The sequence below is a fragment of the Macrobrachium rosenbergii genome, chromosome 17, assembly GCF_040412425.1.
Source record: "Macrobrachium rosenbergii isolate ZJJX-2024 chromosome 17, ASM4041242v1, whole genome shotgun sequence".
Classification (NCBI taxonomy): domain Eukaryota; kingdom Metazoa; phylum Arthropoda; class Malacostraca; order Decapoda; family Palaemonidae; genus Macrobrachium; species Macrobrachium rosenbergii.
In genome coordinates, this window is record NC_089757.1 from 15,486,573 (window position 1) to 15,558,661 (window position 72,089).

At 37.0% G+C, this 72,089-nt stretch overlaps 1 long non-coding RNA gene and 1 pseudogene across 1 annotated transcript; both read right to left on the reverse strand.

The window, feature by feature from the left end:
- Positions 1–18,218: 18,218 nt before the first annotated feature.
- On the reverse strand, positions 18,219–45,593 carry LOC136847562 (uncharacterized; annotated as a pseudogene).
- A 16,753-nt stretch (positions 45,594–62,346) lies between these two features.
- LOC136847580 (uncharacterized) lies at positions 62,347–63,845 on the reverse strand. Its single transcript, XR_010855772.1, has 3 exons — positions 63,692–63,845; positions 62,831–62,963; positions 62,347–62,596 (listed from the first exon to the last, which is right to left on the reverse strand). It is a non-coding gene; the product is annotated as an uncharacterized lncRNA (long non-coding RNA).
- Between the last annotated feature and the right edge of the window lie 8,244 nt (positions 63,846–72,089).

The window sequence follows — 72,089 nt, forward strand, 5'->3', positions numbered from 1 at the left end:
TTTCACAGCAATGAGGTTTCGGATATGTGTATTTCACAAAGCAATACTCTGGAAAATCTCTATTCAAGCCCGACGGATCTTCAGGATTATTTGCTATTACTGGAATCTAAAGCAACTGTGAATGCTAAGTTTTTAACTACCTTTCTTCAACATCATTTAGTGTCATCATAAAAAAAATAACGCTAATTCCCCGGAGGCATTCTTCTAGAATGAAAATAATTAACTTTAAAGAAATTCTTATGAATGACAAATATGAAATCAATCAATTAATGCATTTTTTTATATATATATATATATATATATATATATATATATATATATATATATATATATATATATATATATATATATATATATACATACATACACATTCTCGGTGTTTGTGCACATTAATCCTTTCTCTCTGATTATAGCTGGTTCCAGATACACTCAAAACAACAGTAACTGCTAGGTTCTGGATGATTCAGCGGATGAATTTACGGATGAACCTCTGTGCAGAACACAAATTCTGATAGGAACTGTTAAATAAGGCCTATACCCTATATCTGACACCTTTAATTTCTTTGTTTCTCCAGCGAATTCCCACACATACAGCTATTCTCTTTGCCAAAAAAGGTTCTAATATAGGAACGACTATTTTAAACTGTTACTGGAAAAAAAGCTATTATATGAACCTCACTTTTTAAACAACATTCGGTAAATAATTATTATCTCAACCAAGTTGGTTATGTCTTTATTTCTGTCTGGCCGAAAAGGAGGAAGTTAACGCTAAAACACAATTTTACTAATTTTTTAAGATTCTCCTCTAGTTTCTTGGTGTTTGTAAAAACGTAAATGACGCTAGTCGTGCCCTTGTATTGAAAAAGGGGCGTAAATGGAGCTGGGATTTTAGGTAAAAATTCTAATTGCATTGGCAAATATTTGCACCCTTTTCATTTGGAAAAATGGCCACTGTCAACTGCAAGCGTAATTTTGGAATGCAAAAATCTTTTACAGGTTTTTTCAGTGAAACTGAAATACTTGTTTCCAATTACCATTATTTAAGATGAATATACTTAGCTCCTACTCATACAGAGCAGGTACTGGGAGATTTTGGATAATTTCCAGCACTTCTGGTAGAACACATCAATGAATTTTGATCGAATCCACACTGAGTAAAATTAAGTTTTTTTGTTTGACCTTTTAGTTCTGTGAAACCCCATAAAAATGTATTAACCCTGTCTTTCAGCCTCAAATGCTGCTGAAACTTACTAAATACATAAAGCATGTTTTCTAATTTCGTCGAAACAGAAAACCATGTAAGGCCTTTTTTTCTTCAACCATTAATCTTGTTGAAACCAACGTAAAAATATTATGAACACTCCCCATTATTTTAATTCTGTTAAAACAGTCGGGCAGATGAAAGTCGGAACTAAAAGCGAGAAACTTTAACACCAAAAGGAATTAACGAATGTTGTAATTATCACAGCCACCTTGAGAATCCTTCAGAAATAAAATAAAAGCAAAATAATAAAATCTCCGGGGCTGTCGACAGTAGAACATTTAAAGGGAAGACTCTGTTTAAGAGCTCTCTCTCTCTCTCTCTCTCTCTCTCTCTCTCTCTCTCTCTCTCTCTCTCTCTCTCTCTCTCTCTCACACCTTTGAAAAAGAAACGAGAAAATAAAACATTACTTCCAATTTGTTATTAAATCTGTAAAGCACTGAAATATCTTAATATGCAATTCCTCAGTCTCATCCGTTTTGTAGTCACTTTCGAAGTTACTTCAAAATGGTAACAGGCTTTAGTAGAAGAAAATGGGACCTGACTGAGGCTTGGATCCGTCAGAAATAAGAGAAAGAACGGAAATCTACGAATAAATGCATTCCTGAACACAAGCAAACTGCGTGAAAATATTAGTTTGAAATCAACGTTTTACCAAAGTCACCCTCTCCCCAAATACCTGTCTATCTTTATATTAATTTACATATACACACACTTATATATAGAGCGGATTGTACTTCAGGTAACTGCTTACGGCAATGGGTGTTCACTGACTTTCTTCATGTGTTTATGTGCAGCACATCAAATAACGGAAAAACACTTTAACGTTATAAGCTTGTGATCTGCAAGTCATCGACATCAGTAGTTGTAGCACCAAATAATTCACAATCAAACAATTAATCCCGTCACTGTCTTGCACCCTCTTAACCCAGCCATCGTGTGAACCCCTGAACGTCAGCAGGTGCGCGCGAATTCTTCAAGAGGTAGTCTGTCTATAGTCATCCAAACCTAACAACTAGTCCCCTGTGTAAGTTATTAGAACATTTGAAAAAACCCGTTCGGCATCCGATCAACGTTCTCAGAAACATTGTCACCCCGACGTCTTTAAAATGTAGTTCTATCTCATTTTCCAACTTGAGTGTCTTGCCAATGCAATTTCTAGTCTCCTCGTGCAGCGTTATAAAAACCCGTCTCCGGAATTCGCCAGGCGTCTGAAGGTGACCCTTCATTACGTTCCATATCGCCGCCTCCACAGACTACGGATATTCTTCGCTGTCTTGGTTGAAGATGGAGTTCACGAGGAATCATAAATGTTGAAAATGCCTTAAAAAACGGTTCTTTCACATTCACTTAAACATTAAAAGATAGTGAGTTCTCTTCGACGATTCGAGATACGAAACGTTTTCCTTGAGTATTCGAGTTACAAAACGTCCAGTTCGACTATTCGATGTCGGAAACGTTCTTCTCAATTTTTCATGTAAGCAAAACGATATTGTTTGTCAATTTTTCATGAAATAAGCATGTATATATATATATATATATATATATATATATATATATATATATATATATATATATATATATTATATATATATATATATATACATAATATATATATATATATATATATATATATATATATATATATATATATATATATATATATATATATATATATATATATATAAAACGTTCTATAAAAGATGTCACAAAATATCACGCTCTTCCAATATCCCAAAGGATCAATTAAATCGAAAGACACCACTCGACATTTCTTTATTTCAATGACGTCAAAATTTTTTATCCCAAAGGAATCACTCACTTGTCTTATCCTACCCAACAGCGCATTAATCCAAAGACATCATTCAGTGCTGCGTTATCCAGGTAACATCACAAAACTTTTATCCAAAAGACGTCACTCAAAATCTTGTTATCCAACTGAGGTCACTTAACACTATGTTATTCCAAAGAACACGCTGCAACAATTTTGTCAGCCATTAAAAATCACTCTGTAATTCGTTGCAAAACGTTATTCAGAGTTATCCCAAAAATATCAAGAAATTATCTGTTTACCCAGAGTCACTGAACATATTGCTCTTAAAATGATTGAGTATTTCGGTCTTCACCATAATAATCATCCATCTTTCAATGGCACAGTACTCCAGTTATCAAAGTATTCATCATGGAGAAACACTTAGCTATACAAAATAGTTTTGTTCGTCAAGATAACTAATACGGATGAGCACTTAACTCAATCAATTTATTTCCCACAGATTAGCACACATCAAAATATTTCTACTGGTTGACGCTATTCATCACATGGTCTTCCAATAAAAGCACTTCACTCATGAAAAGTAATTCTAATCGATTGGCTCTTTGGTCATCAAGCTGACTTCCACTGATAAGCATTTCCTCATCAATATGTCTCCTTTGGATTAGCAATTGTTCTCTTGCCTTCCTTATATCAGCACTTCCCTCAATCAATATATTTCCCATGGAACAGCAACTTGCTCATCAAATAGTCTTGCACTGATCAGCACTTTACTCAAGATATTTTCCTGGAACAGCAAATCACTCATCAATATATTTTCCATGGATTAGACCTTAACTCATCAATACATTATTCTTGGATCAGCACTCCACTCATCAATATATTATCCATGGATTAGTAATTAACTCATCAATATATTTTCCCTGGATTAGTACTACCTTCAACATGGTATTTCCCATCTTGTTAAATAGATTCATACTTTATTTTTAAGGCCTGCTACACGAAACTTCATAGTTAATCTCACTCCAAGACTTTAAAAGTGATTTTTCTTCACAAGACGTTCGATACCAAACCGTTTCCCTGGATTTCTCAGCCACATAAAAAAATGCCCTTGATGTTCTTCTTTCCTTTACAAAAATATGAGCATATACACACCCGCAAATCTCTTAAGAGAAAAAGTGGCTCCCTCTGCTTCTCTTTTTAATGGGGACAATCCTCACCATCCCATTAATTACTGAAACGAGATTCACGGGAAATTAACTATATATATGTATATATATATATGTGTGTGTGTGTGATATACATATATTTTATATATAATTATATATATGTATATATAAATATACATTACTCTTTAACGAACATGATTTCACCTTACCATCTCACCAACATACGTACACACAAACTTACACCTTAAAGGGAATCACTCCTAATCCTAAAGGTTTTCGCTTAACTATCACATTTTCATTATTTTCTTTATCTTACATGGAAAAAAGTCTCTCGACAACGAGAGCATCGATATAGCTCCTCGACCCTTGAAAAACTAAAAGCAGATGACGCGAATGTTTGCATTATTTGCATCGAACGTGGAAATCCAACACTCCATGAGGATTAACAAATGGCAGCCATTATGTGTAAATATGACATTCCATTTTCACTTCTTGTGCGATAAGAATACACTTTACGAATAACAGGTTTTTGTTCATGAAGGAATTTAAGCACAAATAAATAAAAAGTACCTTAGTATCACCTTTAAGATGTTTAAAGTTGATATTTCCGATCGAAAAATCCCGTGATTCAGATAAGGTTATCCAGTCATTTCCCAATCAAATGGAAATAATCATATTTTACAATCGAACCAAGCAATAAGTAATGAGTTTTTCTATGTGCAGTTCCTATATTCCTAAAATGTCTACTCGTATATCACTGAAAATTTCTACTTCCAGTCGAAAACTCCTATGATACAAATTAGACCATTAGTCATTTTCTAAATTTTGGGGAACTAGTTACGATAAAATAATACGTTTCAATATTAGTTTCAACACTGTAACATCAAATATCAACTTGCGTAGCATTCAGTTGCACAGCTATTTAAAAGCTTTCTCGATGTAACTTCCCCCAAAATACAATTTCTTTCTTTTCTAAGTACCTGATGTTACAGTAACAAACATAAACTTCTGATTTAAATTACCCTCTTTCTCGATGACGTATCCATTTTCCAAATACAAATGATTTTCCTCACGAATCGTTAGCCTTATTTCCCAAAGTTCATTATTCCCTTTGCTTGTTGCTATGTACAATAAATTACAAAATCCCATGATAAAATCCTAAATACATCTCGTTTGAAGCTATGAAAGTTTAATCAAAAGTAGCGATAAATAATAGCCAGTATCTATTAAATCATACAAATATCAGCTAGGGTTCTGACTAAATCCAATTCACCCCTTTTGACTTAATCAAAACTCGTCACAGATTCCCATCTAACCCAGCAGCTCTCTCCTCAACATACCAGAATCCAGGGTCTCTCTCAACCCCCACCCCCATCCCGCCCCACAACCCCCATCCACATGAAACATCTCTTCCAGCAGCCACCAGCCCACCCCCTCAATTCCCTACCCCACCTATCCCCAAATCCACCCACTCACTCGCCCCTCAGGGGCATCGTATAACCCTCCTCGCTAGCACCCACCTGCTAGCTAGCTGATTCCAATCCCCTGCGTGTCAACCCAATTCTTTTGTTTCAATTCCTCTTGTTTTTCTTTCGACACAAACGTTTTTTGTTGGTCAAAATGAACTTTTCACTTCACGTGCTTCCTGTTTTGAACTTTTCTAATCACAAACGACTTCAACAGGATTCGTTGGCTAGACAAATCCAGCTCAATATGTTATTTACAAGAGTCACATTTCCATCGGTAGACTTTTTCCAGTAAACAAAACGTTATCACGGACCATTGTTGTTCTCTTCATGGTACAATGCGCACAAAACTATCAAATGTTTTTAGCAAGGAATAAATTTTGCTAAGTAAGCCGCTATGCATCTCAAAGCTGTCTAATTATATACATTCTAACATACCTACAGCTCATCTCATATAATGCGTTAATATTACTATTTCATGCATTTCAACTTTTACCAAAATATTCTCTCGTTTTAAAAGAGAATACAGCCGCAATAAGGATATAAATAAGCTCTTCACTAGAACCACGTGCTTTTAATAGCTAAAGCTGATACATGCTCTCAAAATTACTTTATTATTCTTTTTTTTTTTATCAAGACAGCCGTCAGGCAATCTTTCTTCTCCAGGAGAGAAGAAGAACTTCAACTGGACTCTAGCTCAAGGTCTAGAGCTGATTGGGCAAAACCGCTTCCATGCTCAGTATACTCAGGCCTAATATCTATTGGCAGAAGAGAATGGATAAAAGGAAAAGGTCAGGTTGACCAAGAGGCGAAATTCGAGAAAATAAACGAAAAGCCAAATGCAGCTAAAAAACAAAAGAGCGTAAACTAGGCCTATTTTTCTCTTCAACAGGTCTAGGTGGGGGAGAGGGAAGGCTTTGAAATCAATTCACAGACAGACATGCAGGGCAAAGAGCCAGAAAATATACCGAAGAGTCACTGTCGGGGAAAAAGATGAGTTGGAGGAGTAGTAATGATATAGTAGGACGAAGAACACAACCCAACAGACACACACAGACCCCAGGCACGAGTTTACTCTCGTCCCTTCCGAAAGACACGGCTTGCCTGATGCGTGACGACTGCCCAAATCGTACCTCAATCCCCGCAGTTCAATGCCATGGAAGGCTGACATGGATTCGGGGTAGATTTTCGTTTTGAGGCAATGTCATACACCATGTGTGCCTACTTTTGCATAAATATTTCGCTCAAAAAGGTAAGTATTTGATCAGTTTTGTTCCCAAGATAGAGAAATCTCGTCACAAGTGGCAGGATTGAGCGCGTGCGTCTAGCTGCGGCAGCCACACTGAGAGAGAGAGAGAGAGAGAGAGAGAGAGAGAGAGAGAGAGAGAGAGAGAGAGAGATGGGGTGGGGGCGGAGAGAAATCTAAGGGAGTGAAAAGGAAAATAACTGGAATGAATAATATATATGTTACATATTCTGACAGTCCCAATTACACGCTAAACATAAACAGACCGACCGACACGCCAGCTCCCACAGAGAGTGAAAGGACGAGAGAGCACTGGAAGTATAAACGGAAAACCGGATAAGGCAGGATAAAAGAAAAATCTTTTCCCCATCCGAAAAAGGTATATGTATTCATTGCCAATGAATTCCCCTCACAAGAGAATGATGCTGCGATGAACACGATCAAAGGGATGCGGGCGTGAGAAAATACCCTCCCACCCCACTAAAATAAAATAAAAAAAAAAAACTGATCAAAAGCCAATGAATAAACTATGCTAATCAGTAATTGCCTTTACAAACCTGGCTTCGGTCGAGAACCTTCCAAAGACGGAGTCTTGTCACGAGCAACAAATGTGTCTTGACCCGGAATGATGGTGATGGGGAAGGTCTGGGGCTTTTCCGAGGACCTGTTGGTTTCTGGCGCCTGCTCTCGGTACCGAGGATTGTCTTTGGGTGACCGCCTATGACTGGCAGGCAGGAATATATTCCCGAAACTGACAGCCTCTTGATGGGTGGAAGTAGGTAACTTGTGGGGCTGGTCAGTTCGTGGCTGGGTGACCGCCTATGATACCCAGAAGTGACTGCGATCGAATGATCTCTGTGTTGCTTGGGCATAGCGCTGAAAACTTCGTCTTAACAATGCTGAAAAGCTTGGAAAACTTGCCCCAGGTCTCTGGAGCTTGGCGTGGGTTGCTATGGGCCAAAATGAGGGCTGAAATGGTAGCCGAGTTAGTGAATCCGTTTCAGGTGATGCTTTCACTAGCATCCATGAATACTAGCATTAATATGAACACTAGTATTTCCATGAATACTAGCATTCATATGAACACTAGTGTTTCCATGAACACTAGCATTGATATGAATACTGACCGATACACTGGTTGCATGATAGAATGTTTCAAATAGCGATAAAAATAACTAACATCTTTCCTTCCTTCCTTAATCTAGCATCGTCTCACCTCAGTTGACGGGCATCCGTGTACATAATTCATTGTTTAGATCCATAAAGCCGTAATGGGTTTAGCAGAACGTATTCACATTACTTTATTCAAGTCCGAGATCCGAAGATTAAATATAATATATATATATATATATATATATATATATATATATATATATATATACTGTATATATATATATATATATATATATATATATATTTAATGTGTGGCTATTAAAACTAGTGTCACAAGTAAAAAATATTATACGCATGAAACACACACACACATATATACTGTATATATATATATATATATATATATATATATATATATATATATATATATATATATATATATATATATATGTACATACTTATATACATAAATATATATACTGTATATAAATATATTTATATATATATATATATATATATATATATATATATATATATATATATATATATATATATATATATATATATATATATATATACATTTCGGATAAAGATACGACACAAAATAACAACCAGAAGCATACACACCCAGCGAGAAATAACAAATATAACGCCCTCCCACCCGCCACCTTGCCCCCCAACACCGTACTCAGTCCTAAAAAAACGAAACAAAAAAGGACCTCATTGAAACCCAATAAATCAACTACGTTGCAAGTGACTGCCCAACCAAACCTGGCTTCATTTTATAACCCGAGGGCTCGTCTTCGTTCCATCGGCTTTCAGCCTTATTAAGACTCGCTACCTATACGTATCTCCTGCTATATTCGCTCACGGGTCTGATTATGGAACAATACCGACTGTTATCACTTACTCTCTTCGTTTATAGGCCTCATTTTTACATTTCCTAAACTCCACTTTTTACTCTATTCGCTTGCCGCCCCAATCATGACTGCCGAAGTTATCGTTACTCCTATTGTCTACGAAGCCCCATTAAAACGAGTTATGTTTATCTGAGACTGCCAAGTTTTATTGTAAGTTTCAGGATGTTGGATTTCACAAGGAAAACTGATTCATAGTGAGTTTCGTGAGTAGGAACACGTGGTCAGATTTTGAGACAGATCTAATCAGCATTGGCAGATGTTTGCATTTTCATAACTCTTCTTTTGACTTTGTTGCTGTAACTTCAGAACCAGCTGATTTAAATGGCACCCAACTAATACAACAAATATCACATTGTGAAAAAGTGACTGTGAAATTTATTAATAAACCTCAAAATAAACGTTTCCAGGACAACAATGTTGTTGTCAGGTAGTACAGAGTAACGATCTTCTTCTGTCACTGTTTTAGCTCTGTAATGTTTGTCCATACTTAGTTATTTTCATGTACAAATGGATGAAAGAGAAGCAAGAAGCTTTAAATTGCAATAAAAAAAAAAAGAAGGAATGATATGAATGAAACCAGAGGGTCAGAAAACACTATGGGGCTCGTGAAGAAGAAGCAAGGGGTGCTAGGCACCTTAACTTGAGCACACACCATGAGTGACAATTCCCGATGGAGCCATATATTTACTTCAAAATTTACAAAAATAAAAAATAGCCCAACAGGAGTTCAAAAAATTCACGGCAAGGTATAAAAACTGAGACAAGTTCCTAACAGCCATTTCGGCGAATTCTACCTTGCCAGACGAGACTCTTTCCTGTCGCAAATCAGTCTAATGGTTTGATGGACTTCCTGCAATAGTTGTGTATTAAACATCTGACCACGCCCTGCCAGGTTTGCAATCAGTTCCTCTGCACCAACACAACTTAAAGATGATGATGAAGAAATAGCAACGTTGTTTTGAAAACACTTAAACATAATGTGTTTCTGCAACCTAAAAATGTGCTGATATGAAGAAGTGCAAAACAACAAATGCATATCTGATGCTAATGGATATGAAACAACTAATACGATGCTTAAGAAAATATTTTTTTACTTAAGCGAGTTACGAATGATCAGGGCCACGTATTGTAACTCACGTAGGCTAGTGCTCGATGTGACCTTTCCTAATAAAATGCAATTAGTCGGAGTTCCAACTTTATTCTTTAGCATAAAGATACTCACAACTAATAACTAAATAAAGACTACCACTAGGTCTTCCCGCTCGTCATGAACACTAAACAATCCATTGCAAGGTAAGTGCGTTAAAAGTATTGGCCGCAGTTTGGAGTAATTCTGGCTGCAACGTAGAGTAACCAGTGCATAATAAGGTAGCTGTACCACGGTTATTATAAACAATAACCACTACATAATAATAATAACAGATTAGTTATTAACGCAAATAATCGTCACCATTTACGATAAAAAAAAATTATCAAAACAGTAACGATAGCATGGCTAATGTGTCACACGAAAACGGGAACAAACTGGAGAATGAGACCTATGGCCATCTAAAAAGATAATATTCAGTAACTAGAAGAAACCATTACATGTCAGGAAAGCTACTATGGGTCATAATGCGGAATAGAAAGTCAGCAAAGCGATTGAGTGAATGTCTATAATTCCATACACCACAACGTCATTTATACACAGGTAAAAAGGAAAGGATTGCAATATCGTTTAACTACAGCAATAGGAAACGGATCGTTGGATGAACTCGAAGAAGGCTAATATTTGTCGAAAGAAAAGCTTCTTCTGTACACTTATCAATTAGGGAAATTCAGCGGAAGATAACAAAGCGTTTACTCGGGAAGATATTCGCAGAATCAAACTAGAAGGAACTCGAAGATCCCATAATTCTATCAATGCAAAAAGTTATCATAATCTTACATAATTCTATCAGTGCAAAAAGTTGTCATAATATTGGCCTGCCTAATTCCATCAATGCAGAAAGTGATCATAATCTTACCTAATTCCATCAGTGCAAAATGTGATCATACTCTTACCTAATTCCATCAATGCAAAAGTGATCATACTCTTGCCTAATTCCATCAATGCAAAAAGTGATCATAATCTTACCTAATTCCATCAATGCAAAAAGTGATCATAATCTTACCTAATTCCATCAATGCAAAAAGTGATCATAATCTCACCTAATTCCACCAATGCAAAAAGTGATCATACTCTTACCCACTTCCATGAATGCAAAGTTATAATAATCTTACCTAATATCAATAATCATAATCCCTAATCCCATCAATGCAAAAAGTGATCATAATCTTACCTAATCCCATCAATGCAAAAAGTGATCATAATCTTACCATGTAAAATGTAATATAAATCTGTAATTTCAATCTGTGTGTAACACATATAGGCTACGTGATACCGACTCCATAATATGGACTAGACTAGCTGTTGTCCAGCCCGTCGTTAGCCCTTCCTAACACCCTTGTTTGGGTTTCGAGATGGAACGTAAAATCCGAAGGATCGGGACCTGCTTTCTCGCGTCACTCTTATATTACCATTTCTGGCGGCATGGGTATACTATCTATAATAATAATATCAATAATAATGATATACGATTGCTAGCTCTTACGACTCATGTGAAAATTTAACTGTTTGCTCTCTGGTCCTTCACCTACCCCCCCCTCCACAAGTTTTCCTCGACAACGGTCATATGCTTTTGAAATATGCCTTACAGACATCCAAACAAACTAACTCACTTGCAAGGCTCTATGCCAAGAACAGTAACGGTAAGTGATCTCAATCCATTAATGTATTTATCATCAGTATACAATAAAACTAACTGCCATGCAATAAAAAAACCGACTTTAAAACACAAGTACGTAATTATTATTTAAGATACTATTTCTTGTGCAGCCATATCAGTCCTGGAATGGCTTTTCCCATATACGCTTTAAAATCTCCTTAGCTCTACAGTCTACATTATTAACTACCGACGTCCACATAGCCTAGCTGAACTCTGGGCAAAATCCTCATCCGTTAAGAGTCCCGCCTTCATTAAAGTTCGAAAAACTTTTCCTGTGACGCCATCAAAAGATAAAATATAAGAAAAAAAATTGCAAAAATAGTTGGGAGAGTTTTCTTGCCCGCAAATCCATACGAAAAAAAGTGGAAAAGGTCTTTCAACGCTCCGAGCTAAAATGTTATCATCATTTGCGAAGTGCATAGCCTATAATGAAACAAAGGCCATCATGAACTTGCCTTGAAAAATACATATATTATGAATAAATGATTCTCGATGTATGTTTAACAAAAATCATGCAAAGATAATGAAAGAACTGGTGCTACAATGTACTTGTAATCAAGTGAACAAAAACACAGAACTGTTGATGGCAATGGTGAACTGGCTCAGGCGCCGCCCCCTCCCCTCCAACCCAACCCCTGCCCCGGTTCGAAAACATTGGTAATGATTGCCATCTTTGTGTAAGTCTTACATTGTCATATCCGAGGTAATTCAGTGGCCAAGAAAAGCAGCCATATTACAGTCGATGATCATACCATTTGGAAGGAAGCGATGCTGACTTTTTCGCTCACAAGCAGTGTTCAAATTATTTAGTTTTAGGAGAATGATCCACAGTCTGGGTCAACATTCCGTACATGGCTTGTGCGTTTTTGTTGCTTACATTACCAGTCTCAGTTTAATTAATTAAAATCAATTACCTTACTTCGTGCATTTTCACTGATAAGTTAGTTCTAAATATATATTATCTACATATTCGCTCTTCACTTACGTTTGATGTCTGCTTCGATCGTTTTTTATATTATATTCTACAGGCTACATTTCTTTATATATTATATAATATTGCTGCTATGTGCTTTTTATACATACGTACATACAGTAGATACACAAAAATTTACACATATAAATATATATATATAGGCTACAACATATTTAAATATATATATATATATAATATATTATATATATATATATATATATATATATATGAAATGTGTATGTATATATAAACAAAAAAACAGGTCATTCACGGTATATTTCATTATGATACGAATATTCCTTGGATTTCGAACACTGCAATATCAGATTTGGTATGGCAAATTAATTCACCAGCGTGCCATTTTTTCCAGTCGTATTGGATCTGAAGCTAAGCCACACAATATTTTATATGAAATATCATTTCCAGATTCCAAATGATATTTTAATGCTGCAGTGACTGGGAAGTGCTACGAGAGAATTTTACTGCAATTTACTGTAAGACAATGAAAACAAGTAGGCCCAGAAACCACTCTTCCTCAATAGAAGTTACATTCCAATCTCGCCACCAATCAAATCACTAACTGCACGTCTGACCGCCCAGGCCCGGCTCACCTCCTTGGATGTAATGAAATCACGAAGCAGTGGCAGTAATTGTGATATACCTCCCATATCTTGCCCAATTCTGTTTTGCATTTCTCCTTTTGCATATCCCTCTCTTCATTTTTAGTGATATCACACTTCGATTTGTGTGTCACCTTTGACACAGATGCAAATTTGTCTTCTATCATTTTCTCCAAGCACACTTGTCCACAAGACACCTTTACATTCTCAGGATCCTAATTCCCTGACTCCCTTAGTTAACTAGAGATTGGAGAAGCGGCTCTTTTTACCCTTGCTAATCACCCAGAGAGGCCAAAACCTTCACTGTTATTTTGACAGGTGGAGGAGAATGCACGACTGAGAGTTATGAAACCATAAAAACTCCGCTGTAATACCAGTATGGGAATCCAGTACTATTCAGTATAATAGCCCTAAACAAGGCGTAAGCATTGAAGTTCACACCAAAGGATCTCCTTCCTCTAACGAGGTACATCGGCGGATGACCAAATGCAATCTTTTCAAACAGTGGGATTTTCCGTGTTCATTGCATAGCTGCAGCATCACCATCTAGGAAGAGGATAAGCTTTCAGAGCACCAGCGACTGTTGCAATTCGCCTTGCAGCAATCAGGCCACTGATATAAACTCTTATGAATTGAACTGAATTGAATATGGAATTTAGGCCAAAGGCCAAACACTGGGACCTGTAATATTCAGCGCTGAAATGGAAATTGACAGTAAAAGGTTTGAAAGGTGTAACAGGAGGAAAAACCTCGCAGTTGCAGTGTGAATCAATTGTTAGGAGTGGGTGGAAAGTAAGATGGAAAGAGGACATGAAAGGAGGTACAGCAAAAAGGAACGAAGGGGTTGCAGCTAGGGGCCGAAGTAATGCCTACAGTGCACCGCATGAGCTGCACTGACGGCACTGCCTTAGGCCCCTAGCTGCAACCCCCTCGTTCCTTTTACTGTACCTCCTTTCATGTCCTCTTCCATCTTACTTTCCACCCACTCCTAACAACTGATTCATACTGCAACTGCGAGGTTTTCCTCCTGTTACACCTTTCAAGCCTTTACCACAGGCATTTTTTCATATTTATTTTATGATTGTTACAGATCACATACACTAGCCCAATATTTTTCCACCTCCTTCTGTTTTTGATTTTGCATATTTTACCATTCCTGTATATGCAATTAACTTGCTTTTGGTTTTCCCAGACCCAAATTATTATTATTATTATTAATCACCAGTTGCCCATTGCATTTGATATAGGAGTAGGCAAGATAAATGCCCATTGCATTTGATATAGGGGTAGGCAAGATAAAAATGGAGTTTCTGCATCAACGATAATGATTAAAATACTTATAACACATGACAATCATTGGGAAACATATAGTTTGTGGAAGTGGCAAGAAATGAATATATCATATGACTACCAAATCCAGTTACCTCTCTATTTATTAATAAATACATCAAAATAGTAAGGTCTTTTGATGTGTTAGAATATTCACATGACAATACACCCATTAACTTGTTGCTACACTGTTTTTATTCAATTCTGCGATTTTAAAACCTTTAACTGTTCTACAACCTTTTTTCCCAAAACATTTTTATTAGTTTGAGAATAAGCTAGAACAATACTTCCAAAAAACATGAGTGGTGCCAGTTCAATTTCAGTTTTACAAAGGATTTAAATATATTGTAACAAAAGAATGGTTAAAACAACCGTGTATTTATTCTTTTAACTATATGCCAGTGTATTAACTCAATAGTATAAAACTGGAGCACTTGACCTATTTTGTAAGCAAGTCATATGGTAACGTCATTTCTAATAAATTCTGCTGCTTAACATCAGCTGTCAGGGTAACAGGGCAAACAGAATTTCATTTACTTATCATACTTTTAATGAGGCCTACTACAATCCAGTGACACCTTACTTGTATATGTGGTTATGCTGTCCAACTATGCAAGGCTATTTTGATCAGTCTTGTCCTTGGTTATGCTATTTCAGTGCACTAGATTATTAAGTCAGCCTTGTACTAAGTTATGCAGTTCTAACTAAAACTTAGGTAAAAAATAAAAGACATAATTATGGCAAAAATAACACGCTGACCCAAAAAAAAAAAAAAATTCTTGGTTTAAATGAAATGAAAGGACCTTATGAGTTTACCCAAAAATAAACATGGGCACTGAACAACACGTTCTTCAAGTAAGCTATCCACATCAGAAAAACTTAAAACAGACACAATGCTGAAAAAACATGGTAGTACAGTGTATGTTTTAAGACTTCCTTATTTTGAGGGTCATCTGTAATTGGGCCTATCCAAACACTGGCAATTTTGTGGGTGTTACCTCAAATCCAACTTCGATTAACCTTCAGGTCTTTCAAAAAATATCAGAACAAAACTAGAGTAAAAACGAAACCTTTTTCCGACCAAGTCTTTGGCAAACTACTTGACTGCTCATGGTCGTTTCGACCAAAAAATGAAATCGTTTCTGCTACACTTAACTTGCAACATTCTTACAATGGTTATTTATAATATTTGGATTTTTTTATAAAGTAACTGTTTTTACCTTATCCTTTCCATATTTGCTATGCTTGGAAAAAAGAGCCCCACGTTGATTAAGCGAGGGAAAGGCTACTTGTAATTCTTACACAAATAGTAAAAGTGATAAGTTCATCCCTTGTACATTTCTTACACATATTACAGTACAGATGCAGAACGGAGGGCATGTGTTGTTGGAAGAAGAAATCAGAACAGAAACGGCTATGGTATTTTACATTTAGGTTATTTGGATAAGAAACGGAAAAGGAACACTATGGAAGAACACACCCTGACCTGTCATTGTGCTATGGAAACTTATTCCGGTTCAATCAAACATATGCATTGTTCTTGGCTTTGTACTCAGTTCAGATGAAATTATTCTCAAAAGCATATTTCAACAGGGATACATCCTAACCTACCCTTCCCTTTACCTAACCTATCCTAGGGCATTGTGCCCTGATCTGGCTAGCATTTTCTTCCTCCTGTATTCCACCAAGCATAAAAGCGCAAATTGCTTAAAAACAGGTCAAACATATTTGAACAGCAATGCACCCTAAACTAACCTATCCTAAGGTGCTGTGCCCTGACTTGGCTGGAACCCCAAGGGAAGCAGTGTCTACAGAAATGTGTCTTTGAGGAAATTCTAGGTCACCTGAGATGGAAGCCACAGCTAATGCATGTGTTTGAATGATCTGCCAGCAACCTGTAACCTTGGCGATCAGTAAGCCATCTAACTTCCATAAAAAGACCCAGGAACAGAGCAGTCTGTGGCTTGCATCTACAGCAATTAATCATGGGTCATATTAAAAACAAAAAAGAAAATATAAAGCAAAGCGTCTGACTGAATAATTGATCAACTATTATTATTTTTGGAGGTTTTAAGGCATGCTGTGCAGATTTAATTTTAAACCAATAGTTGATTGGAGGATTGCAATCAACAAATGTAGCCACTGCATGCTGTTCTATATGCTACCCCAAGGTACACCCCATATACTTGTACTCAAAGGTTACAGGAAAATCATCAATGCTAACAGCCATTTAAATTTATGAATTCAAAATACATACGGTATACCAATATGACCCATCCAAAATAATGGCTGCAATGGTTTATGGATGAAACGTCTCAAAAGCCAACCCACTCCATGTGTTTAGGTTAGATTCAAGGGTAAACTTTAGCTGGTATCCTGTAGTTGAAAATATGACTAAGTTTTATAATGTCTTGAAAGTTTCTGGTGTTCATTTTGTTAAAATAATTAGTTTTAGAGATGCCGGACCTCCTTATACATATACAATTATGGGACACCCCAGAATGAAACCCGTATGAATGAAATACAGGAATGTATTCTAAACTAACCTAATCTAGGACAATGGGTCCTTACCTGCCAGGGAGGATACAATATATCAATATAAATAATAGGGTTGCAACCTAACCTAACCTAACTTAGGAAACTGGTTCCTTGGCTGATTTGGGGGTGTGTTCGCCTTGATGAAATATATCCTTATATAATGTGAGGCTTGACGCTATTTTAACATTACTGATTTGCTACCTAATTAAACATCAGAAAAATTTGAATGAAATTTTGACAAAGCCAAAATAATCTAAGGAACAAGAGGTACAAGTCTGTACAAAAACCATGACTAAGAAATGAATTCAGTTAACTCAAGCACGGCCTGAATTCCAACATCCCACTTGACTGGTAAAAGGATTTCAGGGTTCAGCATTGTGCACATACCCAAATTTCCAGATGTAGGCTAAATATCAATAAACATTCAAAACATACTTGCCATCCATAACCACAATGGACTTGGACAAAAAAAAAAAAAAAAAAGTCTCATCAGGCCCCCACCTGCAAGCATATCAAAACAAAAGACTTTGGGATGGGAAAGTCCAAGTGAGTAACAATACCAGCAAATTCACTATAAACTAGAGCTTGTTTTTTTGTAATAGGCATAACACAGAGACTTAACAAAGCTAATTCAACTTCAATATTGTGAACTGGTACTAAATTCATAAAATACAGATTTAGCTCAGTTCAAGATCTATGACAAATACTGTGGGGTGTACGGTTGCAGCTCCATGTCTAGAACCACAGCACTGGTTAGGTAGGGGATGGTGCCTGTGGTTGTGTTGGGGTAGAACCAGTAAGCTAATATTCACTGTAAATTAAACCATTGCCTATCAGATGGAAGACTATAAAAAGCATCTCTGTTGGTGTAGACGAGTCCATAGGCCCAAATCAGGCCCTTGGTCCCCTTATCCCCCTGGCTTCAAAATCCTTCAACAATTACGTGTCAACATAGGCTATTAGCTTAACACTAACCATCAGGTAATTATAAAGAAGACGACCAAACTTAGATTTTCGTTTATTAATATGATTTTTTCCTTCGACACTGCTGAAAATGGTGTATATAAAGCAGTACAGTTGGGGTAACCCGAGAAATGTTTTAAAGTTCACCCTCCAGGGGCTTGTACTCAACATGGCGAAGCTCCTCGGGACGCCGTACTATGTACCAGCCCCTCAAAGATGAGAGTAAAAATCCAAACAAAAAACGGTCAATTTCTTTTTACCTCGGTACACTTATTCAATTTTCTCACTTGTACTGTACTATATACAACCTTTTCTATATTCTTCAGCCAAAAAATTACATTAACAAGCGATACCTTCGAGAGGCCGTCTCATCGACAATGATCGCTACCTACTAATTAAAACAAACCTACTGTGTGGTGGCGTTCTGGTTAGGCCAAACTTGACTCCTAGCCTTCCCATATATTTTTTTGGAGCGTTTACTAATTTGCTTTACATCAGTAGGTCTATACATAAGCGAGTGATTGGTACCGCAGAATTCACAAACTTATCAATGAAAATTAGGCGCAACTTCACAGGCTAAATTTTTCTTACTGATGTAAGAAAAATTCTCTGTAGCCTGAAGACATTTTTTTTCTCCGGAATTTTGTATTCATGCGTAAGTTTGTCAATATTTGTGTCTCATCACAACATAACGTTATTTTGGCAAATCAAAGATAATCATGCTCCTTGTATACATATATTAATCTGAAGAAATTATTGACAGAGGCAGAAGAGAGTTCTACATCATTTAACACTCAAGCCAATCCCAAGCCCGATTAAAAGGGTTAACGTCTCTAATTGAAGAAAAATAGTTATTAAAACTTACAACGTAACTGATGCGAACTACAATGGACAAGGATGAGCCCACGAGCTGTTGCAAGATTAAATAATGTACAGTGGTCATCCTTAACATCTGTCACTACACACAATCACAAAAACAACTGACGTTTTTTGTTGATGCCGACGTAGCGAAACAAAACATATGATGCAACTTGGATGCGGACAATAAATAATCCCATCCATTTACATTGGCACTTACAAAAAGTAATTAAAACTCATGCTAAACCTTCTGGAAGTTCGCCTTGAAAAACGAATGAGTAAAACGAACTTTTAAAACACCTTAGGTTTACCAAACACAGTTCCAGTATTTGCCAGTACTACAGTAACTCACCTGTTTGACTACTTGGTAAACAAAGTCTTCTCTATGGATTACTAGCGCTGAATCCATATTCTATAATGTTAAGAAAAAAATACTAATACTATAGTCAGTGACAGCGATTTGCAAAGCAAGCAAAGTTGTATTCAAACTGTTTTATATGCTCGCCGACAGTACAGGATAAAAATGAAAATAAAATTCGTTATCTTCCTCCTGCAGTACTTATCACACTAAGTTAAAATTAAAACAACAGTAGCCTACTTTTTGAAATAATAGATAAAGAGGCACCATTAATTACCATGAGATAAAATATATGTAAATCACTTTTATTTTCAAACTTATTTAAAGGATTCCTTCCTGTTTTGCAACTAGATTATTTTGATTGTACCATTTTAGATATCTTGAATCTTTTTTTTTTTTTTTTTTTCACTTTAGTAAACATTGCTACAAACACTATGCTCCTGTCTAATTTCTGTGGTTCCATGGATACGGTTTTCACCTTAATTGTTAGGTACTCCCGAATTTCTGGAAAATACCTAATGTACCCTAATCTAAGGGAAGACAGTTGCAACAGAGAAACGATTAGTCAAAAATGCCAGCTGCAACGTAACAAACAGAGAAATAATTTTTCCTATCGTATAAGGAGTGGTAAAGCTAATGAACGCTTTTTAATATGCATTATTCCTCCTCTTGCAATAGACATTTGCTCATCCATCATCGTCTCTCGGCAATTACTTTTCAGTCACGACATATAAGTCCTTAAACGTTGCTCAGCAGCAGCCACTGACCACTGCTCAACGTATAGTTATCGTTGGTAAACCAACCATTTCTCCTTTAATCTTTATTAGCCATTATTAATCTACAATAAATACTCATTTGCATCCATTATTGATCCTCAACCAATGCTCATTTACATTCACTGTTTATTCACATCCATCATCAACCATTCTTCATCCACATCAACTGTTAACCCACAACTGTTTTTAATGAGAGACCCGAGCTGATACCACCCAACCACTTCTACTTATTCTCACTCACTCACTGCCATCTAAGCATTCAAGAAAAAAAAAAAAGGAAGAAGTATCAGAAACCAAAAGCGGATCCATCACTGCTGAAGGAGATGCCACATTGTAACGGATCCCTGAGTTTTGAGGGCAAGACCCCAGTGCGAAAGCGTGATGGAAGTGTTGTAGTCGGGGGGAGGGTCCTGTGACGCTTGTTGCTCGGGAGACGTGCCCAAGTAGAGGAAGGGCCCTAATTGGATTCGTCCTATGACATCTTCATTCGTCCACTTAGATGTGTACAGCACCTGAAGATAAATCCCAGGGTTTACTGACTCTTGCCTGTCTAAGCATGAAAACAAATCCTGCTTCATCAATTGATCACTATATGAAAATGTCCACCCATTAATCTTTTATTTATACTACCTGAAGTTGACGAAAGCTTTCGCTGAAGTACTTTGATCTTTTCTCGATGGTTCTTTCCTTGTATACTCGAAGGTGCATTGAGAATGAAAACATTTATGCAACTGTAAATCATATTATCACTATTTTCGCTGTTGCAAAAGCTAAGAACTACCTCTCATTTAATGCGGCATTAAACAAGGGGTATACCGTCTATTTTCCCGTAGAGTGTTTCTCTTGGATTACACTTGAATAATGACTTCTAATAAACCTGTAAACTGATAATCTGTAAGGAATTAATATTAAATAAATACCAATAAATCCACTGAAAATGACATACAATACTGGAGCATCTCTTAATAAAAATGTTATTAAATAAATACCAATAAATCCACTGAAAATGACATACAATACTGGAGCATCTCTTAATAAAAATGTTGAAAATGACATACAATACTGGAGCATCTCTTAATAAAAAATGTTAGCCCAAACACTGTATCTGTATTTTACACCTTGATGATTCAAGTTCTGACTATTGCTTATACTTCTGTATCAAAGAATAATACATTTGAGAGAAACAACTTTGATTATGCATCCCGGTTAAAAAAGCAAGTCCTAGTAGCTACTATTATAATACTGTTTTACCCTTGGCATTTTGCACCTTGTTAATGAGCTCCAGTAAACCAAGTAACATAATGCAAATACTATTTATACTGCAATAACTACGGATACCTCTGGTTAACCAAGTGTGATCAGGAAGCTGCAACTTGTAAAGTACCCAAGGAGCTTGGCAGTACTCTAGGGCCAAAGGACTACAGCAATACTCACCTTGATGATAATGGCTGCATGTTGTAAGTTATCTTTGGGAAGAGTAAATACGCAGCGTGTCCTAATGACCGGATCTTGCGTGACAGGCAGTTTTACAGGAGTGGAAGTCTCGCGGGCAATACGCTGACCTTCCACCCACAGACTTAGACGACAGACGACTTCTACTTGCTCTGAAAGACAAGAAGTAGAACAGTTGTTATCAAAAGATAAACAACTATTTCTAGCTGCCCTGAAGCCCAAAAGATAAAACTGTCACTTCCAGTTGATTTTAAATATAGAAAGTCAAGCAAAGACTTCCATCTGATTTGATATACATAAGATAAGCAATTTCAAACAGATCTGAAATATAAGGTGTAATTAAAAAGTTACAAGAAGACAATCCACATTAAACAGAAAAGCCATACCTGACTTGAATTTACAGTAGATGTCATCTCATAAGGGACTTATACTACACTCAAAATGCCCCCAGGAAGTTCCTTTCTTTAAGCTTATTAAATCACCGTTTGTGATTCTTGACGGATCTCCTCCGCCAAGTCAAAACAGAAATCTGATTTTCATCTCAAGGAAGATGAAGAAGTCACAGGTCGCCGAATTCAGTGAATGTCACTTCCGTACCCAATATTCACCTGAACTGCCTCCCTGTGACTTCTTTCTTATCACAGGATTAAGTTCCGGCTGAGGATTGCCACTCTGACACCGTGGAGGAGGCTCAGTTTGAAACACGAATGTTGCTTGACACACTTAGCGAATGGGGCTTCCTGGGAACTTTCCAAGAATGGAAGAGGTAGAAAATAGCATTTACTCATAATACCAACCATAGAAAAGCTCTTGATCGGCATTTATGGAGAAAATAAGCTCGAGCGGCTTCCCTCATCGGATTAGGGGACTAAGGTCATATTATGAAGAACTATAACAACAAACGTATTTAATAATAAATCTAACTTTATCGTGTTAAGGCCAAACTAATACGAAATAACTCAGTATATAATGAACACACCTATGTTGCGTCAGGGCCATATAAAGAACAATAACAACATTAACAATAAAAAAAACCAACGCAATGTGTAACAAATCTAGCAATAACACATTGTGATGTGCCCTTAGCCCGTGGGAATTTTAAATATCGTATGAGCATGAATCCAGGAAAATTGTCACGTAACCCGGTTACATTTGTGACTGTTAATTAACGTCCAGAGTGGAAAACTAATCTTACTAATGGGTCACACTCTGAGCTTCAGGGCCACTGAAAAATGTCATAGTGTTCCTGTGTACGATGCTGACGTATACCCATACCAAGATACACGAGTGCGCACAAATTTGAGTAATTTAGTGTGTAACTTAACAAGCACACAAATACAGGAGGTGCTATTGCAGTTGTTTGTGGCAGCCATTCTGAAAAATATTCAATATGAACTTTGCTATCATTTATCTTCGCAGAGGAAAATGAAAATAATTCATTGAATGTCTAACCTCACAATGGAAAAACTCGGCGTTAAAACGTCTATGATGATGATGGTACTGAAAAAATGAAACGAGACTGTCGTCTGTCTTGTGATAAAGCCTCAGATCCTCGACAGGAAATTCAGTCCACATGTAATCATTGCCAGGAAGTTTATAATGTCTGCCTAAGGGGACTGGCTACGTGTGACCCATAGATGTTCTATGTAAACTTCTTTTCTGGGGATGCTCCTACGCTATAGCTGGGACTTAACGTTATATATGGGGAATAGGTAGAGGGAGGCACTCTGTACACAAACTCCCATTAGACCTTAGAAACAAAAGTCTTCTACTTAATATATATACAGTATATATATATATACATATATATATATATATATATATATATATAATATACACATATATATATACATATACATATGTATGTATATATACAGTGTTATATATTTGTACAGTATGTATGTATATATACAGTATATATATATTTATATATATATATATATATATATACATATATATATATGTGTGTGTGTGTGTGTGTGTGTGAGTGAGTTTATGTGAGCATGGGCCTTTTCTGTTCTCATAAATGGGTGAGGTTGCAAGCCACAAGCCCCTTTCTTAACCCCAGAGCGCTCTAAATAACAGCCAGACTTCAGACACCATCGTATCACTGCAGTAAAAATGCGAGGTTTGATCCTTCAGTCTTCTGCTTTGAGCAGCTTTTCATCTTCTCCAGATTTAAATTCTTCAAGTTTTCGCATTCTTCTTCCTCATGCTCCCGCGGCTCTTCCATCTCAATTTCTGAAAACGAAGAGCGTCATCTCCTTTGGAGAATTCATTAAGAAATCTAATTATTTTCCCTTTCTTCTTTTCTTACGAGAACCGAATTATATCTGGCTGTTTTCCTCGTCTCGATCCCCATTGCACACTTCCTTTGAAGAACAGAATTCGTAGTTTTACTCCGAGCAGTTTCCCGTGCGAACGAATACACACTTACGCACATAAATGGACAAACACAGCGTATATATGTGTGTGCATGAGTCCCTGTACATAATGAAAAACCAGCAGTCTATTGAAAACTCGTGGACCCAGAAGTTGATAGGAAAATTTTTTGAGGACAGAGTTCAGGGTACATATATATATATAAATATATATATATATATATATATATATATATATATATATATATATATATATATATATATATATATATATATATGTGTGTGTGTGTGTGTGTGTGTGTGTGTGTGTGTGTGTGTAGCTTTACAAAATGAGAAATTACTCGTAAAATATATTTTGCCTTTTTTTTTTTTTTTTTTAAATCTAATGAAAAGATGCCAGCAAACATACGCTTTTTCTCTTATACGAATATTTTTAAAGTGCCAATTCAGTCCAGTCAGTCTCTCTCTCTCTCTCTCTCTCTCTCTCTCTCTCTCTCTCTCTCTCTCTCTACAATTTGCTCACATTTGAATATTTTTTGAAAGGAAATCCAAAGTAACAATTTCTTCTCTCTCTCCTCTATCCTTCATACTAAACTGATCTTCGGACGCTATTTGCTGACTGATGAAAGGAACCCGAATCCTCAATACATCAGAAATCGAGTTTGACGTCGTATTTCTGGTAACCAAATGGAGAGAAGAGAGAGAGAGAGAGAGAGAGAGAGAGAGAGAGAGAGAGAGAGAGAGATCAAGTGCGTAGACGCAGCGTGGACAAGAGCCGTTATATACCTTACAGACACACCGCTCCTCACCTTCCCTTTGAATAGATTTGTGACCAAAACTTTCAGAATAGACTGAATATGAATTAAGTTCTGAATAGAAGAACGGTGCAGACTGTTCCTATTTTTCTATTTTCTACTTGGAATTTGGGGATCAGGTTTTCCTTTCATTTTTTCTTCCTCTTTTCTAGAGATGTGAATCTCACGAGCGACTGAAGTTTTTGTGGGTCCGTCATAACTTGAAGTACTTATGGCAACAAGCAAAACACATAAAAATGCACATAAGACGAGAGAGAGAGAGAGAGAGAGAGAGAGAGAGAGAGAGAGAGAGAATGTTCGTATTATCTACAAACGTTTATAAAGTCCTCGTACTCGTCGCTTGAATTTTCAGTTTTCTGTCAAAGAAAACTGCCGAGATGGCTATTTGTCTGTCCGTCCGCACTTTTCTGTCCGCCCTCAGATCTTAAAAACTACTGAGGCTAGAGGGCTGCAAATTGGTATGTTGATCATCCACCCCAATCATCAAACATACCAAATCGCAGCCCCTAGCCTCAGTAGTTTTTATTTTATTTATAGGTGTCAACAACCCATGCCACCACCGGGCCGTGGCTGAAAGTTTCATGGGTCACGGCTGAGAGTTTCATGGGCCGTGGCTGAGAGTTTCGAACAGCATTATACGCTGTACAGAAAACTCGATGGCGCCGAAGAAACTTCGGCGCATTTTTTACTTGTTATGGATTGTTTAGGCGTCTGACCCAAATGTATTCTCGCACAATTCGTTATGGAGTTTACGAAGGAACTAGCCCTTCCTCTTTACTGTATTTGTCGGCTGACTGCTGAACTCTACAATTACGAGTATCCAAAATATCGTTCACAGTGAAAAGTGACCACCCTCATTCTTCTAGTTACCAATCTATAACTTAAATCTCTACCACTACAGAAACTTAAAACTTAACTCGACTCTGGCTGTCTTGAACACCATTAATCCAACAATCTTCATTTGGATCACCTGTTTGTTTCTGTAGGGAAAGATTAAGTGAGGATATTTTTCCAAACCTCACTGATGTTGGTCAGCAGCTGCATGGGATTCTGGAGAATATTTTGTAGCTTCTTCTTATTCCCCTACAGCTTTTTCTAGTCTGGCATCATGCATGTTATCCATACATCTTTACTCTTATCCATAAATTTAGGCCTTTTCGGTCAAACAATGTTACGTCTTTAGTGGACATCACAACGCCTGGTTCCTTTTCCACCGCTAGTGGTGTTTCTCAGGGTTCTCTTCTCAGTAACCTTCTCCAATCCACCTCTCCTCGTGTGCATGATTCACCCACCTAAATTTTTTTCCCACTCACCTCCCGTCCATCTTCTGCTGGTCGCAAATAACCTCAAAATGCTATTTGTTCGTCTGCCAACTCTGATCTAGTGAACATAATATCTAACTGTGAGTTTTAAAACCTAGTCAAGTTCAGTTTTTTTTTTTGGGGGATGCCAGATTCTTTGGGATGTAAGGTCCTTCTCTTCATTACTAAAGCTAAGCGTTGGGCTTCTCCTACCCAGGGTTGTAATATTAAATTATCTTTCGTCTTCCACCTCCATAAGACTGAATCAAAGTAATTTGACTGGTCAATGACACCAACCCTAAGACTTCTCTTCATCTATCTTGTCTCTGCCTCTTCACTGAAGGCACTACTACAGCTAACGTTCCATCGGGCTCAAGAAAAGTCTCCCCCTTCACAAGCAGCCTCGTTACAACCATCAGAACACTTTTTCCCTCATTTACAGCGGAAAAATCTATAATCCTTCGGTGGGCGTTTCCTTCCTTCTGCTTCCAAGCCTTGGAAATCACCAAGTCTTCTTTACTGAAACTTGAGAACTATGCTTTTTATATTTCAGAAAACATATACAATATATACTCTAGCTCTCCTAAGCATTTAGCAGTAAGAAAAATATTTACGTAGTAAACTAGAAAAATAACTATCGGCAATTATCTTTGCACGTGGCCCCTAAGACTGCGTTTAAGTCCTTCATTCTCGAAATTTCTTACTGCTCCCGAAAGGCAATTCTGTCTTCTAACGGAAAGAGCTTCGGAAGGCGCTCTGACGGCGAGAAGCCCTAACGAAGACTTACTACCCTTACTTAAAGGTAAAACATGAGGCAAGTTGGCCCATGCTTTGAGCTTGATATAGTTTAAAGAAAAAGGGATGGAACTGAGCCTAATATACTTTTAAGAAAAAGAGAATGAATTTAACTGAGGAAAAAGAGAGCAACGAAAGAGATCAAGTGCAAACAAGTTTACCTCTCTCTCTCTCTCTCTCTCCTTCCTCTATAATAGATATGTATATATATATATATATATATGTGTGTGTGTGTGTGTGTGTGTGCAGATGTGCCACAAGGAAAGAGAAACACTTGGTATGAATTCCGACCAGTTTTACCTTCAGTTTCCCAAGACATTTCCAAACTACGAGTGCAGGCGAAACCATTCAGGATTTATACCCAATATTTAAATTTTCCGTGTAGTACCACCTGAGCACATAGATCACATATTCTGGTGGTTTCAAGCATGCATATATATATATATATATATATATATATATATATATATATATATATATATATATATATATATATATATATATATATATATATATATATATATATATATATTGTAACGCAAATAAATGAAAGAATAAGTTCGTGGCCTGTATTGCCGTGAGCTTGTAATTCTCATGCAGCTTGGATGAGAGTTCAAACCGATTTTGGGATAAAACTTATTTTCTCATTTAAGTATTAGTTACATTAATGTTCTACATATCATGTGAAAAGTGACTTACAATATCCCACACATACACAGCTATATGTAAATCAGCAATCTGTCGTTTTTTCTCTAACAATTGTGGTTCAAGAGAAACCACACATACACACACACACACATATAAATATTCATCCTTCTCTACCTTTTTTCCTCGAGTGTCTAGCCTTGGAGAGTTTGCCAGGTGAAACGCTCTCAGGTTCTTAGCTTTGAGAACTTCGAGAGTAAGGCTGACCTCGCCTTGGGACGACCCAGTTCCTGAGGGCACGAGGGTATCCGGGTAATCGCACCGAAGGCTGACCTCCACTTGACCTAGGTTCTCCGACAACTGTTAATAAAATTATTATTATTATTATTATTATTATTATTATTAATAATACATTTCCTTAAAACTTGGTGGCTCTACAGGAAACAAGTTAAGTCACTACCGGGTTGACCCTGTAGCTAGTAAATTAAGAATTAAACTTAGATTCAAAACGTTCAACAGTATCAATCAACTCGTATACTACACAGGAATTATTAGTATTATTTTCTTTTTCTATCACAGTCATCCTATTCGAATAGGTGGTTTTTATAGTGTGGGATTCGGGTTGCATCCTACCACCTTAGGAGTCCATCACTTTTCTCACTATGTGCCCTGTCTCTAGTAGCACACTCTTCTCCATGAGTCCTGGAGCTACTTCAGCATCTAGTTTTTCTAGATTCCTTTTCAGGTATCTTGGGATCGTGCCTAGTGTTCCTATGATTATGGGTACAATTCCACTGGCATATTCCATATCCTTCTTATTCCTATTTTCAGGCCTTGATACTCATCAATTTTTTTCTCTTTCTCATCTACTCTGGTGTCCCATGGTATTGTGACATCAGTGAGTGATACTTTCCTCTTGATTTTGTCAATCAGCGTCACGTCACATCTGGTCTATTGGCACGTATCACCCTATCTGTTCTGATACCATAATCCCAGAGGATCTTTGCCTAATCATTTTCTATCACTCCCTCAGGTTGGTGTTCGTACCACTTACTACTGCAGGCTAGCTGGTGTTTCTTGCACAGCTATAGTGTGAGCCTTCTGTGTAGCTGTGTAAGCAACTAATGTAGTGGAAGTTTTACTGCAAGGAGGTCATCCACAATTCAGCCCTTAAAATATGAATGCGGAAGTGACCCTTGGGTTTCTTTTTCTCTGCAGCCACCCACTGTTGCGCGAAACATCTTAATGTGGAAAAAATAATGGGCCTAATAATGTCAAAATACTATAAACTGGGATTAGCCACTCACTGACTAGGAGAGTGATAAATATCTATTCCTACCTCCAAGTGGTTGAGCAACGGCAAAATTGAAGGTGACGGAGTCTCCACAGGCTGTAAGAGGGCGTAGCCAAGGGCGGCATGTCTCCAGACCCGGCCGCACACCCACACGCCCACTTTAACCAAGCCCCTGCCCTTGCCCTTCAGATCCCCTCGGCATTTTTACTGTGGCTTCCAACTGTGGATATAAAATAAGGAGATCTATTTGTTAATAATAATTAAGTGGTTTCACAAGCCTACTGAACCCTATGTTAGACACCTGCATGAAATGTCACTGTATAAGAAGTGAAAATTGGAATGAGATAAAGTTCACGAATTTGGGCAGCTACAGGTAGGAAGGAGCATAGGGGAACAGAAGGAAAGTCAAAAGCAGAAAGCCTTGCAGTTAAGGACCTTAGAAGGGATGAGAGATATCCTATATATAACTTTTAATCTGTAATAAAATTGCGGTGCAACCCCACAGGATAAAGAGGGGCTGAAATTTTAAACTTTTGATTTATATTAGCGAACGTTAAAATAAACTGTAGTTTAAGGAGATACACTGATTTGCAGTATGCGCCTCTGTGACTCAATGCTGCTGAAATCAGACAGCTAATGCCTGTTGGAAGTTTCTCTGTGGTTATTTATGGATAAGAGTAATTTATGGATAAGACTACTAGACATAGTGGTCACCTAACCAAGCACTGGCCAGACCCAGCTGACGCATTAGAACCAACTACAAGAGCAACAACTACAATGGGTAAAAAGGTATGATTTCGCCGCACAATTATCATAAAACAAATAAACAAAAATGGTCTCAATTACGCAGATACGACTGTAAATCGATTATGCAATTATCAGCGATAATCAATCATTTCCCGCAACTTCAGGTGCTTCGAAGCCGCATAAAAGCCGGTAATAATGAAACTTTAAACACTCATGATAATAAACTGTAACATCTGAAGGTTAACCCAATAATTGTTTCTCCATTAAGAAAGTTTTTTGTTGAGCATACGTCCTTGACAAGGTGAAATTTTTATTTTACTATACACTGCTGAAACTAATTTATAGCTCTCTCCATTTGCCTGGGTATTTGGAATATATAAACGTAATATAAAGCTTGTTTGCAGAGCCTACATTTCTAAGGAAATACTCAGCTTCTATGCAGAATATACAGGTATCTTGAAGAACTATAAATATTTCCTCATCGAAGGACCAACAAGCTAAACTCAGTTCCTAATCCCCTTAAGCCGTTATTCTCCACTCGTATATACCAAACAAAAACCTGACCACGAACTTCTTTGTTGTATACTTGATCTTCCTTTGTTAATTTTGCTGTCGTGGAGACTCCGATTCATCGAACGCATCAGAATACAGCAAGAGGGCATTCATACTGCTAGCACAAAATGACTTTGTTTGAGCCTCAAGTTTATAGAAAAAAAGGTTAATCAACAATCGATCTCATTAACATGAATAGAACCTTAACGAAATCTGGAAAATTCATCAAAATAATAATGAAGGATGTTGGTAACCGGGGCACTTCAAGGCTCAATGCACCTTATACTTCAAAGCAGATTTTCATGTTCCGTTTCTTTAATGTGTTTTCTCTTCATAGCAGGTAATAGTTGTATTACTATTTTTACCTTACAACAACCACACCAACTGCTACCACTATGGCTGTTTGTATTACAGCTAATACCATTCTCCTAACTCTTAAGCTAATATGTATTACAGCAGTTATTATCGTCCTTGATACTATTACTAATCTTTTGACTATTATTACTTACACCACTAGTGGTAGTAGTAGCACTCCAAAATCTTTAATAATCAATGATCTTTGACAGAAGAAAACAAAATGAATATCGAGGGGTCAAAACTCAACGAAGGTATTTTGATTAAAAAAAAATGTGATCAGACTCTAAACAAACAAAACATACGAATACCCTTACCGTGACTGTGATGTTTGGGCCGTGGGCGTGAGGTAGAACAAGCCACCGTGGGCGGCCTCCTGGCTCTATGGCCACCTCTAACATCAGCCCACCAGGGCCACCTACCCATGGTAGGCCAGAGAGCGCAAAAATAACCACTTTGACCCTGTTAAGGAAAATGCCAGAGGAGTCTCATTTCATGCTTTAATTATTTAATCCAATGTCTTTTCTTGTAGATTCTCTAATGTAGTTTATTCTTTACTTCTTTCTCTTTTTCTTTAACGGGTTAGTTTCTTTAATGGAGCTCAGATGCAGAGTTAAAAAATTACAAAAATACCACAATTCTGAATTTGTTCACATCAAAGTTCTTCATTAAAACTAAGTAAAACCACACTCTCTCTAAATCGAAGAAAAACTAACAACAAAAAGAAAATAGAAAAGAAAAATTGCTCGTAGTCACGTGAATTAATGTTACGCATATTCTCAAAAGAAAAAACCTCTTGCCATTTCTCTTGCTTTGAGAGCACTCTCTCGGTTAATGAGTTCAAATTAAAATTAACAAGCGAAAAGACAAAATCAAGATACAAAATCATCAAAAGAAACTAACATAATCTCACGGGCGCATCAGTCAATACGATGTACCTTCTATATCGCATCTTGTTCTAACACACTTTAAGTAAATTTGGGGACAATAAATAAAACTCTTTTAAAAATTAGCCATCTCACCATCTTCCCTGCTTTGAGAGCACTCTCACGGTTAATGAGCCGAAACATTCACGAGCTGGGTTGCTCACGCCCCCACTTGCCGGCCGGAGACAGGTGACATCAGGAACGTCCTCTTCTTGTTCTTTCGTCGCCTCCTGCTGCGTGCTCAGGGTTTCCACGTCGTCTGCAAAATTAATTTTAGAAATAATAAATAAATAAATCAACCGGCTACAACTTAATGTTGGAATTTAATCGCCTCGACGTTAGATGACAGAGGGGTGAATGAAGAAATTAAAAATAAATAAATGAAGACAGTAAACAAAATCAACTATAAATGTATTTATTCGAGACTGACTTGTGATTTCGGATAAGCAAATATGTCAATAAATTAAAAATGCATTAAGAATTAAATAAACAAAACTACCCGTAAATGTAAAGAGTCCAACTCGAAGAAACAAATACTATCTTATAAGGGTTCCATTAACCAATTAACCAATCATTTAGTAAGTAAATTTAATTTGGGTATGACGCACTTTTCAACACTGACGAAGTTTTTATGAAGAGTCAATGTACGTTGTGTGAGCCTCATATCCTACATCAACTGCAAGTCTATTGCGATATCTAGTTGTGGTAACTGGAAATTTATGATTACTGTTTTATTTCAAATAACCAGACGTTATTTGCAATAAAACAACATATACACACATACATATATACATATATATGTATATATATATATATATATATATATATATATATATATATATATATATATATATATATATATATATATATATATATGTACATGTATGTATATATAAACACACATATATATATATATATATATATATATATATATATATATATATACATGTGTGTGCATGTATGTATGTATTCCGGTGTATCTAATTTCCCTTGGGTATAAGTTAGTCCCAAGATACAGTAAATCCGACATCAAGAACTACTCTCCTTCCTCCCACCCCTCAACACTGCTCCTCACCCATTCTTCAAATCCTATATATCTTTGCCATAAGATAGCTTCTCTCTCTCTCTCTCTCTCTCTCTCTCTCTCTCTCTCTCTCTCTTAAAACGATATTTGTGGATTAAAACATACATATTATACATACATACATACACACACACACACACACATATATATATATATATATATATATATATATATATATATATATATATATATATATATATATATATATATATATATACTTATATAAACTTGACTATTATGGACAGGAGAAACTCAAAAACGATCTCATAATTTTTATGCATTACAAAAGTAAAACCGTGAATCGTGACGAAAGTAATGAAAAGAATTACTTGTCAATGTACCTGATAAAACACTGAATGGGATTTGTTATCCTCCAGCAAGCCGTTTTATTCAGTGAGAAATCCCCTCCACATCAAACAAAAGAAAAACCAATGTAACGTTCATCCTTCAACCGCCGAATCAAGGATGACGCCTTGTACAGAATCAGTTTAGTAAAAGACGCTTTGTATCCAGCCTCTTTCACTATTGGCCCTTCATGAGTACGCAGAATGAAAATACCTTGGTCCGAAGTTTTGAACAGTACGTAACATCATTTTTCGTCGGAATTGGTACCTAGTACCAGTCGTAAACCCCTCAGGCTACATACAGGTAAGGAACTCGCAAGAATGTTCCACAAATCGACTCCACATCCACTCCTTTGAAGTTTCTGGTTTAGTTGCAAGGTGCAATTGCCAGACGATGAATGCATTCCTCTTATTACACATTCCATAATCGCATGATAAACTATTTTGAAACAAACAATGACATTTCATTTCCATTATTTAAGATATTTAAGGGGTTTAAACTGCATTAACAGTTTTCATACGTGATAAAAATAAAGAAAAACTAAGTACATAAGTAAAAACATCTAAGCAAATCCAAAGTTGGCAAGTTACGCATACCTATACTGTAATGTGTGACGGTTCACAAGTATGTCTGTATGCATATATACATCATACAAGATACATACAGACGGTGGGAAAGAGGGATTGGAATGTAAGGGTTTGAATAACCAGGAAGCGAAGAAGTGCGCTTAATACAGAGGTGAGTGGCACAGGGGTGCAGGTAAGTTTCGTGTGCGAGCGTTTATGAACACAAACGTTGCGTTAGTCCACTGCGGAAGCTTGCTTAGTATGTTACTGATCATTTGTTTTTCCCACACTATGAATGAATAATAATATTAGTGAAAATAATATAAAAATATATATAAAACATAGTGCACACTGCTTCATTACTTCATTTCTTATAAGGACAGTCGACTTACTCAATGTTAAGATAAAGAACAACTTACTGAGAAAACAGTCGCCAACCAGAGAGAGAGGAAATTGGTAGGTCACCTCAAACACTTCTGGGTTAGCTGAGGCCAATAATTCTGCGCTTATGGGATCTCTCAGGGTAATTTTTTTAACAATTCACGTGTTCAGCAAACCAAAATAACGTGCTTGGAGCTCATAAGACACTACTGTGTGATATATGCAGTGCATCCGAACAAAAAGCAACTGAATGACAGATAAGTGAAAGAGAAAGACTGACAAAGGAAGTCATCATAATTACCTTGACTATAAAAAGCAGGAGCCCGACCAGACTTCGGAGAGTGGGTAGCGACCTTCATCAAGTTTGTGAGACTTGCTCTCATATGGGCCCAACTTCCTGAGTGTAATTTTGGGGTTGAGGGCGTGCTAGCTGGGGAATCTCCCGAGGGTGTAGGGGTTGAGGAACGCCTTCTTTGGGCGGGATGGATAGCCAGTGCTAGATGGGTCGGGCGAGGGCGCTTGGTAGTTCCCCCTAAATTAGGGCTCTCGGCTAAGTTGTGGGTGAACTCTGAGTAACCATGGGGCTGGAGGAAGCAGACCAGCTTTCAGGAACCATTGGCTGGAACGGACGGGAGACTTCGAGGGGTGGGGACCGGAGGTAACACAGGCCAACTTGGCTTGGAGGAGGAGGAGGCGTTTCCTGTCACAAAAGGTCAAGTGGGAGGAAAAGTTTATTTTTGACATATTTTCAGGGATGGATTGAATCTCTGAAGCTTGCGTCCAAAGTTTTGTAAAACAAAATAAAAACATACACACTGGGAATTACTAAAAACAGATATTTTACCAACAACTTACACTGAGATGTAGAATTTTGTAAATTTCCGAAAAAAAAATTGTAAAATGTAAGAATGTCAACAGTATTTCCAAAGAAAAACAAAAAAGGTCACTACCGCTTTCATACTATGACTGCCATAATGTGGATGAACCTCCTATGCCGAAAACTTTTACAACAATAGCTGCTCCATGTACCTACAGAGAAGGCTCACCACCAACGTATCTTACATCCCCTACAAATACCGCCTTCTTTCGCTTTCTGGATACTGTAGCGTAGCCTCTCCGTTCAAATACCTCTCCACCTGTTCAACCCTTTCTAGGTCATTGCCTCCTCCTTCTTCCCAAACTACCAAATTATGCATTCTTTAGTGAACCCATGGTCCTCCATTTTTTCATATGACCAGAGAATCTCAAAACACACTAATAACCTTTTTTTACCGCTTTACGAATCTCTACATTTGTGACCCTTTCAATCCTTCCTACACCTTATATACAATGTAAAAAAACTCATCTAAATAACTTCAGTCTTCTTTATTTTCGTTCATACCTAACATCAACGCTTCACTTTCATAAAGGAGAGTTGACTTAACAATCCCATTACACATTCCAGCTTCAGATTCCATAAACACTCCAATCCTCTTCCAGATGTTTTGTAAACACCCAGCTAGCTACTATGTATGTAACTCGCCTCTTCTCTCATCCTACCATCGTCCACTACATTTACTCCCAAATGCCTGTACAAAATAACTGCATTAATTTTCACCATGCACGCTACCATTTATTGCTCTATCTCCCTGGTTCCCATGTGCCCTCATAAACACAAGCTTGTTCACATTTCCTTTGAACTCTCTTGCAAACAATCACTTCCAAATTTTTCTCTAGCTTTTGCAGTTTGTCTTCACTATCTCATATCAATACTGTATCATATGCAAAATATCAGCTATCCCATCTACAATCCACTGACGACTAATTTTCTTATCACAAAACTTTCCAGGCTCATCTGTCCTTTCTGTGACCTCTTGCATCATTGTATCCACAAATACTGTATAATAAATAACAACGGAGACATAAGAAACCCTCGTCTCAGACGCACTTCCATACCAAACCAGTCACTCTGACGCACACATATCGTAAAGCGCGCCACATTTTCATCATAAAAACTTTTAACGGCTCTTCAAAAATTACCTTCTACACTATCTACACCATATCCACAACAATCTCCTAATTATTACTTTATCAATTTCACCATGAAATATTACTAGCTACGTGTTCATCAGATATAACCTTTTCCTATACTATGAAACTTTTCACATAACTGTCATAATAAACGTTTAAATAAAGACCCCGTCCTTGTCTATCTATCTATTTCTAGAGGCACATACTTGATATTCCCTAAGGTCATTCTTACAAGGTTAATGTGACTTTGCCACGAGAGCTTGTAGGCCAAAGCCGGTTCCAAGTCCTGTAAGAGAGGAGGGTTAAACGCATGGTTAACTTTGCAGTCATTACTAACAAATGTTTTTTATACATTTTAATAAAGTCTCACATTCTACCATTGATATGTTATTGTGGACCTTATACAAAGTTACTCCTGTTCTCGGCATTGAGAATTCTACACACGAATGTTCTGTTGTTGAAACGTGTAACAATCTCATAGGTTTTGGATGAAGGCGGCAACGTTGCTAGGGGTCAATGTATTTCTATGGAAGTAGAAATTACTCGGGAATCTGTGATGACGCTTTTAATTGGGATCAGTTCTTTTACAAACTTAAAAGTAAAGCGTACAACTAAAAACTAAAAAAATCGTAAATCGCAGGGATAGAGAAATGAAAAGAATATGAACAGTATAAAGAAATGCAACCAAGTAAAAGGACTTGAACAAATATACGCATAAATGAATACCCAGTGCATAGGTTAACTGATAGAATTGAAGAACTTAATCAAAACGACCGGTAAAAAATATACTGATAAAAGTTAAGGATATCAACGGCGAGGCAGAGCTAAGTATTCAGCTTATGATTAACATTTAAGCCAATAAAAAAAAAAAGAACTTCAGACACCTCTATCTCTCTTTCTCTCTTTTTCTCTCATTACGTATGGGGAAAAGATATGATTAAAAATCCCAGATGAATGAGATGAATTAATCACAGCCTCATCAGCCATGCAATGAAAATGAAGGTAATTAACATAATGAGATAGTGAGGGAACCACAAAAGTTGAAATGATGAAAACAGAACTATTATATCCAATTCTGAATTTTCTGGTCCTCTTAGTAAAAAAAAAAATAAGTAAAAAATTAGTTACGGAAACAAGATCTCAGCTCGGGACAATTTTACAGGAATCTGAAGACAATCCACTGAGCTGTTTTGCTGGATCGTGGAGTAATTTCTTACTCGTTTTGTTGTGGAGGAGGAAGTACAGTGACATTGGTGGTGCTTCGGACCTTTCTTTCCCGCATCATGTCATTTTCTATAACCTAGATTCGTAGTTCCCAAGTTATTCAGGGTCAGAATCTGAGTAATAATAATAATAATATTATTGAGAATAATAATAATAATAATAATAATAATAATAATAATAATAATAATAATAATAATAATAATAATAATAATATTGAAAAGGAGGGTCTACTACCTTCATAATAATAATAATAATAATAATAATAATAATAATAATAATAATAATAATAATAATAATAATACATTAGCAAAATATCATAACGTCTTGCAGATTGTACCGTTGGAAATGAAATATAAAAATTATAGTTGTCATTTTACCTGAGTAAAACCGATTTTCTTCTTTTAATTTACAACTTATGAGAACAAAAAAATGAGATCTATTTTTTCATTTCAACTGCATCTTCAGTGAAGCAAACTGAAATGAGAGAGAGAGAGAGAGAGAGAGAGAGAGAGAGAGAGAGAGAGAGAGAGAGAGAGAAAAACAGTATTGCAAAGCGACCTATTAACCCCAATGAAAGTCAGTAAGTCACTGTCGAAGGGGAATTACAGGAGTGAGGGGGTGGAGGAGGTGGTGGGGAGAGAGGAAAGAGATAGTAAAGGAAGGAGGAGGAGGGAGGAGGAGGATAGGGGCTAGGTCTCTGGAATGAGGATGAAGTAAAGAAATGAGGGTATGATGGATGGAAAGAGAAAGGAAGAGAAAGAGCGAAATATAAAAGAATAAGAAAGGGAAGAAGCGAAAGCAATTACCATAGGACAAAAAAACAAACATAACAGATAAATACAAAAAAAAACACAATAAAAGGACACAGAAAAAAATGATAAAAACTAAAATGAGGAGAAACAAGGGGAAAAGAAAATTAAAGAAACGAGATGACGGGGACGTGACTTCTAATTGAGATAATGAAAACTCAGGTGATGATGATCATGACGCTGAAGACGATGATGTTAACAACGGCCTTATTGCTTTGCATGGGGTCAACCTACTTAATGCTAGAGGGAGATACAGGCAACGATTTATTGATCGGCGTTACTTTCGCTTCTGGCCCTTCGTTCGGGGTGGAAGGGGTTGTGGGGAGGGGATATAAGGGGAGGATAAGGGGACGTGAGTATCGTCGCTATATCATTGAGGGGTTAAAATAATTACCGGATGCCTTTAGGATTTGTATAGATATTATTAATATCGATTACCATGAAAGTTTCAAGTTATTTTACTAGTAGGGGCTTTTTAATTTATACGTATGCTTACATCCATATATGTACATATATATTTGTGTCCATATATACAGTATATGTGTGTACATATATATATATATATATATATATATATATATATATATATATATATATATATATATACATGTGTGTGTGTGTATGTGTGTTTATGTGTATGTATATGTGTAGCTGCCTTTGCCTGAGTGATTTTTTTATTTTTCTTTAGAATTAGAACATGAGCATTGCTCCAGTCAGAAAAAGAAGATAAAATGCATACTGATTCTACATGAGGATAATCATTGAAGCTTCCGAGATAACTACTGACATCTTACCTATTAACGGTGTTCATCACCTCAGCAGAGCGAGGATGAGTGCTAGGGGTTATTTTCCATTAACCTATGGGACTTCTTTTAATCTAACCTGGTCGCAGCTGGGGGAGGGAGGGGGAATCTTGTAAGTGAATAAAATCAGCAACGTTAAATCAAAATACTGTGGAGACACACACACACACACACACACACACACACACACACACACACACATATATATATATATATATATATATATATATATATATATATATATATATATATATATATATATATATGTGTGTGTGTGTGTGTGTGTGTATGTATATATATATATATATATATATATATATATATATATATATATACATACATATGTATGTCTTTTTGAGTGATAATCACTGATGTTTTTCATAGATGTAATATGATGACCACTTCCTCTGATATATCTTTAGATCCAAAATGAAAATATTCCTCTTCGAACATTCATTTTTCCCAACATCTTATTTCATGACAAAAACGCAAATGACATTTACGTATGCAAAGTGCCGTGCCAAATTGGCTTCTGAAAAATGTATTTGGGTTAAGTGCTCTTTCTCCGGTTTGCCTTTTAATGACGAGAATCATGGTATAACCAAGAGTAGGAAATAATAAATAAATAAATACTGACTATAAATTAATATAAAGTGTGATAATAGTAATGAAGAAAATAATTTCACTACACACAAAAGATGTTATTAAACCCCAGACAATGGCATCGAAAGGGCTACCTCACAGTTAATTTCCAAAGCATAACTTCGTCACATGACCAACCAATCGTCCACGAATTTAACTAAACCCTAAACGACAAGAAAACCATAAGTGACAGTTTTGAAGAGAACCTTGTAAAGTAGACGGAGGGAGGGGATGGTTACTTTCTACGGTGTGCCATGTGCCAGCTCTGTATGTCCTGAAGGATTTGCAGTCCTGCTCTCCTAACTGCACTGTTTAGTCTTTTACTTTTCATCCGTTCCCTCTGGTCCGTTCCCATCCAGCTTATCAACTTCTCTAAATTTATCTTCCTCCGATTTTCACCCCTTGCTTAACGTCAATCCTTCAAGCCAATCATATGAAACGAATAAAATGTCTTACCCATCTCGCTGGATCCGTCCGAGTCCCAGTTTTCGAAGGGGTTTTTGCTGTCGAAGGAGGAGCTGATGCGACTGGCAGCACTGGGCTGCGGCACCTGGCAGCCCTTGGGCGAGGAACAGTGAGGGCGGTGGTGGTGGTGGACCTTGGAGAAGGGCTTCTCAAGCACTCCTGACGATTCCTTCGCTAGTGATTCAGTTGAAGCCACGCTGGAAGGAAAAAATGCATATATGACTAATACTGTTAGGATGGTGAGTTACCTCTAGGTTTTCTGGATGATTTGAGCTTGTTTAATTTTAACACACACACGCACACTTATACATACATACACACACACACACACACACACACACACACACATATATATATATATATATATATATATATATATATATATATATATATATATATATATATATATATATATATATATATATATATATACACACACACATACAATACATAGACATACACGCTTTTCCATTTGGAAGGACACGCCAGAAGGGTTCAGAATGCATAGACATTCACTTAATGAGAGCGGTGTCTAAATGGGGTAACTCCTGTATTAATTTACTCATGGTGTGAGGTCGTATTCTACTGTCCAGTCCTAGAACTGCATCCATCGTATTTACATAGTGATAGACTCTGTACCACATAATTTTTTTCTTCCCTTTTCAGTGGGTTTTCTCTTATGTAGTACTAAGGATTGTTCTCAATTTCTATAGTAATTATTTTTTCCTCTTTTCTGACTTCACCGTTTTCTTCTCACTTCCGACTTTTTTCATAAATTAATTACTCAAAAGAAAAGTCCAACTTAGTCAAGTAATTCCAAAACAAAAGGAACTCATGCTGTTCGTCCTCAGACTGATAATATTCTGGCATCACACACCCTTAATTCTAACTGCTCCCTTTCACTTCACGCTGTCACACTGTCGGGCTCCGTTATGACCCACTATTGCTCATAAAGAATCATAGAAACTGTTGCAAGTTCGTGGCGTTGCGTTTGTTAATGAGGTCGCTGGCCCCACGCTCATGGCCACACAGTCACGGGAGTTTATGTATATAGCATCCACTGGCGGTGACCTATCCAAGCACCGACGAGACCCAGCGCTGCTGAACCGATCGGCGGTGTTGATTTATAGCGCGTATGGCAATATCTGGCGTTCGTATGAGGTCACCCATCCCAGCACCTACCAACATAGATGATCAGAAGACCACCTGTGTAATAAACGTGTTTCTGACATCACTGTATTTTTAACTTCATCCGACATTACTAATCATAATATATATATATATATATATATATATATATATATATATATATATATATATATATATATATATATATATATATATACACATACATACATATACATATACATATATATATATATATATATATATATATATATATATATATATATATATGTATATACAGCACTGCATTGTATCAAAGTAATTCTAAAAATCCTGACTTCCGGCATCGCACTGGCTATGGCACGATCGTTACTAAAGATAAAAACAAAGCAACAATGGCAACTGAACTGGCCTACTCATATTTATGACCAGTTTAGTCCCACGGACTCATTTGTCAAGTATTTTTCCTGCCTGAGTATTTACACAAAAGCCAGTTAGGTAATTACAAGCAGTAAATTTGCTTTTATTTAGAGGTAATTGAGACTACAAACTAATCTGACAAGCCGTGTTAATTGCAGAATTTAATCAATATTATATATATAAATATTTAAAGAAATTTCCTTTTAATACATATATATATATATATAAATATATATATATATATAATATGTGTGTGTGTGTGTGTTTGTTAATTAAATGTGTGTAAATATATAAATATGTATATACATATACACACAATATATATATATATATATATATATATATATATATATATATATATATATATATATATATATATACACACACATATATGTATATGTATATGTATTTCCGTGAGGAAATGGTGACGAGACCTATATTCAAAAAATAACAGAAAAGTTATAAAACAAAACAAAACTATACCTAGAGAAGAATTCTGTTTCGAGGAAGACAGTTCACAAAAAAAAAAACGAGAGTAAAAACAATAAGAATTGCCGAAAGGAAAATTTAGCGTCATCATGTGAATGAACATAACAAAGGTGAATATGAACAAAGGCGCTAAGACAATTTATGCATTGTTCGAATGTGCCGGGGCCATGAACAATTGAGCGTGTTTGTGTTGGTGTGTGAGTGTGTGTGTGTATATACATATATGTATGATTCATTCTCTAAAACACTTGCGCGAGTTAAAAGTGGTCAATGTTACTGCACCTCCTCCGTCACTAACAGATTACTACCAAAGGATTCATCTTATTTAAGTCGTAAAGGAACAACAACTACTTCTCTGCAGCATTATCGATGTTGGAATAGAATGGAATATAAAGTTTAGGACAAAGGCCAAGCACTGGGACCTATGAGGTCATTCGGCGTTGAAAGGGAAATTGAGAGTAAAATGGTTTGAAAGGTTAACAGGAGGAAACCCTCGCAGCTGCATATGAAACCATTGCTGAGAGGGTGGAAAGTAGGATGGATGATAGAGAATATGAATGGAGGTACAGTAAAAGGAATGAAAGTGGGTATAGCTGATCATCGATGTTAATACCAATAACAACAATTGCAGTAGCAACAATAATAAGAGCGCTCTGAAACCACAAACCTCCGCCAAAGCTGAGCAATCCATCATCCAAAAGCCAATCTGCCAAAGGTGACACCTGTTTCTCTCATAATTGTAACACTTGTTGACATTCACAAAGTAATAATTAAATTTCGTTATCAAGATCTACGTTAATGGCGCGGAGGGTTTCGGTTGCTCAAGCCCGGATCATTTGAACCACGGCTAAGCGATCTCAGGCCAAAAAGTTCCTTCTCCCAAAACTTACATTCTTATCTCTCCCAGAATTTAATCACTTCTTGCCAGTCACGAGGCTGACAAACAAACGAACAAATCGAACTTTAAACATAACCTCTTTATCAGAAGCAAAGCACAGCCCAAGGGGTGATGTTACTGCATTGTGAGCTGGCTTACTAAACAACATATGCTCTTGTCTGTTTTACAACAACAATGCTAGGAATAACAAGGAATGGTTATCATAACAATAGTAACCCTGAGTCAGAAACAGCAATCTTCATGATTCGTTATCATTATTCCGAGCATTTTGTGACTGCTCATGGCCTCGCATCCAACAGTCAGACTGGAACACTTTTATGAATACCCTTTTTTTTTTTTTTTAGAATTTCATTCGTACCTACACGAAGGTGGAAAAACTTTAATTCATCAGAGTATTCTGCTACAAATCAAAATCGAAAAGCATCCTCAGAGCTGTTTATATCATTCTCAGAATTTGCGCATCAATATCACAAAAGCAGCAGTTTTCTATGAACCTCTGAACAGCCGGGAGTCGTGCTCTGGGTTCAGACAACAGAGGAACGAACAGACAGGGCTACTGCTATTTAATGACTTTTTTAAACTGGAGTTGCAACAACTACGGTCGTCGACGCCTACGGAAAGATGAAAAGGACTAATAATAATAATAACAATAATAATAATAATAATAATAATAATAATAATAATAATAATAATAACAACAACCAACGTATGATAACCAATAACATGAATAAAATGTGCAGCATACAAAGACCCTCAAAAAGTAATCTATAGCCTTAATACTCTACTTTTTATGTCTTTATCTTTAATAATGAAATAATGTTAATAAACTTTCACAGAAAGCTCCATCTGATCAGAATGGCTAAAACTGAAACGCAGATGCCACAGAAACTACGAGTAGAAAAGGGTATATTTATGAAACCATTAATGAAAATTATTAATCAGGCCGAGTGCACCTTCGAGTAAAACCCAAGACTACGGAGGGCTATAGTTTTGCCAGCACAAGCTCTTGCTCCTGCAACAACTCGTAACGGCGGGCTGTACATAGTCTACAGCTGGGCGCAGTTTGTGGCACTGGCCAAATGGGTACCATTGGTAACCTATTGGAATGTCTCAGCTGTCACAAATAACGACTCAGATACTCCACTCAGATACTGATTTCAAAGCGAAACTAAAAGGAAGGGAAATTGAAAGAGAGTGGTTTATATTCTTGACTGTCCTTTCAAACTGTCCTGAGGCGTACATCTAGACCAAGTCACTGACAACTGTCAACGCATTTAAAACCATAATGTATGGATTTCTGAGAGATTGTCTGGTAAATTCCCAATGCCTGTGTTAATAAAAGCATAATGAGTTAAGGTCTATATCTTTGATAGTTTGACTGAATTAATATTACACAACTGGCACTACACAAACCAGAAATCCTAAAATGTTAATTAATCTACATAAGATGTTACAGAGGAATACTAAACAGCCTACCAGATAACTTCGGGTAATCATGGTAAGTCGAATGGAATGGAAAACCTTAATTTTTCAAATGTTGGGTCCGAATTTGCACCAACTATTTAAAATAAAGTTCTACTGAACAATGGCATAATTTCTTTTTTCTCTCTTCCACGATCTACTGGATTTTATATTTTAGAATAATCAAGAATAATTTCTCATTTTCTATCGTTCATTTTTTTTTTATGTAAGGAAATGAGGCATTAGATGTATGGAAATGAGGCATTAGACATCTCCTCCTGTTACATATTTGCTAAATTTCAAGTGTCTCCAACCATTCATAGTCTTTCATTCTTGACCTACTCAACCAATCTTAAGGAAGCGTATTCCCTCTATTCTCCCTCCTCAAGGATATTTACAACCTTCTTCCAGATGTACATGCATCCACTTAACTCCTCTCTAATGCTACGTGTATCCACTTAATTTCTCCTTTTGTAATTCTACATGTGTCCACTTGACTTCTTTCTGAAGTTTAACGTTCACTTAACTTCTTTCTATTGCTACATGTATCCACCCAATTTCTCTTTGGTAACGTTATTTGCATCCACTTAACTCCTCCTTCTTAATGCTACATATATCCACTTAATTCTTCTTAATGGTAAGTGTATCAACTAAACTTCCTATTAAATTTCTTCAGTTCCTACTCATGAAGATGTACTGTATCATTTATTTAACCTAGTTTTCTATTTCTTTATTTCAACTTTATCAAAAGTTTGTACCCGCTTAACCTGGTAACTGGCTGAGTATCCCTCCTTCCCAAATCTTTAAATCTGAGTATTAACTCTATCTGAGAACGACATTCCTTGTGTATCCCATTTTAACCCTTCACTTCCGTCTTTGAGATTCATCACCCACCAATTCATGTTGTATACCTCGTCTATATTACCCCTATATAGTGTATTTTCTTCTCATTCCATTTTCAAGCCATTCCTTTAACTATATTCCTCTAATATTTGTAGTTCTTTTCTGTCAGTGTGATCCACGAATCTCATTTCATCTCACTTTTATTGCATTCCGACCACTCACCGCGATATCTTCCTGTGCGTGACGACGGGGTTGGTGAGAATGGGATGCTTGGGCCGAGGACACAGACAACCGCAGAATCGCCGAAGGAACCTCATAAAGGCGCCTCTCCCCTTCCCTGCCGGAACCTGAAGAAGAGGAGGACGAATTGTCTCCCCATTTCTTCTTTTTCTTCTTGAGGTCGTCGTCGAAGGGATTGTAGCCTTTTCCGTGGCGTTTCTTGGTCGCTAGGTCCTTCATTTTCATGACACCGGACATAAGCTTGGCAGCGGGCACGGGGCCCTTTACCAAGGGCGTCAGTTTCTTCAACTTAGAGCCGCCGGGTACCGGACATTGCATAAGGAAGGGTGAGCTATGAGCCACCAGTAATTGCGTTGCTCTTGGGATGGTGAAGGTTATCTCTAAGAAAAAAAATTACTCTAGTACTAACTGTTCTGGGGACACTTTTCCAATCAGTGTTAAACAACTGACAATAATACTATATATGAAAAGAAAGGTACTAAGGAAAGTTGCACAGGAGATATCTCGAGAAGGGCTTTTCATATCTGAAAACAGACTTTGTGTTTTTATGACGATAATCCTGTCTACTATAAAATGCTGAGTGATTTAGAAAACTCAAAAAAGTAAGGAAAAAGGACGCACTCTGCTAACTGCCCCCTCATGTCGAATTCAAAATACATCTATAACATTACAGAAAAAACTAAAAGTAGCAAAGAAAAAAATAATAAAATAAAATCGAAAAATAACAAAAATAATGTTCATCTACAGAAGGAGGCAAGCAAATAACTCCCAACATTCACAAGAATAACTGGAGAGCACTGAAGTACAAGTCATAAATTTTATCATTCCTGGCCAGTGAATTATTACATCTTGCAGCAGCCAGCTGGTTCTGCGTACATAATGATTCTTTGACTTTCGCTAAAAGGTTTTTTCTTAGAAACAGGTCACTAGCATTGATTTTCACAAATAACGATATCACTGTCATCATTTATTGTACTGACATTCTAATTAACAGATAATAAATAAAAATTAAGGAATTAAAAAGACTTAATAAAAATAACAAACACAAAAACACTCTCGTTTTCACAAACGATAAGGTCCCAGCGATTATGAGGTCACGCTTTGACCTCCTTTCGGAAATCAGAATTGATCTTCATCCTTTCCCGTTATTTAAAAAAATATGTATATATGCGGGCGCACAATTTGTACAAGACCTCCTCAGCAAGGTCTATCTGACGTAAATAATCTTATCAAAACACAGCCAAAATCTCACATAACACCCACACATACACACGAGCCGGCGACACTATACGTAGCTGTAGCCTACCGATTCTGACGGTACGTAAGGCTGACTAACGCAGGTAAAGTGTGAATACTCTATCACAGGCGTTCGCTTTGATCGGTCTGATCAAGCTCTTTGAACACGCATACGTAAAACACATAGACAAATACCTCATTTAATCTACATTTAAAGACAACATGTAACTGTAAAACCCATATAAAATCGAACATTTGAAAAAATTACTACACGGATAGGCCATAACGGAATACGTAACTTGTGAAGCCGAAGTCGGTGCCATAATGCAACCATCGAGAGGTGGGGATTTACACACACCTGTGCGCAACAAGTGGGCGTCTACAGATGTGCACCTGAAAAATCAGCTGTGTACACGCAAAAATGAAAATAAAACCTTAGATACCAGCGGCAAGGTTCATTAAATGCACTCTTCTAGGCACGGCAGTTTCTTTTGATGCATTCTATATATATATATGGATGTTTTAGGTATATAATATATATATATATATATATATATATATATATATATATATATATATATATATATATATATATATATATATATATATATATATATATATCTGTGTATATATGTGTGTATATGTATATATATATATATATATATATATATATATATATATATATATATATATAATATAAATAAAATGTTGTGGTGGTCACTCAGTAATTGCTGTTATCTCCAACCTATGTCAGTGGGACTCTGAATAAAATATTTTCATCTAGAGCAGGTTCACTGTAATATAAGTTCAGTAATGGCCCTCTTCTGGATGACGGGTATCATTCTTAAAATGAGGTCACGTTTATCTGGAATAATAATAATAATAATAATAATAATAATAATAATAATAATAATAATAATAATAATAAAATCCCCTGTGTCCATCTGGGTGAGCCAGGTCGTGGGACTAGCCACCCCATTCTTTAAATTAACCATATTTAGAATGAAGGGATAAGGTATGTTGCAACATTCACAATGGACGAAACGGCTAAAGCCTAAATAATAATAATAATAATAATAATAATAATAATAATAATAATAATAATAATAATCCGCCATTTTTTATCAAATTATTTAAGCCCATCGTATATTTGACAAAAGATTGGGACACTGTCCTCTGAAATTGGAAACGTGACAAGTTATCTGTCAAAAGATAAGAATAAGTCGAATAAGAAATTGCCATCCCTTTTTATTTTTTCGGTTATTTAAGCCTATACGAACGTGTATTTTGAAAATTGTGAAGAATTTCCGGCATGGTTGGGGGGGTACGAAAGTTACGTCATCGAGAAGAAAGGAGTAAGATGAATAGAAAAAGCCTACTTTAGAACGGCTAATGAGCCAAATTATTGGATGTAAATTCTGAACAAAGGGAAAGAATCTTCATGTTAAATGGGACTTCCAAAGTTATGGTGAACGTATCACTTGCAACCTTTCCAGGTCACTAGTGTGATAGGCTAGACCTGGGTTGGACAACGGCAAGCGTAATCATGGGGTTCATTACCCGTAGACTATCCATATTACGCAGAAAAATTAATATTGGTATTTGTTTCATTTTATACAAAACACACACACACACACACACACACACACACACATATATATATATATATATATATATATATATATATATATATATATATATATATATATATATATATACATATATGTATGTGTATATATATAAATTTATATAAAACAAATACGGAAGACGTCTGACGTCAAAAGATTACGCTCTTCATACCTAACAGTGGCTGGCTAAAGGCTGTTTAAATTTGAATTGGAGGGTTATTTATTGTTAATAATAATAATTATCTTAGTTTTCGAATCACAAGTAAGCATCTCAACAGAAAACGGTTGAAGTTCTCTATCACAGAAAACAATCACACAAATATAAGGGTAACAAAAATCAAATAGGTTCCTCGTCATATTTCCCATATCCAACTGTTCCGAATGTTACAGATTAAATGATGCTGACGTTGTTGTACCAGAATTTATAATACAAAAAATAACATGCATTCGGAAGATGAGGGAAACAATAACATATTCTATCAAAAAATGCGCAAAGACTAATAAAAAAACACCGGCCTAGGCTAGAAGAAATTAAAATACGGGGAAAAGGACGAATGTTGGAGCCTAAACACAATGAAAACGATAGCTCTGCATTTAAATTAATGAGAGATTACTAGTCAGGAAAAACGTTAACATGAAAATAATTCCAAATCTTGGCAGTAGATTTAACAAAACGTGGTTTGACGGGAGTTACGATGCCGCAAGAGGGAAAGAGAAACGCTCCTACTGAGCTCAACAGAACAAAGACAGAAAGGACGTATTGAGAGAGAGAGAGAGAGAGAGAGAGAGAGAGAGAGAGAGAGAGAGAGAGAGAGAGAGAGAGAGAGAGAGAGAGAGAGGACTGAGCTGGAGAGGTAAGGACGGAGTCAATTATCCATCCCCATCCCAGAGAACAAAAGATGAAGTGCACTAGATGTGACAGTAATCTAAAGGGATGGATAGGTAAAACACAAACCTTACATGTTACCAGGCACAATTTAAAGCATCTATACGGTATAAATAAACATTTAAAAAATATTCTAACATATCAAATTAGGAATGGCACAGTACCATCCACACTATACATTCAGGTAACTGCCCTCCTTTTATCCTCAACAATTACTTCCATTAGCATTCTCTAATTCATACTAACCCCAAACACTCGTGCACCATTCAGAGTAGCTTCTCCAGTTATCCACAGACAAGAAATCTTCAATGTACTCACTCCACAGGGCATCATTCACTTTTGACAGTGCATCTCCTCTTGCCTCCCTTAAATTTCAAGATCTATTTACCCAATGTTCATTCTCTCTCTATTAACCCCATGAGGATCAGACATACAGTATATCCTGCGACTCTTCAACACTACAATTTGATTTGCTCTTTCATACATTCTGTGTTAATATATAAGAATAATTTGGCTTTACTATTCTCCTTTTCCAAAGTATACATCAGAATATTTTGCTTTGAACCTCATGTATTTCCAACATCAACCCCTAACTGAAAGCGGCAAAACAACAATGCCATGCCCAATTTTTTTTCTTTTAAAAATGCGTATATTTGGCTATTTATCGATTATGACAAACACATGTCCAAAAGGCACCATAGAATCCAAGGGAGGGCAACCACCGATAAACCTTTGTTTAACTCTCCATTGCAATCGTCATGAGAAGAAAACTTCACCTATAATCCAAAACCCTTCTTTGAATGGGATGCAATAGTAGGAAATACATTTTCTAGAGATTCCACACATTTTAGAACGACTAACGTCATTTAAAATGCTATTACCAATCCCACAGGAAGGCCACACTCTCTGTTATGTCAGCAGGTGTGGAAACAATGCAGGGGTGAGAGGTGTCGGTCCATAAAAATCCCATTTGCCAAATTGGTCTGGGTATCCTGTGCAGTCTGGTCTAGCATCCCCACCTAGACTTGTAGTCACGATCACACTACAGTGATATCGCCCTTCCCAATGATTCGTCGGTGTTGTCACATAATCATATCTATTTAAGAATGACCTCATGCCTGTTGTAGAGGTTCAACACCCATCATCATCAAGAAAGAAACTATCCTTAGAGCACCAACAACCGTCACAACTCTACCGGTGAGCAATTTTATAGAGGTGAAACAAAATCAGTCCCGCAACAGTTACGGGAAGTTAAGCACCCTGCACGTCCCTAGAAACATCCCCTAATTACCGCTTAAAAACGACAACCAACGTCTGTCAATCATCCTAGTTCTCCTTCATGTTTTCTGAACATAATTCTAAAATACAATTAATTTTGATAGAAAAAACGTCAATCTTGCATTGTTTAAAAGCACGGTAAATTTTCATTGCTCGCTCAAAGATAAATCAATTTGATACATCCTGTCTTGTCAACGATCAAAATCTTAAAAGTTCATGACAACTAATCATAAGGGTGAAAGTGTTTACATCTAATATCTTCAAGAGTCAATAGTAAAAATAAAACCAAGCAAGAGTAGGCGTTAAAACTCAGTGGCCACCTCAAATTTGTTTGTTCCTTTGATGCTGTGAAATCCTTATTCTGTTGATGAATATAGCACCTTGGCTGTTTTCTAGAAAAGCGAAAACACAGTTGAGTCCTTTACATTATATCTTTGTCTTAGTAAAATTTTCTAGAACTTGATATCTGATTTTCCTTATGGCGATTTTTTTTTGACACTCATTTTTAACTCTGCGATTATTTGATTAACACCCCCTCCACATACGCGCACACACATATGTGTGTGTGTGTGTGTGTGTGTTGGGAGGGGATGTTAATCCAAGAATTGCAGGATTAAAAATGAGTGTCAAAAGAGAAAATCGCCATAAGGAAATCAGATATCAAGTTCCAGAAAATCTGACTAAGACATATTGTTATGCCAACACATTTTGGAGCCTCCTCTTATGTGAATACATACACACACACACACACGTTGTATATATATATATATATATATATATATACATACATACATACATGTACATATATATATATATATATATACATATACATATATATATATATATATATATATATATATATATATATATATATATATATATAAATGGATATAGAATATATATGAATGACAAGCGAGTACTTTTCAGTTCAAGCTTCTAGATCCATTGTATATATATATATATATTATATATATATATATATATATATATATATATATATATTATATATATATATAATGTGTGTGTATGTATTCACATAAAAGGGGAGGCTCAAATATGTGTTGGCATAACAGTTCTTAAAACAGTTCTTAGAAGGTCTTCAGGGATGAGGTTGTTGGCCGCATGCCCGTCTCCCTAGTGACAACCCTTTCTAGTCGACAGACCACCAGGTACAGTTAAATGCAAAAGTCAGCCGACGACTGCGTCACTCCCCAGTGTGCAAGTAACCCTGAATTTGATTGTGCCTACTTCACCATTTAGTTAACCTGAACTCGCTTGGGAATAAACTGGGAACTTTCATACGTGAGCCATATGTGCTAACCATTGTACCACAAGTAAAAAAACACAGACCCTGAGAGAGAGAGAGAGAGAGAGAGAGAGAGAGAGAGAGAGAGAGAGAGAGAGAGAGAGAGAGAGAGCTGAAATGCTATCAATTATGGTTTTACATAATCGCTCACTAATGCATCATCTCTTTAACAGGAATGACAGGTTTCCACTCGCTGTGGGTCTACTTTTGGTGACGATTTTGGCTGGTTCACTGAAACAGTCTGAGACTCCTAGAGATTTTCTTTCTCAATATAATTTATTCTCAACATGTGCAAGCATAAAATATTTACATGGAAAAATAAGAAAAAATAAATAAATATAAACAAAGCCCAAGCATACAAGTATATACGTAAGTATACTAGAGCTAAGTCTACCTAGCCTTGCAGCTAAGCCCCGCCCACTGCTTACGTTACGACCATTCCTTGAAGCTGACTGGTTGGCAGTGGTTTCGAAAAGTTGGGTAATGTGTGGTTCTTTTCATCTTCATTTATTTTTCAATGTTTGTTTTACCGAATTTAAATACGTTCTGCTGGTTATCAAAAGGAAACGTTATATTATCCCCTGAAATAAAATCATAATACACACCTCCCTAAAAATGGTAAAAAAGCAGGAAAATATTAATGAAGTCAGGAGTGTTGTGCGATGATGCAATGTTGTGTTTCGCAAATGAGGTTCACCTGAATACGGAGGCGACACATGGAATGTCTGCGTTCGAATCGGTGCACTTGAATTATAGGACAATGATAATTACCGTCTGATATTGTCAAGCGTGTTCGCCATTCTAGATTTAACACAATGAGTTTCTCAGAGCTATGCAGATTGGTATTTCATATTGATTTCAGGAAATATTACTACATATTAATAGTCATAAAATCGATTTCATTGCAATCGTTCACACATTCGGAGGGATGACAAGCAGTGACTGCACTCTACCAAACCAGAATATGCCGATGTTTAACTTAAAGTTACGCTATGATAGACTATACGAGTCATATTGGATATAATTTGCTGAGAACTTTCTTAATGACATGATCTCCTTTCGAAATAACAGCATAGACCTATAACGTCCTGTCTTTATGACTTTTGGATTATAGGCCAATCTCATATTCAGCCGTTTTAGTGTGGTTCTTGTAGTTATTCTTGGTTTTGTTGCTGCTGTTATGATGCTTGTAGTGTCTTTGAAAAATTTTCATATGGTAACCTAACATTGCAGAATAAACATAGACCTATTCATAAAAGAATCATCTGCCTACTCTTGTTAATTGACATCTAGACATTTGTTTTAATCAAAAGTAATCGAGATCTTTATGAATATAATCTACGCTAGAATATTCTCCTAACTACAGAGAGAGAGAGAGAGAGAGAGAGAGAGAGAGAGAGAGAGAGAGAGAGAGAGAGAGAGAATTGCTGACTCTTATGTATCCTTTTGTCCAAAAGCAAATGAATCATCTGCTACTCGCAGACTGGTCTGGATCATCTCATGCATAACTTTTTCAGCTATCATTTATCTTTTTCTTATTTCGTTTAGTATCTTATGATGCCTTCCTGCCACAGCCTTCATTTTCATAGAAATGCTACAGCAGCCTTATACTTACTCATCACAGTAATATAATTTGTTATTCCCTTTTGTAAATACATTTTCAATATAGTTCATTGAGAGCAGTTTGATAGTTGTGTGTAAGGCTGAGATAGTCCTATGATTGATCTGTGTGTGCCATCCGCTACGTGCCCACAAAGTTTTACTTTTTTTCTTTGGAAACTCCCATTGGATCCTCCAGGAATGCTTCAGGAGCGGAAGACTGCTTCAAAGGATCCTGGAGTCGGGAAGACATCTTCTCTCGTCGTCGGGGGATATCTATATTCAGTATATATATATATATATATATATATATATATATATATATATATATATATATATATATATATATATATATATATATATAAATATATATATATATATATATATATATATATATATGTATATATATATATATATATATATATATATATATATATTTATATATATATATCAGTAAGATGGAATCCCATAAGATTATAGAAGACGACTCGTTAAAGTAAAGAAACTGCTTATGTGTCAGAAAAAGAACTCTAAGTAATGGTTAACGCAATGTTAAATGGTCTAAAGCCTTTGGGATTTTCCTTGAAGACATTTTGGAATCCTTCAGTCTCCAGCTCCTGGAAGGACGAGAGAAATGCCATTCACGCATGCACTGAACTCCAAGGTCTCCAATATAAATCTCCGAGATGCTTCAAATTGTCTGGAAGCCTTCAGAGAAAGCAAGTGTCATATTTGAAAAGATAGGTAAGAGAAAGCAAAGAGTATGGTGAAGGGAAGGGTCTGACCCAGAGGCTGTTTCCTCGGAGGAAGGCAGGTATCCTGCCAGGCTGGGGAAACGGGCCTGGAGAGGGCCCAAACCCCTTAAAGATGGGCCCCAAAAGCCCTCAAGACTTGCAGTGAGTTTTTTTGAGGCAGCTTTGAAGGAAGGGTCCGACCCAGAGGCTGCTTCCTCGGAGGAAGGCAGGCATCCTGCCAGGCTGGGGAAGCGGGCCTGGAGAGGGCCCAAGAACTTCAAGGATGGGCCCCAAAAGCCCTCAAGGTTCGCCAGTCTCTTGAGGGCAGCCTTGAAGGGAAGGGTCTGACCCAGAGGCTGTTTCTCGGAGGAAGGCAGGTATCCTGCCAGGCTGGGGAACGGGCCTGGAGAGGGCCCAAACCCCTTAAAGATGGGCCCCAAAAGCCCTCAAGACTCCTGAGTTTTTTGAGGGCAGCTTTGAAGGGAAGGGTCCGACCCAGAGGCTGCTTCCTCGGAGGAAGGCAGGCATCCTGCCAGGCTGGGGAAGCGGGCCTGGAGAGGGCCCAAGAACTTCAAGGATGGGCCCCAAAAGGCCAGTCTCTTGAGGGCAGCCAGGGAAGGGTCTGACCCAGAGGCTGTTTCCTCAGGAGGAAGGCAGGTATCCTGCCAGGCTGGGGAAACGGGCCTGAGAGGGCCCAAACCCCTTAAAGATGGGCCCCAAAAAGCCCTCAAGACTTTGAGAGTTTTTGAGGGCAGCTTTGAAAGGAAGGGTCTGAACCAGAGGCTGCTTCCTCGGAGGAAGGCAGGTATCCTACCAGGCTGGGGAAGCGGGCCTGGAGAGGGCCCAGGAACTTTAAGGATGCCCTAAAACCCCTGAGGCTCACCATTCTCTTGAGGGCAACCTTACAGGAAGGGTCTGACCCAGAGGCTGCTTCCTCGGAGGAAGGCAGGTAACCTGCCAGGCTGGGGAAGCAGGCCTGGAGGGCCCAAGCCCCTCAAAGGTGGGCCCCTAAAGCCCTCTAGGCTGGCCAGTCTTTTGAGGGCAGCTTTGAAGGGAAGGGTCCGACCCAGAGCCTGCTTCCTCGGAGGAAGGCAGGTATCCTGCCAGGCTGGGGAAGCTTCCTGAGAGGGCCCAAGCCCTCAAAGATGGGCCCAAAACCTCAAGGCTCGCCAGTCTCTTGAGGGCAGCCTTGAAGGGAAGGGTCTAACCCAGAGGCTGCTTCCTCGGAGGAAGGCAGGTATCCTGCCAAGCTGGGAAGTGGGCCTGGAGAGGGCCCAAGAATTTCAAGGATGAGGCCCAAAAGCTCCCACAAAGCTCTCCAGTCTCTTGATGGATTTTGACTGGCCGTTTGTTGATGCTGTTGCGTGGTGTTCCAGGGCGTTGCGGTCTTCTGGGTACATTCAAAGGGGGCTGGCTAGAGAATGGGTGTGGGGTATTCCGTGTGCAACACCCGTCCTCCAGCAGATCCCGTCGAAAAGACCCAGAAGATGGCAGCACCTCGGGAGCGACACGCGGCAGAGTCAACAGGAGGCCAGTCAGAATCCTCCACAGTCCTGCTTAACTTGGGGGTTGTTCCTCCTGCTTTGTTTCTTCTTCGTCTGGACTGCCTCCACTTTTTCCTCCGCCTCCCAATTCGGCAGAGCGGTTCTTCATCTCTTGGGCCTCTTCTCGAACGAACCCAGTTTTCCCTCTTTCGTCGTTAAGATTTTCCTTCGACGAGACAATTTGCAGTTCCTTCTCAGCCAAGCCATGTTGGAGCGATTGAGTTCGATCGTCCGGCTTCTGGACCTTCGACTGGACACCTAAATTATCCTCTGGTCCTCTTTTCCAAGACTGTTGTCAAGAGCAACATTTCTTGCTCGAGGAACATGAACTTCTTGGTGTGAGGCTCGCTGGCGTCTTTCCAGCTCTTTCCTCATCTTCTTTCTCTCCGCTTCATGGGCCCTCACCTTTTCCTCGAGACAGGCGATGTAGACTTCATTCATATGATTTCATCTTCCAGTTCGAGTATTTTTCCTTTGTTCTTTTCAAGTTCTGTATCTTAGCGAGTGAGGAAGTCCTTCAGTTGTTCGATATCCTTTTCTTTCTTAATCATGGCATCCTCCCATTCTTCATTTTTTCTTCTTTAGGCATTCGTTATTCGAGGGAAGGTCCTTATTTTTTCCTTTCAATTTTCCTTATCATTTCCTGAGCATCAGCAAAAGCTCTCGAAGCCCTTCAACACAGGACCACGCTTTCCTTAACTCCTTCTCTAAAACCTCCTTCTTTTGAATATAAAATTCTTCCTTCCGAATGCTGTCATCAGTTTCTACCTGGTTGTTGCAGTTCCTGAGACCAGACTTATCGTATTGGCTCTCCATGTAGATGGCTAGTTAAAAACGTTTTTAAAAATATCATGTCCAAAGTTTTGAACTTCCTTTATAAACAATATCACTGATCCAAAAGATTCATAGCCAACAATTGCGCACATGCGTTTTTCAATATTGGAAACATAGTTACCTCTCCTTCTACTTCTTCAAAGCATATAATATTTTTTGTATATGATTCTAACGGAAACTGGAATAAAAAAGGAGAAAAGACAAATTTCCAAAATATGTTTTGAGAAAAGTGTTGCAGTCTTCAGTTCAGACGAAATAAGATTCCAGAGGAAAAGAATTTGTCTCTTGTCCATGTTTCTAGAAATGGGAGCGGAATCTAGACTCTAAAAATACTGATCAGACCTAAAATTACTTAATTATTGGTGTCTCTCATTAAATCTGCTTTATAAACCATTGAATAAAATCGTTAAGAGCCTCATATCTATGCATACAAATTGGAATAAATAAAGCAATGGCATTTTACCTTATATAAACGCTCGTATTCATGTTCATTCATTTATTCATACACACACACACACACACACACACACATATATATATATATATATATATATATATATATATATATATATATATATATATATATATATATATATATATATATATATATATATATATATATATATATATATACATATACATATATATATATATATATATATATATATATATATATATATATATATATATATATATGTGTGTGTGTGTGTGTGTGTGTGTGTGTGTGTTATGTGTGTGTATATATAGTGAGTGCCTAGCGTGCGTTGAGTATTAAGTGCGTGTTTAGTGTTATTGAGTGTGAGTGCTTAGTGAGTGAAAGTGTATTGTGAACGTTAGTGTTTAGTGACTGTACATTACTGTTTAGTGAGTGTTTAGTGACTGCATGCAAGGAAAGTCCTGAAATTTACAGGAACCATTTATGCTAAACACTGCTTAGATCCAAGAGCAGAAGCGTAGCCTTGACCACAATGGTTGGAGTGCTTAGGCCAACCTGTTTTTGTAAGGTAATTTTTCTCTGTGAAATTGGGTCAGTAGTAATAATAATAATAATAATAATAATAATAATAATAATAATAATAATAATAATGAAATAGTAACAATATGATAACAGTAAAAATATAAAAATAAAAATAGTAAAAATAATAATAGTAATAAAGTATAGTGCTCCCGGCTGGACCGAGACCTTTCAATATGGTCGCCCGAGGTCACACGCTCGGCAGAGAGAGCACCAATCCGGTGATTGACGCTCTATGGTATTATACCCTCTATGTCTATGGTTTGATTCCGCTCGGTAATGTTGAGCTCTGTGCATGAATGATGACATCACAGATTTGAGCTCCCAGAGTTGTGAAGTATGCAACTGATATCTCTGATAAAAGATATGATAAGCTATATATCATTATGAAGATCTTGAATAATTTTGTCTTTGCATATTTTTTTTTATTTTGATCAAGTACAGCCTAAATACACAAGCATCTTGTTTTTTTCTTTTAAACTGGCGTTGGCCTACATTAGCGATTCCACATAGACCACATTCATTGAAGTGAAGCATGGACTTATGCAGCCAGTTTCAATATTAGGTATTAATTCATCATAATCCTGCATGTCAAATGTTGATATCATTGGGAGATTAGGCCTACATATCAAATTCTTGTATTTTGAGGCAATGACAGGCATAGACCTACACATCAAATTCTTATATTTTGAGACAACGACAAGGCACAGGCGTACATGTCAATTTCTTATATTCTAAGGCAACGACAGGGTATAGGCCTACACGTCAATTTCCTATATTTTGAGGTAATGGGAGGGCATGGGCCTACATGTCAATTTCTTATTGTAAGCAATTTTCTACCTGTATATGCTGGAAATAGAGTAGCTTTTAATTAATATAATAGTTTCAACTCCACGATATAAAATGTATATGAACTATATTGAAAATGAATTTACAAAAGGGATAACAAATTATATTACTGTGATGAGTAAATGCAACGCTACTGTAACATTTTATGAAAATGAAGGCTATGGTGGCAAGGCATCATAAGATACTTAATGAAATAATAATAAAAATAAATGATAGCTGATAAAGTTATGTATGAGATGATCAAAACCAGTCTTCGAGTAGCCCATGAATCACTTGATTTTGGGGCATTCTTGTATATTACCCTGACGGACAAAAGGGTACATAAGTCAGTAAATTTTTTCTCTCTCTGTTGTTAGAAGATTCTAGCGTAGAGTATATTCATAAAGATCTCGATTACTTTTAATTAAAAACAAATTACTAAATTTTGATTAACAATAGTAGGCAGATAATTCTTCACACCAGTATTTTATGAAAAGGTTTATATTTATTCTGCAATGTTAGGTTACCATATGAAAATTTTTCGAAGACACTACAAGCACCATAACAGCAGCAACAAAACAAGAATAACCACAACAAACCCACAATAAAACGGCTGAATATAAGATAGGCCTATAATCCAAACGTCATAAGCTGCGTAAACGGACAAAAAGATATAGGACATTATAGGTATACGTCATTTTTGTGATCCTGTTATTTCGAAAGGAGAAAATGTCTCTAAGAAGATTCTCAGCAAATTATATCCAATATGACTCGTACAGCCTATCATGCTGTAAGTTAACCTTAAGCTAAACGTAGGCCTATTCTGGCTTTGTAAAATGCAGTCACTGCTTGTCACCCTACCGAATGCGTGAACGATTGCAATGAAATCGATTTTATGACTATTAAAATACAGTAAAATCTCCTAAAATCAATATGAAATACCAGTCTGCATAGCTCTGAGTCTTTGTTTACATGTAGAATGGTGAACGCGCTTGACAATATCAGACGGTAATTATCATTGTCCTATAATTCAAGTGCACCGATTCGAACGCAGACGTTCCATGTGTCACCTCCGTATTCATGTGAACCTCATTTACGAAACGCAACATTGCAGCACCGTGGAACACTCCTGACTTCATTCATATTTTCCTATTTTTTTTCCATTTTTAGGGAGATGTGTACTATGATTTTATTTTAGGGGATAATATAACGTTTCCTTTTGATAATCAGCAGAACGTATTTTACTTCGGTAAAACAACCATTGCAAGATCAATGAAGATGAAAAGAACCACACATTAACCAACTTTTCGAAACCACTTCCAACCAATCAGCTTCAAGATTTTGCTATAGTAGTGGTATATGGATCTTTACAGGTCATGGGCCTAAACATATTTACTATCCAAAACACAATTTTTCCCAAAAAGATTTTCCCTGAAAGTATAATTCTCCATACAATCTTTATCCCAAACATTAGATAAAACATTTCTGAATTCTAACGCGTTCTGGCATAGATGACCATTACAGTTTTCCATACTAATAAATCAATCTTCCGCGTTCCGGGGTTGGTGAGCTAAGACGGGTTGATTACCCACAAGGTCAAACGAGTCCTATCCGGTTTGAGCTCCGAATCCGAATGATTGCTGTTGTTGGCTTCAGATCAAGGGTCGGCGCGAGTTTCTCTCATATGAGCAACTGGTATAGCAGAGTCCACCTAGCTTTGCAGCTAAGCCCCGCCCACTGCACGCCAGTGATTGGCTAACTCCCGAAGGGGGAATAACGTCACACTAGTTAACAGTCCAAATGATTACCGGTACGGATTTGACTCCGTTCGGTCATGTTGAGTTTCGTGCATGAATCACATGACACCGCAGATTTGAGTTCCCGGAGTTGTGAAGTATGCAATTGATATCTCCGATAAAAGATATATTAAGTTATATATCGTTATGAAGGTCTTGGATCATTCTGTCTGTGCATCTTTTATTTTTTGATCATGCACAGCCTAAATATACAAGCATCTTGCTTTTTTTTTTTCAAATTGGTATTGGCCTAAATAAGAGATCCCACATAGACCACTTTAATTGAAATGAAGCATAATCTTTTGCAGTTATGTCAAATGTTAATATCATTGAGAGACTAGGCCTACACGTCAGTTTCTTATATACTGAGGCAATGACAGGGCATGGGCCTACACGTCAATTTCTTATATTCTGATGCAAAGACAGGGCATGGGCCTACACGTCAATTTCTTATATTCTCAGACAATGACAGGACATGGGCCTACACGTCAATTTTTTATGTCTGAGACAATGACAGGGCATGGGTCTACACGTCAATTTCTTATATTTTGAGACAATGACAGGCATGGGCCTACACGTCAATTTCTTATATTCTGAGTCAATGACAGGACACGGGCCTACACGTCAATTTCTTATATTCTGAGACAATGACAGGACATGGGCCTACACGTCAATTTCTTATATTTTGAGACAATAACATGCATGGGCCTACACGTCAATTTCTTTCATTCTGAGTCAATGACAGGGCATGGGCCTACATGTCAATTTCTTATATTCTCAGACAATGACAGGGCATGGGTCTACACGTCAATTTCTTATATTCTGAGGCAATGATAGGGCATAGACCCACACGTCAATTTCTTATATTCTGAGTCAATGACAGGGCATGGGCCTCTACGTCAATTTCTTATATTCTGAGGCAATGACAGGGCATAGGCCTACACATCAAATTCTGATATTGTGAGACATTGACAGGGCATGGGCCTACACGTCAATTTCTCATCGCAAAGTTTTCTATCCGTATCTGTTGGAAATAGAGTAGCTTTTAATTAATATTGTAGTTTCAACTCCACGATGTATGATGTAAATGCATAAAGTGGAATGATGTACACGTATAACAAGTGCACATACATATACATGCGTGGATGGCCATAGTAATTGTAACGCCACTTATACCACAGAGAATAAAAGTAAAACTTGTGGGCATGTAGCCGAGGGCACACACAGATCAGTCATAGGACTGCTCTCAGTGAAGTATATTGAAAATATATTTACAAAAGGGTTAACAAATTATATTACTGTGATGAGTAAATATAAGACTGCTGTAGCATTTCTATGAAAAAGAAGGCTATGGTAGGAAAGCATCATAAGATACTTCACGAAATAAGAAAAAATGATAGCTGAAAAAGTTATGTATGAGATGATCCATACCAGTCTGCGAGTGGCCCATGATTTATTTGCTTTTGGGACCATTCTTGTAAATTACCCCGTTGGACAAAAGGATGCATAAGAGTCAGAAATTCTCTCTCTCTCTCTTGATAGGAGAATATTCTAGCTTAGACTATATTTATAAAGATCTCGATTACTTTTAATTAAAACAAATTACTAAATTTCAATTAACAAGAGTAGGCAGATAATTTTTACACCAGTATTTTATGAATAGATCTATATTTATTCTGCAATGTTAGGTCACCATATGAAAATTTTTCGAAGGCACTACAAGCATCATAACAGCAGCAACAAAAGAAGAATAACCACGACCAGAACCACAATAAAACGGCTGAATATGAGATAGGCCTATAATCCAAAGGTCATAAAGACAGGGCATATAAGCTGTCATTTTTATGGTCCTGTTATTTCGAAAGGAGATAATGTCCTGAAGAAAATTCTCAGCAAATTATATCCAATATAACTCGTATAGCCTATCATACTATAACTTTAAGTTAAACATCGGCATATTCTGGTTTTGTAAAGTGCAGTCGTTGCTTGCCATCCCTCCGAATGTGTAAGCGATAGCAATGAAAGCGATTTTATGACTATTAAAATGTAGTAAAATTTCCTGAAATCAGTATGAAATACCAGTCTGGTTAGCTCTGAGGAAATCTTTGAATTAAATTTAGAATGGTGAACACGCTTGACAATATCAAACGATAATTATCCTTGTCCAGCGATTCAAGTGCACCGATTCGAACGCAGGCACTCCTGTGTCACCTCCGTATTCAGGTGAACCTCATTTACGAAACACAACATTGCAACATTGCAGAACACTCCTGACTTCACTCATATTTTCCTGCTTTTTATCAATTATAAATCCTGTTATGTTATAGGATTTCTGTGACTTAACATTTGTAAATTTTTATACTTACTACATATATCCACGCGGGAGCCTTGTTAGAGTTACCTTAGGATATATGAAAGGAAATAAACTTTGTACTTTTCGTGATCATAATTCTCATAACATTAACATGAAACACTGAACGACCTTATCTAAAAAACACTGGCACATGCTGAGCCGTTCACAACTTTCCAGTAACGCTAGCATGTAAGCAGTCATTCAATTACTTGACCAAGATGATTCGGGTGGTGTTAATTGCAAGCAATGGAAGGGCAGCAACTGGGGTACCTGCCGGTACCTGGTTTTAGGTGGCAACCTGGCCCCGGTGCAACAACTCCGCAGCTGAAAACAAAAGATTGAAAATAATTAAAGAGCATTCTTCGTGAAATAAACATGCTCAATTGTACCACTATTACTAATGCACATTTTTAATCATAATACTGTATTCAGAACTGTTATGTAAGCTAGATAATTTACTCTTGCATGCATCTAAATAGTCCATATAGCTAATCTATGATACGATGAACTCTTTCTACGCAGTTCTGGAAAAATCACAAAGTGAAATAAATTACTTACGTTGTTATCTGGTAATACAGATCTCCGCCTTGTGTGTAACAAGAAAACTCTGCACAACTGTCTCTGGCCGGCCAGGTTTCGCCTTCGGCGTACGCCTTATCGCTTTCTTTATCCCAGCATTTTCCTGGATGATCTGTGGAACGGAGAATTGCGACCGTGTGAAATTCGGTGATCTTATAAGATTTAAAGGTCACTACCCCGAGAACGAACATACGCATAAAATATGATCAACGCCCAGGCGCCCTTTCAACTATTCCCGAGTGAGTCCTCAGGGCACTAGCGGATCAGTTTGGGGGCACCTGGGCACGTGCCCCTATGAAAAAAAAAATAACAAAATAATAATATAGAAGATTTAGATAAGAATAACATGAGAAATATAAAAATGGGAAAAAAATAAAAGTCTATCATAGAAATACATACATACATATATATATATATATTATATATATATATATATATATATATATATATATATATATATATATATATATATATATATATATATATATATATATATATATATAAAAATTGGTGGCCCCCATGAAATTTTTCTGGATCCGCTAGTGCCTCAGGAAGCAAGGAAGTGGCCGCTGAAGTTTCAGCAGTAATGTATGCCAAGCGTGATTGAAATGACACAATTATATACAGCTAAAACGGATTTTCAGGACATGAGAATAATTCATGACGAAAAAATATGACAAATAATATATATATATATAAATTGTTCACGATTATACGAACAGCTACGTCCGAACATCCGTAAACTATCAGTCCATCTCCTAAGACTAAAAAGGAGATTTATATTCTTCATAAAAGCACCAACGTAAGCCCTGTTTTAAAAGTTCATGAGACGCTACCAACCTGGATGGGTATCTGCTATGCCCCTTTGAAGCGCCCCAAACTGATGCCGAGCAGTGTTAAAATCAGTGCCGTCTTCAGGAAGACTTTGCCCATTTTGGATGTGGCTTCAGGAGGGACGGAGGTGAGCGTTCTCGGAATAAGTTGTAGGTCTGAGGTGGAAAATGACAGAGCGCTTCCTTTTATACCCCAGACAGAATGGGCGAGGCAGCAAAGAAATGCCCTGACGATGACGTCATGCAATTTTTCGCTTTGTTTGGTTATAGTTACGTTTTGGCGGCAATTTATTGCCAATGCAAAGAAAAAATTTTTACAATTTCTCGGTTATGGTCATAACATTCAGGTTTGCTAATGTTATTTAAAAATTGCAAAAATACTAATGGAGCAAGCCTGGAAAGCCATTAACTTTCGATAAAAAAATATATTAAATAAAAGCAAATGTGGGCTTTTAATACAACATAATATAGCATGTATGTCCCATAAAAACAATCTTACCAATAAATCCACCTTTCAGAGCCCTGGTTAGTGTAGCTAAAAACAGGTTTTCCGTTGCTAGCGCCAGAATATGTACGATTGCAAAACGGCTATGCATACAGACGTTAAAGTATGTATTTTTATTTAGCCAAGTTGCCCTCATGTGCAAACTACGGAACGATCTGTTTTGTGATCTCCAGCATACGCTGGGTGTCAAGGCTACCTTTACTAATTTCTGATGCTAAAAATGTATTACGTAAAACACTAGTTGGGCTACCTTGTGGTACAAAAGCTGACCTTAAATTTTTGGTGATAGTCATTTTTCTGCAGATCCAGTTATTACGCTCATTTATAAAGTTGAATGTTGTACCTTTAAGAGAGAGAGAGAGAGAGAGAGAGAGAGAGAGAGAGAGAGAGAGAGAGAGAGAGAGATAACCGTTTTACTGATGTGCATATGACATACTGACGCACCACAAGAAAAGAATGGGCGAAGAGAAAGATTTCATTTTTAAAAATTAGTCTATAAAGCCAAATGCTGAGAGAGAGAGAGAGAGAGAGAGAGAGAGAAACAGTCGAGTCGCTCAAAACAAGGATGATGTGATTTCTGAGTACTTGACTGTCTTCAACTTGAATTCATGTATAAGGAACATCAATAACAGTCTTAATGGCTGAACTGGGTTTTCATGTTTATTGGCCACTTTTCAAATGGCTAAGAGATGGCCTCTGCACTGTTTCTTCAGTTACACTACAGTATGTCTTCCCCTTTCTGTGTAATACCCAGAGATGGGGCTTTTTAATGTCTGTATATTATATTCATCGGCCAAATCATCAACTTGGAGTTGTATACTAAATAAATTTAAGAACGACAGAAGAACTGAGCGAAGGTTTGGATGGCCCCTAACTAGAAACTACCAAAGCATTACCAAATTATGCAACAAACCTTCGCGGTCCCAAGTAGAGAAGTTGAGGTGTTCATTAATAAGCCATCTTAAATCAGAAGTTTCATGAAAATGCCAGTCATTTCGACTCTTATGAATAATCCGTCCACGCGAGTTCAAATTGCAGAGATGGTTTCAGGTGAATAACCGAGACTTCAGGAAATCATGCTGCACATATCTGTCACTATGCCTGTTTAAATAATTCATGAGGTTCAGTAAGGACAAAACAGATAGGCGCTTTTAGGCAGTTAGGTCGTTTTCACCAATACATCTGAGGCATTATACGATCTTGGATCCGAGATGACTCAGGCCATCCATATTGCCGTCTTCTAAGGCATCTAATCCTAGGAGGCCACAGGCCAGCCATATTGAAAGGGTATTAAGTTTAGGAGGCCAAAGGGTGGCCAGTCACGAGAGATGTCTAGCCTTATTATTCTAATAATCTTCAGAGGAAAATGTCAGCCATTTTAAAATATCATTAATTTTGGAGGCCAAACGACAGCCATTTTCAAAAGTCATCTAATCCTTTGAGGACAAATTACCACTATTTTCAAAGGATATCTTAATATGCAAGGCAAAATAACAGCCTTTTCCATACTAAGTTCCATTTAAAAGGATATTTATTCCAGTGAAACCAAATAACTGCTATCTTCAAAGGTCATCTAATTCTCTGACGTCGTTTGAAAGCTATTTTTAAGGGGCATCCAATATTACGAGGCCAAATAATAGCCATTCTCAAAGGTCATGTAATTCTATAAGGCCACATACCAACATATTTCAAACGAAGTTAAATCCTCAGAGGTAAAAAAAAAAAAAAAGTAATTTTTAAAAGCCAGTTAATCATATAAGGCCACAAGACAGCCTTTTTCAAAGAACATCTAATCTTAGGATGTAAAATGACAGCCATTTTCATGGGTCATCAAAACTAAGATTAATTAATGACAGAAGCTGTCCCGGAACATCAAAACCAGGGTGGATGAATGATAGAAACTGTCTTGGAACATCAAAACCAAGATGGTTGAGTGGCAGAAACTGTCCTGGAACATCAAAACCAAGATGGATGAATGAAAGAAACTGTCTTGGAACATCAAAACCAAGATGGATGAGTGGCAGAAACTGTCCCGGAACATCAAAACCAGGATGGATGAATGACAGAAACTGTCTTGGAACATCAAAATCAAGATGGATGAGTGGCAGAAACTGTCCTGGAACATCAAAACCAACACGGATGAATGATAGAAACTGTCCTGGAACATCAAAACCAAGATGACTGAATAACAGAAACTGTCCTGGAATATCAAATCCAAGATGACTGAATAACAGAAACTGTCCTGGAACATCAAAACCAACACGGATGAATGATAGAAACTGTCCTGGAACATCAAAACCAAGATGACTGAATAAAAGAAACTATCCTGGAATATCAAACCAAGATGACTGAATAACAGAAACTGTCCTGGAACATCAAAACCAACACGGATGAATGATGAAACTGTCCTGGAACATCAAAACCAACACGGATGAATAACAGAAACTATCCTGGAATATCAAATCCAAGATGAATGAATAACAGAAACTGTCCTGGAACATCAAAACCAACACGGATGAATGATAGAAACTGTCCTGGAACATCAAAACCAAGATGACTGAATAACAGAAACTATCCTGGAATATCAAATCCAAGATGATTGAATAGCAGAAACTGCCCTGGAACATCAACACCAACACGGATGAATGATAGAAACTGTCCTGGAACATCAAAACCAAGATGACTGAATAACAGAAACTATCCTGGAATATCAAATCCAAGATGATTGAATAACAGAAACTGCCCTGGAACATCAACACCAACACGGATGAATGATAGAAACTGTCCTGGAACATCAAAACCAAGATGACTGAATAACAGAAACTATCCTGGAATATCAAATCCAAGATGACTGAATAACAGAAACTGCCCTGGAACATCAACACCAACACGGATGAATGATAGAAACTGTCCTGGAACATCAAAACCAAGACGACTGAATAACAGAAACTATCCTGGAATATCAAACCAAGATGACTGAACAACAGAAACTGTCCTGGAACATCAAAACCAACACGGATGAATAACAGAAACTATCCTGGAATATCAAATCCAAGATGATTGAATAACAGAAACTGTCCTGGAACATCAAAACCAACACTGATGAATGATAGAAACTGTCCTGGAACATCAAAACCAAGATGACTGAATAACAGAAACTATCCTGGAATATCAAATCCAAGATGATTGAATAACAGAAACTGCCCTGGAACATCAAAACCAACACGGATGAATGATAGAAACTGTCCTGGAACATCAAAACCAAGATGACTGAATAACAGAAACTATCCTGGAATATCAAATCCAAGATGACTGAATAACAGAAACTGTCCTGGAACATCAAAACCAACACGGATGAATGATAGAAACTGTCCTGGAACATCAAAACCAAGATGACTGAATAACAGAAACTATCCTGGAATATCAAATCCAAGATGACTGAATTACAGAAACTGCCCTAGAACATCAAAACCAACACGGATGAATGATAGAAACTGTCCTGGAACATCAAAACCAAGATGACTGAATAACAGAAACTATCCTGGAATATCAAATCCAAGATGACTGAATAACAGAAACTGTCCTGGAACATCAAAACCAACACGGATGAATGATAGAAACTGTCCTGGAACATCAAAACCAAGATGACTGAATAACAGAAACTATCCTGGAATATCAAATCCAAGATGACTGAATAACAGAAACTGTCCTGGAACATCAAAACCAAGATGACTGAATAACAGAAACTATCCTGGAATATCAAATCCAAGATGACTGAATAACAGAAACTGCCCTGGAACATCAAAACCAACACGGATGAATGATAGAAACTGTTCTGGAACATCAAAACCAAGATGACTGAATAACAGAAACTGTCCTGGAATATCAAATCCAAGATGACTGAATAACAGAAACTGTCCTGGAACATCAAAACCAACACGGATGAATGATAGAAACTGTCCTGGAACATCAAAACCAATATGACTGAATAACAGAAACTATCCTGGAATATCAAATCCAAGATGACTGAATAACAGAAACTGTCCTGGAACATCAAAACCAACACGGATGAATGATAGAAACTGTCCTGGAACATCAAAACCAAGATGACTGAATAACAGAAACTATCCTGGAATATCAAATCCAAGATGACTGAATAACAGAAACTGTCCTGGAACATCAAAACCAAGATGACTGAATAACAGAAACTATCCTGGAATATCAAATCCAAGATGACTGAATAACAGAAACTGTCCTGGAACATCAAAACCAACACGGATGAATGATAGAAACTGTTCTGGAACATCAAAACCAAGATGACTGAATAACAGAAACTGTTCTGGAACATCAAAACCAAGATGACTGAATAACAGAAACTGTCCTGGAATATCAAATCCAAGATGATTGAATAACAGAAACTGTCCTGGAACATCAAAACCAACACGGATGAATGACAGAAACTGTCCTGGAATATCAAAACCACGATGGATGAATGACAGAAACTGTCCTGGAACTTCAGAACCAAGACGGATGAATGACAGACACTGTCCTGGAGCATCAAAACCAAGATATATGAATGTCAGAAACTACTAAGACGGACACAAAGAACATGACAGCTAATTTCCTTTCAATATTAATTTTGACTTTCTAGTCTTGCATTTGTTAATCACTTTATTCTACACAAGTTGGTTTTGCAACTTTTTTCCCTTTGTTAGAATTTTTTAAAAACATAGCGGGGTAATATATATATACATATATACATTTCCCACATATATGTGTGCGTGTGTGTATGTGCGCGCGCGCGTGTACATACATCGAAAAATAAAAGCAACGATAAACGGGGCTTTGGTTCGAAGCACGTGAATAATCATACTCCCAACAGTGCATAAAACAAAATACGCTTTACACTATCTTCCATCCGACGTGTAATTTTTCCTTACTATTATAGTCTTGTCGAACAAGCGACAGTCGAAGGTAAACGGAACATTTCTTTGATCTTTTATGGTCTTGAGGTCATTCCTTGGGTAGAATTTATTAATTTACTGTACTTATATTTCGTAGAGACCAAAGAAGAAAAGGTTAACCATAACTTATATTATGTATATGTGAGTTTTACGGACATTGTAATGCCAGGAAACTGCCACATATTAGATTGTGAATATATTTAATTCTAGAGAGCTGTGTAACTTCAAGTCGATGACCATTATAGCGTTACGCCATCTAAGAAAACACATTATTAGGTAAAGAGAAAGAAATGTTCACAAAACTGTCGGTATTTGTATGAGTTTTGTTCTTTGATTTTGGTATCGATGACCGTCCCTGCTGTGACGCAATTAACGCATTTTCCTATCCAAAAGGTCTGCGATGAAATTCTGTGTAGAGCTTTTACAGCAAAGGACTCTGAAGAAATATTCCTCATTGGACGGGTTGGTATCGTTCTCGGCTAGCACTCTGCTGGGCCCGCGTTCGATTCTCCGACCGGCCAATGAAGAATTAGAGAAATTTGTTTCTGGTGATAGAAGTTCATTTCTCGTTGTATGTGGTTCGGATTCCACAGTAAGTTGTAGGTCCCGTTGCTAGGTAACCAATTGGTTCTTAGCCACGTAAAATAAATCTAATCCTTCGGGCCAGCCCTAGGAGAGCTGTTAGTCAGCTCAGTGGTCAGGTTAAACTAAGGTATGCTTACTTCTGAAGAAATATTTCCACCAACAAGCGAAGCAGCCGTTCATAGTTTCTTGTCTCTAAGTAACGCCAAATTTGGTTGGATAAAGTTTCAAGTCTGTTGACTGAGAGTGGTACATTGAATAACAAACTTGTTCAAAAGTAGTAATCCATACCAGTCACCCAAGACACACTCCTGAAATGATTGTAAGTTGAGCTGCGCAAATAAATGTTGTTGGCCTTGAAAACAATGACCTCCAAGTTCACCGTATAGCAACATGGGTTCCTCACTACACATGACTGAAGACCATCGACATGTTAAGAGTCTAATGATCAAAAGTAATACTGACTCTTTCTTTAAGGAGACAAGAAAGTCGATCGGTTATTCACAATTATGCTTGGGATCTTTCATTCCATCGTCGGCAGCAGATTACATTTAGGTTTTGGAAAACCTAAATCTCACGAAACCGCAATCATACATCCACAATCCGTGTCGTTTCGTTTTTGTTATTATCATCATATTCCTATGAAGAAAAGGATCTATCTCTAAAAAAATATGACGCTCGGTGACCTCAAGATCCGTTTTCTTGTTCCACACATCTCCCAAAAACTAGCCAATTGTTGTAGCCACGAATTCAGCAGACAAACAGACGACCGAACGGAGATACAAACTGCTCTCCGGACTTGATTTTAAATTCGATGTCAATTACCACAATATGAGCTGTAGTACTAGGGACAGATAAATCTGCCCAATTGATTATAATTCTGAATCTTTTTAAGGGTATAAACAGCAATTCTGATTTACTTTTCAGGTTTTGCTCATAAATGGCTTCTGACTATTCCAAAGCAGGAGTTTTGAAATGTTAATACAAGAGCATCACGTGGGAATAAAAGTTCGTAAGAGCAGAGCCAACCGTAAAAAAAAGTACAGACGCTATGAAAACGAAATCCCAGAATGGGTTCTATTCAGATTTTGTTAAAAGTATCTTGAGTTGAATTTTAGAGCACCTTTATAAATTGCAGTTCCGCTGAAAACTGTCAAGTCATGGGATGACTTTCGTGAGAATTAGGACCCGAAGGAAAATATTTAACTGGTTATCAAAAAAGCTTCAGTAATTACAAAACATCTTTTAATTATTGCTATTCTCTTATAATACATCAATTACTTAAAAGACAGAACTGCAAAATTGGCAATAAAACCGGATGTTGGTGGAGTAGCAAACTCTCCAGACTGCTAAGCACTCCGTACACACACATATATGTGTGTGTATATATATATATATATATATATATATATATATATATATATATATATATATATATATATATATATATATATTATATATATATGAGTTTTGAGAGCTAAACCCCTACTAAATAAAAGAGAAAAGAGAGAGAGAGAGAGAGAGAGAGAGAGAGAGAGAGAGAGAGAGAGAGAGAGAGAGAGAGAGAGAGAGAGAGATTGCTTTTTCTGATTCAGCAAATATTACTGATTCACTTTCCTTAATTCTGATGAAGATTTTAACGGTAAAATAGCGATTGTGTTGATTTTTCCTAAGATTAAAGATCCTTACAAATATGAATTTTGATAACTGCTAAACCCCTGCTAAATAAAACGAGGAAAATATTTACACAAGCGTCTGAATTTTACCGACGATTTTTGTGTTGTATCACTGTTCTCTCCTTGACAACAGAGAGAGAGAGAGAAAGAGAATTCTCTGAAGGTGATCTCAGTGGGCTGTTTGGTACTTTATAAGACAACTCTTCAAGGTCTTCCGAGAACTGGTAACTAATAACAGCCACCATCAACAGATCATAAGTTCTGCCTTTGCTAACGAAATATTCTAGGAAAACTGAGAGATTTTTCATAGACTTCCCAATAATTTTCAGGCCCAAGGCCGCAAAGACTAACAACACGCAAACATCTGATTATTACTACCCGGAGAAGCAAATCACTCACGAATCCTCGAAGAATTCTGAGAACTGGCAAACAAATCTTTTTCAAACATACAGATAATGAAAAGTATCGCCTGAGCAACAATACTATCCACTAATAACAAAGTCAAAATGAAGATTAATACAGCACTTGATTTGAATAACGAATCACGGCAAACAAGGGCAGCAATATAATTTAATTTCACTGAAATACAAAGGAAGGAAGTCATGATTGGGGTCATACCAGTACTACATCAAAACAGCGGCTAGTCTTTGAATTTTTAACAAAAGCTGCAGCCGGCCA